General features: G+C 40.6%; 4 protein-coding genes, 1 long non-coding RNA gene and 1 other non-coding gene across 8 annotated transcripts; 4 read left to right on the top strand and 2 right to left on the bottom strand.

The window, feature by feature from the left end:
• The first annotated feature begins 7,539 nt into the window (after positions 1-7,539).
• LOC131238377 (small nucleolar RNA R71) lies at positions 7,540-7,646 on the top strand. Its single transcript, XR_009167779.1, has one exon. It is a non-coding gene; the product is annotated as a small nucleolar RNA R71 (small nucleolar RNA).
• A 28,239-nt stretch (positions 7,647-35,885) lies between these two features.
• On the top strand, positions 35,886-39,370 carry LOC131237971 (transcription factor bHLH63-like). The gene is made up of 7 exons (XM_058236096.1): positions 35,886-36,806; positions 37,026-37,262; positions 37,354-37,488; positions 37,607-37,678; positions 38,018-38,224; positions 38,361-38,463; positions 39,119-39,370. Exons 1-7 carry the CDS (start codon positions 36,291-36,293, stop codon positions 39,154-39,156), a joined length of 1,308 nt encoding a protein of 435 aa, XP_058092079.1. The 5' UTR covers positions 35,886-36,290; the 3' UTR covers positions 39,157-39,370.
• A 4,600-nt stretch (positions 39,371-43,970) lies between these two features.
• On the top strand, positions 43,971-45,240 carry LOC131237970 (uncharacterized). The gene is made up of 2 exons (XR_009167466.1): positions 43,971-44,204; positions 45,028-45,240. It is a non-coding gene; the product is annotated as an uncharacterized LOC131237970 (long non-coding RNA).
• Positions 45,241-45,743: 503 nt separating this feature from the next.
• Positions 45,744-51,017, bottom strand: LOC131237969 (CBS domain-containing protein CBSX3, mitochondrial-like). 3 transcript variants are annotated; one of them, XM_058236094.1, is made up of 6 exons: positions 50,539-51,017; positions 48,888-49,140; positions 48,699-48,780; positions 46,759-46,832; positions 46,613-46,673; positions 45,744-46,502 (listed from the first exon to the last, which is right to left on the bottom strand). In XM_058236094.1, the coding sequence occupies exons 2-6, from the start codon at positions 49,131-49,133 to the stop codon at positions 46,360-46,362; spliced, it is 606 nt and encodes a 201-aa protein (XP_058092077.1). In that variant the 5' UTR covers positions 49,134-49,140; positions 50,539-51,017; the 3' UTR covers positions 45,744-46,359. The 3 variants fall into 3 exon arrangements, with proteins under 3 accessions (XP_058092077.1, XP_058092076.1, XP_058092075.1); XM_058236093.1 differs by lacking the exon at positions 50,539-51,017 and adding an exon at positions 50,048-50,532; XM_058236092.1 differs by lacking the exon at positions 50,539-51,017 and having other exon boundaries at positions 48,888-49,187.
• A 3,941-nt stretch (positions 51,018-54,958) lies between these two features.
• LOC131237966 (uncharacterized) lies at positions 54,959-58,091 on the top strand. Its single transcript, XM_058236090.1, has one exon. The coding sequence runs from the start codon at positions 55,127-55,129 to the stop codon at positions 57,923-57,925; it is 2,799 nt and encodes a 932-aa protein (XP_058092073.1). The 5' UTR covers positions 54,959-55,126; the 3' UTR covers positions 57,926-58,091.
• Positions 58,092-58,214: 123 nt separating this feature from the next.
• Positions 58,215-63,199, bottom strand: LOC131237967 (tubby-like F-box protein 5). The gene is made up of 4 exons (XM_058236091.1): positions 62,019-63,199; positions 61,840-61,927; positions 59,333-59,465; positions 58,215-59,240 (listed from the first exon to the last, which is right to left on the bottom strand). Exons 1-4 carry the CDS (start codon positions 62,373-62,375, stop codon positions 58,568-58,570), a joined length of 1,251 nt encoding a protein of 416 aa, XP_058092074.1. The 5' UTR covers positions 62,376-63,199; the 3' UTR covers positions 58,215-58,567.
• Positions 63,200-70,058: the final 6,859 nt, after the last annotated feature.

Below are 70,058 nucleotides of genomic sequence, written 5' to 3'. Positions count from 1 at the left end.
AGAAAAAGGAAAACAAAAGGAGTTCCCTGTTTCTTTTCTTCAATCATCCAAGCCTTCAAACCACGCCAGCCTTACCTCCCGAAAACAAAACCCAAAAGCTTCCTCAGCAGCAGCAACTGACCTCGTGCAGCAGCAACCGCCACCTCAGCAGTAAAGCCCGTGCAGCAGCCGCCCACCACGCACAGCAACCACTCTCTCCGAAATTCTCCTTTCAACCAAACCGTAACTGCCTTTTTATCTTTCTTCTCACCTCCCTTCTGTGGAGTCCTGGCAGGACTCAGCTGCGGAAGCTGGGACTCCTTGTATGTAGAGCAGGAGGTCCGTGCGAAAGGCCGGAGATCGCGGACGAGTTGGTTGCGGAGACGCACAGCAGCCAAACTCGGAGTCTTCTCCTCTTCTTCTTCTTTGCTTTCCTTCCAAAAGGACAACGTCCTCTGGGAGCTTTCTGGCCCACCTACATGATGAACGGCTCGGATCAGCCGTCCGACCGCCCCCAAGGGCGTACAACTCGCCGTGAAAGTCGGACGGCGTCCGGTTGCGAAAACAGGGTAGCGTCATTGACGCTGTGACGATGGTGGGTCCCATTTCAATATCTTTTTGGAAAATCCGATCCGTCCACTGCGTTCTACTCGAAAAATCAGGTGGAAAGCACTACTTTTGGTCCTCATTTCATGTGGCCCACGTTATCTTTCAAGTCACCGTTAATCATCCGTTTTAACAGCTGAAATCCACTCTCCATTATCTTCCGAGATTACGCCACCTAGGCGATGTTCACGCCCACCCTCTTGATACAATGGACGGTTCGGATCATCACTTCAGGTGTCGAGTGGGCCCCACTGAGGAGGACCGGCGGACGACAGCGAAAACGCTGTTGCGTTTTTGAAGAGGACGCGGGTCAGCGGTGGCTGACCCTTTTGTAGGAATTCGGTGCACCGCAGGAGTGCACCGTCTATGCACTCGCATGCTCCTTGTGGGGTCCATCATGATGTATATATGAAATCCGCTCCGTCCATCCATTCTGTCACATCATTTAGACCGTGGAGACCGGAGATGAAGCAGATCTAAACAGCAGGTGGGTCCCACTTAAGGATTTAAGGGGCTGATCTGTCCGTTGGGCCACTTTCATAGTGATCCAGGGGCTGAAATTTTACGTGTACGGTTTATTTATGGTCCTCAAGCCACGTGTGAAGTTTCGAACTGATCAGATGGTGGGGACCCTATGATCTTGCATTTTGGACACTTTTCAGGCCACTTGAGCTTCGATTCCTCGATTTCTGCGGACCCCTGGTGTATAATTCCGTCGCTCTTGGTCTTCTGGAGTCCGTCCCCTGCTTTAGTGTCATCAGATCGGTAAATCCATGCTTTTTAGTGTCCTTTCCCAGTCCAAGCTCATGAAGGCGCCCTGCATCACAAATTCAACTAAATTAGGCTATTAAACGGTGTCATGCTTGTAAATCCATGCAATAAATGGGTCTGATATGCAATATTTGACTCTCAACACAACCCCCAACCAGCATTTTGCTAGTCCCGAGCAAAGTATGCGAAAAATAAGTTGAGAATTACGAGACAATTCTATGAACTCGAGTGATTTTGGAAAAACAATCTAGATATTCAGAATTCAACAATTCATGAATGTTGGGCCTTACTCTCTCCTAGACTCAAACACACGATAAACTTCATTCAAAGTATTAGTCCCTTAATTAGAAATAATTCTAAACATTGAGTTCCACAGATGTAAAGTGTAATCCCAACTTTCAACATTAATATTCAAGTCTTTATTTCAGGATATTGTCGGTAATCAACAAGAGAATTCATAATAACCAAAGCTTGCCTCAAAGATCATCTTTTCATTCCTTCAATTTTTTTTATTTATTTTTTTTTTTTTTTATTTTTATTATTTTTTTTTTTTTTTACTAAAAACCAAGAAGGGGAATGAAGTCCACACTTATAGGGAGCAAACCTATAGTGAAGATTCTTTGCCTAACCTTTCTCGACGATATCTCTTCCTTTTAATTGATCTTGACGGGCAATTGTTCAAGTTGGTTCCTTCTATGCTTACTGATCACCAAATTAACCCTTCAGTTTCAAACTGAAATCTTAATATGTAAGCGAGATGTGACATGTGAAATCATGACTCAATCAATGTTTACAACTTCTAATCATGGATTAATAATTAAACTTAACTGTGAAATCTAACGAGCAACTGAATCCACTAGCAGTAAATCACCAACATTCCATATCCTGTAATTCTAAATCAAAGATGGTCATCCAATCACTTTGAATTCACCAGAAAGTCCAGAGAAATTTTAAAAATTTTCACAATTTTTGCTCAAGAAAATACTGATTAGGTAACCTAATCTCCCACCCGCAACTTAAAAGCTACATTGTCCTCAATGTAAAGGATATGAGTATGGAATGCGCATAGAACAACAAAAGTAAAGAAAAAGTGAAGGGAAGATAGTACCTGGATGATGAATCGTGAGGGACTTTCCAAGAGATCGCAGCATGGAATCCGGTCAGCACGAGAGAGAAAGTAAAACAAAACTAACAAAAATAAAATCCTACCTATACCACTTTCGCAGGTGCTCTCGATTGCATTTAGCGCATGCAACAAGCCTTTAAACCCCTAGGTTACCCCTAGTGGACGAGTTGTAGTCTCGTGAGGGTTTGCGGCAATGCTACCCACAAACATTGAACTAATGAATGAGAAAAGTGAAAAGTTGGGTTGCCTCCCAAGAGCGCGAAGTTTACCGTCTTCAGCCAGACAAAAGCAACTACCCTAATCCTATGAAAGCGATAAACCTACCTATACCTCCATCAGACTAGGAGATCAGTCCTGGTAAACAGGATCGGTCAGAGGCATGGACATGTCCTCTGAATCAAATTTCTCGACGAATGGCTTTAAACGATGTCCATTTACTTTAAATTCTTTTCCATTGTCGGGATCTCTTATCTCAACGGCCCCATGAGGAAAAACAGTAACAACGATGTAAGGGCCGGTCCAACGAGATCGAAGCTTACCCGGGAAGAGATGTAATCGAGAATTGTACAAAAGGACCTTCTGACCAGGCGTGAATGATTTTCGCAAAATGTGTTGGTCATAAAATGCTTTCATCTTGTCTTTGTAAATTCTCGAATTATCGTACGCATCATTCCGAATTTCTTCAAGTTCATTCAATTGAAGTTTACGTAGCGAACCAGCATTGTCCAGATTGAAATTAAGATTTTTGATCGCCCAGTAGGTTCTATGTTCCAACTCCACAGGTAAGTGGCAAACCTTCCCATAGACAAGTCTAAAGGAAGAGATTCCAATAGGGGTTTTAAAAGCAGTATAGTAAGCCTATAAGGCATCGGTCAATTGGATTGACCAATCCTTACGGTCAGGGTTAACCGTTTTCTCCAAAATGTGTTTGATCTCCCTATTGGAAATCTCAGCTTATCCACTTGTCTGTGGATGGTATGGGGTGCTCACCTTATGAGAGATACCGTATTTCTTCATTAAGCTCTCGAATGGTCTATTATAAAAGTGTGAGCCCCCATCACTAATGATGGCTCGAGGTGTTTCGAATCGAGAAAGGATGTTCTCTTTTAGGAATTTAATGACCGTGCGATGGTCATTCTTTCGACACGGAATCGCTTCGACCCATTTAGTGACATAATCCACGGCGAGCAAAATATACAGATTCCCAAACGATTGGGGGAATGGTCCCATGAAATCGATGCCCCAGCAATCAAATGCTTCGATGATAAGAATGGGATTCAAAGGCATCATATTTCGACGGGACAATGCTCCCAATTTTTGACAACGCTCACAAGCTTTACAAAACTCATGAGTATCCCTAAACATAGTGGGCCAGTAAAAGCCACACTGCAGAATCTTGGCCGTAGTCATTTTAGCAGAAAAGTGACCACCACAGGCCTCTGAGTGACAGAAGGAGATGACGCTTGATGCTCATTGTCTAGTACACATCTCCTTAGAATTTGGTCGGCAATATTTAAATAAGTAAGGATCATCCGGAAAAAGTTGCGCACCTCGGTGAAAAATTTCTTCTTATCTTGCGCGGGCCCACTGTGTCGGTATGGCACCTGTAGCAAGATAATTAGCAATATCAGCGAACCAAGGTGAATGGGAGACTCTGAACAGTTGTTCATCAGGGAACATATCATTGATATGGGTCGCCTCAAGGGAATCAGAGGTATTAAGGCGAGAAAGGTGATCGGCCACTACATTCTCTACTCCTTTTTTATCTTTAATTTCCAAATCAAATTCTTGGAGTAGAAGGATCCATCGTATCAAGCGGGGCTTAGAATCATTCTTAGAGAGAAGATACTTCAGTGCCGCATGATCTGTATAGATAATGATCTTGGATCCGATCAAGTAGGACCTAAATTTGTCCAAGGCGAACACTACGGCTAAGAGTTCCTTTTCCGTAGTCGAGTAGTTCACCTGGGCAGGATTTAGAGTCCTACTCGCGTAATGAATGACGTAGGGCTTCTTATCTTTTCTCTGGCCTAGGACCGCCCCAAGAGCATAATCAGAAGCGTCGCACATAAGCTCAAAAGGAAGGTTCCAGTCGGGTGGCTGCATGATAGGTGCAGTGGTTAACGTGCCTTTAAGCTTGGTGAAAGCTTCCTGGCACTGCTCAGTCCACTCGTATGGAACATCCTTTTGAAGAAGATTACATAAAGGACGAGAGAGAAGACTAAAGTCCTTTATGAATCGCCTGTAAAATCCTGCGTGTCCTAAAAAGGATCGCACGTCTCTGATGTTCTTGGGTGGAGGTAGGTTAGAGATAAGATCGATTTTTGCCTTATCTACCTCGATTCCTTTGGACGAGATGATATGCCCAAGGACAATTCCCTTCTGAACCATGAAATGGCACTTCTCCCAATTAAGTACCAAGTTCTTTTCTTCACATCTTTTCAGCACACATTTAAGACTTTCCAAGCACTTGCTGAAAGATGGACCGTAAACAGAGAAATCGTCCATAAAGACCTCTAGATATTGCCCCACCATATCAGAAAAGATACTAAGCATACATCGCTGAAAGGTGGCAGGGGCATTACATAGTCCGAATGGCATCCTTCGATAGGCAAAAGTGCCGTAGGGACATGTAAATGTGGTTTTTTCCTGGTCTTCAGGGGCTATCTCTATCTGGTTATAGCCCGAAAACCCGTCAAGAAAACTGTAATAGGAATGACCAGCTAACCTTTCCAGGATCTGATCAATGAATGGTAAAGGGAAGTGGTCTTTCCTCGTGACGGTATTCAACTTCCTGTAGTCAATGCACATTCTCCAACCAGTAGTGACTCTAGTTGGCACGAGTTCATTATTAGCATTGGCTACGATGGTGATTCCGGACTTCTTAGGGACCACTTGAGTTGGACTCACCCACTGACTATCAGATATAGGGTATATAATACCCACGTCCAGTAGTTTAAGAACCTCGGCTTTAACCACTTCCTTCATGTTTGGATTTAGTCTACGTTGTGGTTGCCGAGCGGTTTTTGCATTATCCTCAAGATATATGTGGTGAGTACAAATCGAGGGATCGATTCCTTTGAGGTCCGCTATCGTCCATCCCAGGGCTCCTTTATGCTCAATGAGAGTAGATATAAGCATACTCTCCTGTTCTTTCTCCAGGTGGGCAGAGATCACCACCGGGTATGTCTCATCTTGACCCAAATATGCATATTTCAAATCAGAGGGCAAAGGTTTTAGGTCAAGCTTTGGTGGCTTGAGGTTAGACGGTAGAGGCACTATATCAGTTTGGGGCAACTCTTCAAATTGTGGCCTCCACCGGTTAACTTCAAGTATCGGTGCAGTATCAAGCAAGGCACACGTCTCCCTAATCATGTCATCATCAAAATCATGGGAGTGGGCCGAGCACGTCTCTAGAGGGTCTGAGGATAAGGTCAGAGGTGTCGTATCTTCCACAAAAGAGTCAATCATGTTAATGTCATGGAAGTCGTCATTATCCTCTAAGTTTCTGTCGTTATTAAAAAAGATGTTTGACTCCAATGTCATATTTCCAAAAGATAAAGTCATGATACCATTCCTATAATTGATAATTGTGTTTAAAGTGGCAAGGAATGGGCGACCAAGAATGACAGGAATCTGAGTGTTCATGTTATTGATGGGTTCGGTGTCCAGGATGATAAAATCTACAGGGTAGTAAAATCTATCGACCTGGACCAACACATCCTCAATTATCCCTCTTGGTACACGAACAGAGCGATCAGCAAGTTGTAGTGTGGTTAGGGTGGGTTTTAATTCCCCCAAACCTAACTGTTTGTATACCGAGTAGGGAATCAAGTTGACGCTCGCTCCTAAGTCAAGAAGTGCGTGATCAATTCGATGGTTCCCGATTACACATGATATGGTTGGGCTACCGGGATCCTTGAATTTCTGCGGCACGTCTTGCTTCAGGATGGCGCTCACTTTCTCAGTCAAGAAGATTTTCTTTTGAATAATTTTTCGTCGCTTGGTCGTGCATAAGTCTTTTAGGAATTTGGCATATGAAGGTATCTGTTTAACGACATCAAGTAGAGGAATGTTGACTTTCACCTGTTTCAACACCTCTAGGATATCCTGAGAGTTAGAGAGAGGTTTTGGTGAAACCAACCGTTGGGGAATGGAGCAACCGGCTTCTCTAAAAGTTCCGGTTCCACTTTTTGTGGGGCATCACTGGATCCATCATTGTTGTCCTCTTCTGGTTCTTGAGGCTTTTCGGGCCTAACCTGAAGAGTTTTATCAATGATCTTCCCACTCCTAAGAGTGGTGATGGATTTAGCATGCCCCATCCGATTTGAAGAGCTGGGATCATTATCTCGTATCGCGGTTTAGGATTGGGGATAGGTTGTGCAGGAAGCATCCCCTTTTCTATAACCGTCATACGAGAATCTATCTTTTGCATAAAATCTGTGATTCCCCGCATTGCCTGAGCCAGCTCTTGTATGGGATTTTGAATCGGTTCCTCTTGAGGTTTCACTTGATTTGGATTTTGATTGAAGAAACCTGGAGGAGTCGCCGTTTGTCCATTCCTCCAACTAAAGTTTGGATGATTTTTCCAGCCAGGATTGTATGTGTTGGAGTTAGGTCCAGTAAAAGGTCTTTGATAGTTATTTACGGCATTGGCTTGTTCATTCAACACTCCTCGAAAGGCGGGTATTGTAGGACAGTTTTCAATTGTGTGAATGTTGCAATCACAGATGCCGCAAACAATTTCATTGACCTTATCCTTCTTTCCTTCCATGGCCTCAACTTTCCTTATGAGCGTAGTCACTTTACACTTGAGATCATCCTCTTCTTTCAAGAGATATAATCCACCTTTCTCCTTTAATTGAGTCGGCCTAGACGTGGTGTTCGACTTTGGGTAATAGTCCCAAGATTGTGTTTTTTCAGCCAAACTGTCGAGGTAGTCCCATACCTCGTCGATATCTTTATTAATGAACTCTCCATTACACATTGTCTCGACCATTTGGCGCATGGAAGATGTCAGTCCATCATAGAAAAAATTTGTAATGCGCCACGTTTCAAATCCGTGTTGTGGGCATGAACTGACCAAATCTTTGAACCTTTCCCAACATTGAAAGAATGTTTCATCTTCCTTTTGGGCAAAGTTCATGATCGCTTTTCTGAGGGTAATCGTTTTATGATGTGGAAAGAATTTTTTTATGAATTCCCTCTGCATGTCATTCCATGTGCCAATGGATCTAGGACGGTGTGAATGTAACCACGTCTTAGCTTTCTCTTTTAAGGAAAAAGGAAAGAGTTTCAGCCTAATCGTATCCTCAGATACATTAGGAAAACATAATGTAGCTATAATTTCATCGAACTCTTTCAAATGCAAATATGGACTCTCTGATTCAAGTCCATGGAATTTGGGAAGGAGTTGGATAACTCCTGGCTTGATGTCCATTTGTCCTGTATTTTCAGGAAAAATCATGCATGAGGGCGTACTCACTCCCGCCGGTTGTAAAAAATCTCGTAAAGTACGAGGCGGGGGTGCCTGTTGCACCTCATTTTCATCCTGGGTATCCTCCACCCTGGGTGGAAGTAGAGGAGGTTGGTCTTCAGCCATAACCTCAGTTAACTCAGGGGATTTCGAGCGGTGTCTAATCCTGCGATGGATAGTCAACTCCTCAACTAATCCTCCTTCAGTCAAGAGACGTCGAGTGTTGTCACGGGCCCACTTGGGCATGAAACACTCGTAGCCCTCAATCAAATTCAAAGTCTAATCCTAAGAAAGGAAAAAGAAATCTAAAAAGAAAAGAGAGTTGGAAAGAAATTACCAAATTGCAGTCCTAAGTTAAGGGCCTGCAAAATAAAAATAAAATAAGTTAAATTCTAAAAGAAAGATAGCAGTAAATCAATTTCTAAAAGAAGAAATTTTTAAAAGAAAGTGAAGATTTCTAAAATAAATTAGGAAAGATCTAAACTAGAAAGTAGATAATTAAAAGAGAACTGAAAGATAAGAAGTAGGGAAAGAGCTTACCAAATTAGAAATTTCTATCTTAAAGGCCTATAAAATAGGAAGGTTAGTTTCTAAACAAATATTCTAAAAATAAATTAGGAAACAAAATTAGATTCTAAAAGTGTTAGAATTAGAAAGTTACTAAGATGAAACAAAAATAGAAAGTTAATTTCTAAAAAGGGAAAGAAATAACCTAAATTCTAAAAATAAACTATTTCCTAGAATTAGAAAAATTCTAAAATTTACACCTTAATTCTAAAAACAGAAAAAGTAGAGAGATTAGGAAGGAATTACCAATTGAGAAACTTATGTCCAGATCCTACAAAATAGGAAACAAGTTAGTTTTGAACTCAAATAGAAATAAATAAATAAATAAATAAAACTAAGGTCAGTAAAATCCTAATCTTAAACTAATCCTAAAACCAATTAATTTCATAAAATCGTAACCGTCAGTCCCCGGCAACGGCGCCAAAAACTTGTTCACTCCCCAAGTGCAGGGTTGTGATGTAGTAATAAACTCGGTAAGACCGAGGTCGAATCCACAGGGACTGATACCTGTACGTTATCCGAAACCAAGAAGAACTAGAACTAGACTAAGATGTGATTTAAACCAAATAGAAATTAAGGAATAATTGTGGAAGAATTATCTAAGACTTTTAGGAATTCAGAGGACGGGAACTAGGGATTCAGAGGATCCACTTGTAGAGATCAGGGAGATCGTATGCCAGGATCACAAATTATGGAAATTTACTGAACTGCCATTGATATAGGTTTCAAGAGATGAAAGGTGTATGAATTAGAATGGATTCCATCATCTAACCATGCCCAGGAGACAAAGTAAACAACAGGATTAAACTAATTACCAACCAATCAACAATGTATGAAAATCAGGAAGGGTACGACATCCAACCATGCCCAGGAGACGATGGTGAACATCAGGGCTTCCTGACATTATAATCAAAATAAGAGAAGAGGAATACTCAAAGCCATTGCAAGCCCATTGTAATTTCAGTCACAACATGCCATTAAAAACTAAAGAATATTCCCATAAAATTAAATCAGAAAAATCTCTTCAATCTAATCAAAGGGCACCAGCAACATCTCTCCCATCAGGCTACAAGCTTCACCTCTTAGCCCTAGCTAAGAGGTTTAGCCTAGCGTGATCATGCTAGAACCAAAAAAAATCAAAGGAAAGACATCAATAAAAGGAAAAGAAAAAGGAAACAAAAGGAATTCCCTGTTTCTTTTCTTCAATCATCCAAGCCTTCAAACCACGCCAGCCTTACCTCCCGAAAACAAAACCCAAAAGCTTCCTCAGCAGCAGCAACTGACCTCGTGCAGCAGCAACCGCCACCTCAGCAGTAAAGCCCGTGCAGCAGCCGCCCACCACGCACAGCAACCACTCTCTCCGAAATTCTCCTTTCAACCAAACCGTAACTGCCTTTTTATCTTTCTTCTCACCTCCCTTCTGTGGAGTCCTGGCAGGACTCAGCTGCGGAAGCTGGGACTCCTTGTATGTAGAGCAGGAGGTCCGTGCGAAAGGCCGGAGATCGCGGACGAGTTGGTTGCGGAGACGCACAGCAGCCAAACTCGGAGTCTTCTCCTCTTCTTCTTCTTTGCTTTCCTTCCAAAAGGACAACGTCCTCTGGGAGCTTTCTGGCCCACCTACATGATGAACGGCTCGGATCAGCCGTCCGACCGCCCCCAAGGGCGTACAACTCGCCGTGAAAGTCGGACGGCGTCCGGTTGCGAAAACAGGGTAGCGTCATTGACGCTGTGACGATGGTGGGTCCCATTTCAATATCTTTTTGGAAAATCCGATCCGTCCACTGCGTTCTACTCGAAAAATCAGGTGGAAAGCACTACTTTTGGTCCTCATTTCATGTGGCTCACGTTATCTTTCAAGTCACCGTTAATCATCCGTTTTAACAGCTGAAATCCACTCTCCATTATCTTCCGAGATTACGCCACCTAGGCGATGTTCACGCCCACCCTCTTGATACAATGGACGGTTCGGATCATCACTTCAGGTGTCGAGTGGGCCCCACTGAGGAGGACCGGTGGACGACAGCGAAAATGCTGTTGCGTTTTTGAAGAGGACGCGGGTCAGCGGTGGCTGACCCTTTTGTAGGAATTCGGTGCACCGCAGGAGTGCACCGTCTATGCACTCGCATGCTCCTTGTGGGGTCCATCATGATGTATATATGAAATCCGCTCCGTCCATCCATTCTGTCACATCATTTAGACCGTGGAGACCGGAGATGAAGCAGATCTAAACAGCAGGTGGGTCTCACTTAAGGATTTAAGGGGCTGATCTGTCCGTTGGGCCACTTTCATAGTGATCCAGGGGCTGAAATTTTACGTGTACGGTTTATTTATGGTCCTCAAGCCACGTGTGAAGTTTCGAACTGATCAGATGGTGGGGACCCTATGATCTTGCATTTTGGACACTTTTCAGGCCACTTGAGCTTCGATTCCTCGATTTCTGCGGACCCCTGGTGTATAATTCCGTCGCTCTTGGTCTTCTGGAGTCTGTCCCATGCTTTAGTGTCATCAGATCGGTAAATCCATGCTTTTTAGTGTCCTTTCCCAGTCCAAGCTCATGAAGGCGCCCTGCATCACAAATTCAACTAAATTAGGCTATTAAACAGTGTCATGCTTGTAAATCCATGCAATAAATGGGTCTGATATGCAATATTTGACTCTCAACAGTGATGAGTAAGGTTTGGGGTTGGCTGGCTGAATTTGGCACATGTTGTATTTGACATGGCTCTCGATCGACTCATGCGATATATATGCAAGCACCCTTGCTTTTAAGAGTAGAAACTCTTATAATAATCCCAGTCCACCATGCACTCCTTTAAGTATTCATGGGTCTTATCTCCTTGGGAAAGTGCACATATTCATGTGCCTTTGTTTGTCCGAATCTTGGAACTGCCTCTGATATTAGACATGAGCAAATTCTTCAAACGGAAATAGAGCTAGTGATGGGCAAAAAGTTCAACCCAATCGGTAGCCCTTTGTTTTTGAGTCCTTCCATAAGCCTCTCTCTCTCTCTCTCTCTCTCTCTCTCACATGCATGCTTTGTTGGCTCTTTGGTTCCCATGATTAGATCCATTTGATGGCTCTTTTAGATTCATTTGATGGGCCTTTTGATAAATCAATCAATCACTATTAATGAATTAAGAAAACATTCAAATCACAACTTATGATTTTCCATTCCCACTTGTTCACACGTTTAACACTCTACAAAAGTAACTGTTTGATATTCACATCAACTGCTGCTATTATAGTACAATACCTATTAACATAGGAGCTCTGCTAATCCCAGACGCATGTACAAGTCAGCTAATGCACATGGCCACCACATATGCCAGCATCACAGCTAGGTGAAATTAATATCCAAGCCATCGATCAGAAGGGTACCACTTAGGAGATTCCCTATCAAAGTAATTAGATTGGTCCAATAGTCATGTGGGCCACAATTAACCGAATAAACATACATTCGTGAAAAAAGAAACTGCCAGATTTCTCTTACCTGTCAACCTATTTCCGCCATCATGGAACACCTAGGAAATGAACCACCTTTATGTTTAGGCAATAATAACTACATGGTGAGGTTAACTTCCTGAATGGCTCCGATATTTCACATGGCTGACAGGCTGCCATAGCATTAGGTGACTTGCTTACACATATGGGCTTAGCAAAGCTCATAAGTCTTTAAAATAGTAGACACCTTGTAACTAATGAAACTTGAGGACTTTGGAAAATCCTTTTTTTTTTTTTTTTTACTGAGGGCTTCCAACATGCCTCATGGCCTCTATCAATCTTAAATTGGCTGTTGGGTCAGAATGTCAATTTCAAAAGAGATTAGTGGACCCAGCTTGGTGTTTGTTAGGGGAACATAACACCGTCTAACGCCATGAAAATGAGAGCTACAGTCTCTCCACCAACCTATCCCTGTTGGTGTTGGGTCTTGATAACTCTAAAAGGCAACATGGGAGTTTAGTCCCTAAGATGGTCTTAAACTTACATAAACATTGACACTGATTTTGGAATTATCTTCTCCTTCTGTCGGCCTCTCCGCCAACCATAATATTAGTTATATTCCATGTATATCTGTCTGCCATGTTGAGAGCGTAAACAAATAAATTTTTTAGAAAAAATAAAAAGTTGACAAGCCCCATCTCACTCCTGACATCATTCAAATCCTTGTATTGCCAATAATACGACTGCATGTAATTATATAACTATACAAGTTATCGCCCATGATTAGGGTTGTAAGGAAACTTGGAAATAAATCTATCTTTTGTTATGTGCAGCACTTAATTCTGATTAGACCGTGAAACTGTACTAAAGTTTTGATAATATTTCTGATATTTGTTGGGTTTATTTGGTCTAAGGGTTTGTCATGGACCTTCCGAATTCTTCTTTATTTGAGTACTGGCATTTTTATAATTCTTCTTTTATGTATGTGTATTTTACTCATTTGTTAGAAGAGCATTTTTTATTTTTTATTTTTTAATTTCATAGAAGTCTTTAAAAAATGGTAAAATTATTGTTTTCTAATCTTTGGAATTGTCTTAAGAAGAAAGATGTAGAAATTCGTATAACCATAGAGACCTCTAGAAAAGCCCATTTTAATGAGTAGCACATGCTCTAGAGTGTACCTAAAAATTTCCCAATGATTTATATATAAGTAAAAGGTGTTGTTTGTGTAGCTGATTATGCACAGCTGATTCTTACCCAATGTGCAGCCATTAATATAAGTGAGGAAATAGAAGAAATCCATATTATGAAGATTACTCATTCACCTAGTACTCCAAATGAATCATTTCTTTCAAGTTCTCAATTGACTAAGGGTCCTTACTCATGCCTTGGTAGACTCACAAGACTTTCAATATAAGGTCTTCAGTTCGACTACCCATTGTGGTGAAATCCCATTGTGGTGTGAGTGGGTGGGTGTGTGGGGGTGCAAGTGCATGTATGTAAATACAAAAAAAAAAAAAAAAAAAAAAGAGAGAAGAAGAAGAAGAAGAAGTTCCCTATTGACTAAGAAGCTTTATTCAATGAGTAAAGACAGAGCTACAAAGAATCAAATGGAGAGAAACAAAGAAGCAATTGGCTCAACTCAAGAGAATGAGATCAACCAACTTTATGGAGGTTGACTTGGAAAAGAATGGTGTCAATAAGGAATAGATAAGATAATGTGAATTTTGTAAATATCGTTCACTGTTTTCTTACACGCCCATACATGATGATGAAGAACCAACATCATATATATGAAGAAGCTAAAGGGATTTTGGAGTTGGAATCTGACGAAAGAAAAAGTTATCACTCTAGTTAAGAATGAGATGTGGAATTTTATTCCTGAGCCGGTGGATGCTAAACACATCTCATGTGGGTAGGTTTTATAAAATAAACACATCTCATGTGGCATGAGGATTCTCACAACCCTTTGTGTTAGACTATGATGAGACATAAGCCCGGTAGAGAGTAAGGATGTTGTGGACGATTATATATATCTCTCTTGCTGCATGCAATGGTTGAAAGCTTACGCAATTACATGTGAAGAATGCTTTCCTTTATAGCTAAATTGATCGTGAGATCTACATAAAGAAACCACTCAAGTGTAAGACAGAAAAATATTCGAATTATATATGCAAGCTCAAGAAGACAATTTATGGACTTATGCCACTCTTAGAGCATGGTATGGTGAATCTCTGTATACTTAATATTTTCTGGTTATTAAGATTGATGAAAATAAGCATACTATAATACTATTGTATTTGGATATACTATAGTCATAGAAAGCAATGTTAAAAGAACCGCAAGACTTTGTAAAGAACTATCAATTACATTTGAGATGAAAGACTTTGGAAAGTTAAAACAATTCCTTAGTCTTAAGGTAAAAATGTGCAAAAAATTATTATTTATTACTCGAAGGCAATTTGTGAATAAGCTCAAGAAGTTTGGCAAAATAAAATGCAAGCTAGCTATTGATGGCTTCGACTGAAGTAATTCACAAGCTCAAGGCAAATGAAGGAAATGAACTCAAGAGCGCTGTTATATTTTGAATGATGGTAGGAAGCTTGATTTAATTTACAATTACTAGACTAGGAATCTCATATGCCATCAAAGTTGTTAGCCATTTCATCAAAATCTTAGAAAACTTAATCTTGATGCTATTAGAAGAATTCTTTCATATGTGAGAAGTACTTATAATTATGGCTTATTATACAATAAATTATTGATTTGCACTTCACGACTTCATGGATGCAGATTGGATAAGCGATCCAAGCACTCGATTATCTACTTTAGGGTTACATTATTTGCGTGGGATGAAACAATCAATGATATATATATATATGTGTGTGTGTGTGTGTGTGTGTGTGTGTGTGTGTGTGGCTACAACTCTAGTTGCCCAACAAAGAAAATAGAGCACCACTTCATCTATAAGGAAGTTCTTGGGGATGAGATGAAGTTGATTGGTGTAAGTACCGAAGATCAAGTGATGAATATTTTCACAAAGGGGCTACCGAAAGGTAAATTTGAAGAATTTTGGGCATGGTTGGGTTGTACTTCAAGTTAGCACAAATGGAGAGTAGTGAAGTTGTGTACTAACATTAACTAGCATTTTTTGTAATTTGGTAGAAATGTATAGTTGGGGATAAAATTGTCATTTTCAAATATTTATAAATTGTGTAGAGAAGAAATGCATAAAATTTCATATGATTATAATAGCTCTAGAAAAATCAATTTTAATGAGTAGTAAATGCTCTAGAATGTACCTAGAAAGTTTTATAGGACTTATATATAATTAAGGGGTTTTATCTGCATTGTGTGTGTGTGAGAAATTGTGCTCATGAGCTTAAGTTAAAGAGCTTGTTATTTGGATATATCTTCAATTGTGCACAAATAGAGGTCTCGAGTGATTGAGGGGTAGAGTCGATCGATCGAGTGAATTTCGGATTAGACAGATTAGTCTCTCGACAATTTTGGATATGTTTGAATTATTGACCATGGGGTTCGAGCAATCAACAAAATTTGGAATATTCATGTAAACTTTTTGGGCACTTTTGAGTATGTTCGATTGATTAAACATGTGAGAGCTTGATCAATCGATGTTGATTGATCGATGCATAAATTGGCAAAGTGGGTAGTTTCGTATAATTGCACTAATTGTTTCTTATTCTTGGTGGCCTGTAAATATGGGTTAATGCGGAATTGGGGTATTTTAAGCTATTAAAAAGAGAGAGGAGCTTGTTCTAAAGAGAGGTTAGGGTTTTCTGAAGGGTTTCACATTTATAATTTCATTTAATTTTTTATAATTCATTTTCAGAGTGGACTAGCTTATTACTTTGTACTTTGGTTTTTTCCCACAAAAGTTTTTCATGTAAAATCATGTGTTCATGTTTTATTTGTATTTGTTTCATGTGATTTGAATTTAGGATTTACTTCCATAGTCGCCTCAGATCCTATAGTTGTGCTTAAATAAAATTTCTATTCGTGATTTCTCTCAAGTGTGTTCTTACCATTTGATGTGAGTTTTTGTTGTTCTTCTACAATCTTAGCCGTGTAATTCTACTGCATCTAGCTACACTTTAGGAGTTGGATAACTCCCATTATTTATCCATCACAACGAATAGGTGGCCCAACCTCAATTCGGGCTCTTCCAGCTCTACCTGGTCACATCCCAACTGGTGGCACCTGTCGGGACCAACATGGTGAGATGTTAAGATGATTGAAACTACACATATTCTAAATGCTATGCTACCCGGGACAACATAAGAAAATTAAGCTGAACTAAAGATGGGTAGATGAATTTAGATCAGTGAAATGAAAATTGTCAATGGCTCATATTCAACTCCAAAAATCAAAGATCAGAATCAACATGAAAAATTGTCAATGGCTCATTTCGAAAATTTTCTCTCTAAAAAAAAAATAAAATAAAATTCCGGATCAGCACTCACACGGTAGCACCATGCATGTAGACGATTCAGCATGCATGAAGAGAAGGAGTATATAAAAAATAATAATAATAATAATAAGGAAGGGAAGATGAGGACGATGAAGAAGACACAAGTGAAAAGAAGCTGCTGAGATAAAGCTACGATGCCCCCTGCACCGGGAAAAATTCAATTCGTATCATTCTTCGGCTTTACTTGTATTGCCGCCTTTTTTTTTTTTCAAGTGGGAATTACTTGAATAGTACGAAAGAAATGATATCATATGATGAGCGACCCCTTTCGGCAAAGGGAGTAGAGTCCTTTTTAAGTTCTGACAAGTGAGACCCATCGTTTAGGTAGGTATTCAAACCATTGATCTAGGACCCACGTCCATTTGATATCCTAACCACACTTGAAAGTACCCAATATTTATTTATTTATTTATTTTGTTTCTGTGCATGTTTGTGTTATAGCCCATCTAGATACAACGTACCAATGTTGTTTTTTTTTTTTTCTTCTTCTTCTACATTCTTCTCCCAAGAAGTGGAGTGGTTCGGTGCCAGTGGGAGTGTTTTCGATGAAAAATTATAGATAACACCTATCCAGATACACCTCAAACCCTCTTCCTAATTGGCCTAGGCGCAAGTTGAGCCATGGATTTAGCCATGTGTTTGGAATGGTTAAGGTAGAAACAGACCTAGTGTCATCCCGTTCACCGAGTTATATCTATGGTATGTAGTGACATGGAGCCCTGGTTTCAAGGTTTGACAGAATTATTCAATTGGTAATGTACGTGGCGTGCCCGTGTGACATTTATATAAACAGATGGATGACATGGCAGTTTATGTGGACTGTTGTGCATGGGGACATGGTCAAAATGGTTGCTTGCTCTTTAAGGGTCGACGTAAGTAATCACATGACTATTAAAAACAGGCATATAACACAGCTAGCTAGGCACCAATACTTCTGTACAAGGAAGGGGTAAACAGACATAGAACCCCTCATAGCAAGCACCGAAACCTATACAAAAAGAGGGGGTAAAGAGGCACAGCCCATCCCAGCAAGCACCAAAATCTCTATTGGTCTTTTTATTTTATTTTTATTTTTTTTTAAAAGGAACTTTTGGGTCATTTGCAAATCAAAGTAGGAGCTGTCAATTGGAATGTTCAGATTCAATGTAACGGTGGCCATTTGTATGATAGGATGGAGATTGTATCATATAAGATTGTTGGAATTATATTTGATTGCTGGCATATTAAAAAAGATAAGTAGTAGGCTCTGGATGGGGGTGAAAATGGGTAGGTCAGTTCAAAGTCTGTATTTTTATTTTTAAGGACTCCCAACTTAGGAAAATCTAGGCTGAGTCTAAGTCAGAATAAGCCCGACCCATGTGATCAATGAGTCAGGTCCTAGACACAATCCTGAACCACCACTCATGTTTAGGACCGATGGATGGTCTACAGGCCAAAAGGTGCATCTATTGGATGATATGACACGTTTTGCCATTTGGGTAACGATACTTGATCATTTTATTTTATTTTCACCATCCATTTAAGGCTAAAAGCCACAAGGCCTAGGATCATCCAATCAGTTTTTAAAAAATAAAAATAAAAATTGGTGCAAACCATTAGGAGTAGAGCTCATTAGATGTATGGTTCGGATTAGACGATCGAACATGCGCATTTGGGCTCGCTGATAAGGGAGTGGAAAAGGAAAAGCAGGCATATATGTAACTGGAAGAAGTAGGAACCATCAAGGGTGCCAATCCGTTGGATTTGATCAGTTCCGGCGTTGCCTTTATTTGGAGCGGGAGAACGAGAATTCCTTACCTTGGATCTGCTGCTGTCCTTAACCACTCTCTCTCTCTCTCTCTCTCTCTCTCTCTCTCTCTCTCTCTCTCTCTCTCTCTCTCTCTCTCTCTCTCCATTATTTCCATTCATTTATTTCACACAATCCAATCCAATCACCCAAGAAAGGAGAGAGAGAGAGTGTGTGTGTGAGTGTGTGGAAACATCATCCTCTCAAATCAAGAATTATATATTCCTTAACCCATGGTATCTTGGTCCATCTGTGCTAGTGGGAACATGTTTTGGTGATCCAGACTGTTGATCTGATTGGGCCAACAAGAATGATGAACTATAAAATAAAATCTTTTCTAAATTGGAACATAAAAACCATCTAATCTTTGAACAATTTTTCTGGCGTGGACTGTTGCTACAATTATTTTTTTATGAACTATCTAGTTGTGAGCCACTAATGGAGGATTCTGGATCGCCCATTTGGGATATTTTTCCTGCAATGTACATGAACTGTGAGGCCATCAGATGAGAAGCCTATACCAGTGAACTGCAGGCCCCACTTGTGAAAGAGAGGTCCACCCACAAAATTACACATTCTAGGGATGGGGATCCCTCCCATTATTCTTCCTTGCAAATTGACCTCATCGTATCACTGGTCCTTTATTTTTTTTTCAGGTCAAGGAAGAGAATATTTTGTGGACATTTCATCAAATACTACAGGTGTGGCACCTGCACTTCATGTGCAGAGATTAGGGATGGAGGAAAAAAAAAAGTAGAGAAATTTAGGGAAGGAGTGTTTATACATGTAGAGAGAAAGGGAGAAAGGTGCCTAGAATGATTTCAATGGTAAGCAACCCATCCTCACTTTTGTCATTCATATATACTACCTTTTTTGTCATTCATATATACTACCTCTTTCAGTTGATGCCCAAACATGAGCTGATACAACGTATAAAGGAAGTAGATGTTACACAACTATCATAGGAATTTCAAGAGAGCCTTTCTTGCACTTACATTACTAGTATGGGCTAGACGCAAAGATAAGGAGATGTGAGAGAGGATCGGTGGCATGAAGGAAATGAAAAGACAAAAATGCCTTGGGCTAGACACATTCATCTTCCTTTTAAAATAGAAAAAATTCAAAACAGCATGTGATTAATGGTGGGGATAAAATTGGGCAAAGGCTACTCATGTTAAAAAAGTGGAGAGTTTTCATGAAAGTGTGAATTGAAAGGGAAGGACGCATTACCTAATTGTCAAAATACACACCTTACACAAAAAGGCCTCATTATTTTGAGACAAGAGCACTGCTCTTAATGGGCCAACAAAAGGCATACGGGTGAAATGCATTGCACTTGGCTTCTATTAGGAATTTGGTACATTTAAAGCGAAGACCAGGAAGGTTTTCTTGATCAAGTTTCCCACACACACAAAAAGAAATAATAAATGAAAAGGATGGGTAAGTATGAGAAAGAGAAAGATAGGGGTCCACCTGCCTCTGGTTTGGATGTGGATTATGTGTAAATGTGCAGTGGGGCTGATGGATGAAGTGGGGTGTGGAGAGAGGCCCAATATAGATAGATAGAGAGAGACAGAGAGAGACAGAGAGAGCCTTCATCCCCTCTGGATCTGTTCCCACCATCCCCAAAGCATGTCTTTCCTTCATCCCCTCTGGATCTGTTCCCACCATCCCCAAAGTATGTCTTTCTTCTCACTCGAACCTTTCAAATGACAAGACCGTCTTCCCAACACATGCAGCTCATTACTCTCCTTGTGTACCTAATTTTCCATTCTATCTAGTAATAACTCACACTCTTTCGGGTGGATTAGAGTATCCAGACCGTCCATCCCATGATTGATCCTATCCGTATGAACACGTACTTTGGTGGCCTTCAACCTGATGGGTGAGATGAAAATTGATTCACCCGGAGAAATTGAAGTATTTTTAGCTAATGGCCATAAGATAACTGTACCCACTAGATGGATCCACCTACCGACCAGCCATGTCTCAGATACTGAGCTGAGACTGCCCCTCTAACCCCTCTCATCATCTTTTTTTTTTTTTTTTCTTTTTGTCAATAATTCAAAAACTCGGCTCAACTCGACATCCAGCTGGTCCGGTTAACTCAAAGACTCATCTTGTAACATTGCAAATGAAGGTATTTGAAGTGGCCATAAATATTTAAAATCTTACAACTAGTAAATTGATGTAGAGCGGGTCGCGGACAGTTTCATGGCCAAGATGGATTAGAAAAGGCCCGGTCGACGACAGAAGTGATCCAGACCGTCGGACCTTAAATCGGGTGTATCTCGCAATCCAGAATGAGTTATCTGACGTAAAATATATGATTTTGAGGTAAAACGAGCTACTTTAGCCAACCAACCCCGCTACGCCTGGTTGCGCAGCCCAGAATTGTGAAAAACCCCTGGATCGACGGTCGTTTCCCTGTTTTAATTTCGTTTTTACTATAAATAGTAAGTTTTAGTTTGATTATAACTCTTCATCCGTCGGGCTTTAGGAGTTGCGCCCAACGTGAAAAGAGCTTAAAATAATTAGGAGAACAGTTTGGTGAAGCCAAATAGGACACTTACTATTTTTGGCCAAAAACCTTGCGCACTAGTAGACATCACGATCGTCTATAAATAGTAAGTTTACTATTTATAGTAAGTCGCGGATTCTAGGAGTTTGAGTTGTAGTTTGATTCTGATTTCTTTCCCATTGCTTGGTACCCCTATTTAAAGGGTTGTGAACTCATTTTTATTCATCAATTAATCAATTTCGAATTTCTTAGAATTTATTTCTATTTTCTGCTTTCTTTCCTTGTAGATTCAAGAAGTCTCTGTGAGGAGTCCAGAGAAGCTCCGTGGATTCAGAGTAGTTATCCTCATCACGTTTATCCCTGCGTCAATTGGTATCAGAGCGAGGATTTTCCTAAGGCCAATGGCAAACAATGAAGGTATGAATCAAAATCCTGTGGACGATGATCCAGGGATTCGTTATTTAGGAAAGAATGGAAGCTTTCCACCAGGAGAGTTAGTTGACCATGTAAGGGCTGCAAGCAACTCTCAACCGTCTTGCAGATGCACTACTTCCGCCCCGAGCCCTAGGCGGTGCTCCACCACTTTTGGTTGCTCCCCCACCTATGGTGACTCCACCACCCATGGTTGTTGTACGACGCAACCCCGATTTTCGTAGAGCACTACCAGTGGCAAACCGTAGGGCTACACTAGATGATTCAAGTTCTAGTGATGAGGACCTTAATGAGGGTTTTGCCCGACGACCAATCCATGGAAGTGATCATCTAGATCGTGCTGAAAGAGACTATCGAGGTAAGGCTGAACTTCCTAGTTTTAATGGTTTATTACGTATAGAAGATTTTCTCGATTGGCTAGCCGAAGTAGAGAGATATTTTGATTACATGGACGTATCAGATCATAAAAGGGTAAAATTGGTAGCGTTTAAATTAAAATTTGGTGCTTCTGCATGGTAAGAACAATTACAACTCTCATGAGCCCGTTAGAACAATGCGCCCATCTCATCATGGCCACGGATGAGACATTTTCTTTGATCACGATTTCTTCCCAGTGATTATGAGCAGATATTATTCCAGCAATATCAAAATTGTAGACAAGAAAATCGAACAGTCACAGATTACACTAAAGAATTCCAACGACTGGCTATACGAAACGATCTGTCAGAATCTGAGTTATAGAAGGTGGCACGATTTATAGGTGGGTTGCGACCGGCAATTCAGGACTGAGTTCAGATGTACCCAGTCGGGACTGTGGATGAAGCAGTTCAATTGGCGGGTAGGGCAGAAACACAACTTGCAAGAGCTCCTACTCGTCCATATCCTTCAACTCGACCTCCCATGATAGGTCCCATGCAGGATCCAGTGCTGCCACGAGGAAAAGACCCAGTACCTCAACTTCCTACAATCGCAAATCGTGATACGGGGAGCAGCTCATCCAGACCTCAACGTGCAGCACCCACAACAGTGGGTCCGAGTAGGATTCCAAATCCTTATGCTCGGCCAAGGTCAAACAATTGTTACCGCTGTGATCAACCAAGCCACTTATCAAACACTTGTCCTCAACGTCCCGCAGCACACTTGACTATAAACGAAAGGGGCACTGAAGATGAGGCCACAGAAGAAGAACATCGCTTTGATGAACATAAACAAACCACTGAAGAAATAGCAGGTGGCAATGAAATGACGGGCGAGGATTGTGGCGAATTTCTAGTTGTGAGGCGATTGTTGTATGCCCCATGAAAGGAATTACATCCACAACGACACAATATATTTCGTACTCGGTGCACCGTCAACGGAAAGGTCTGTGATGTGATCATAGACAGTGGTAGTAGCGAAAACATCGTCTCGAGAGTGATGGTGGACAAGTTGCGGCTACCAACGATGAAACATCCTTCCCCGTACTCAATTGGCTGGATAAAAAAAGGTGAATGAGACCAAGGTAACTGAACAATACACTATCTCGTTTTCAATTGACAAAAATTATAAGAATCAAATACTTTGTAACGTGGTCGATATGGAAGCTTGTCATATGTTACTCAGTCGACCTTGGCAGTCGGACCGTGATGCGACCCATCGGGGACGAGATAATGTTTACATATTCGTCAAGGATAGTCGAAAAATAATCCTTGCCCCTATGGCACCAGAGAATCACCCTAAAGCCTCTAAAGTGGAGGGGAGTTTCCTCTTGACCATTCAAAATTTTATGTAAGAATCCAAGGAAACCAGCGAGGTATACGCTGTAGTGGTGAAAGGCGAGGAAGATGAACCCTCAAACATCCCTCCAAGTTTAAGACTGTTGCTAAATGAATTCAAAGAAGTCTGGCCTGATGATTTACCTGATGGATTGCCTCCCATGAGGGACATCTAACATCACATAGACCTCGTCCCTGGAGCTAGTCTGCCCAACCGCCCTTATTATCGGATGAGTCCGAAGGAGTGTGAGATACTTCAAGGGTAAGTGGAGGAATTGATCCGTAAGGGTCTCTTGAGTGAGAGCATGAGCCCATGTGCCGTACCAGAATTATTAACGCCAAAAAAAGATGGAAGCTGGCGCATGTGTGTCGACAACCGGACAATCAACAAAATTACTATCAAATATCGGTTCCCAATACTACGGTTGGACGACATGCTCGATATGTTAGAAGGGGCCAAGGTGTTCTCTAAACTAGATCTAAGGAGCAGGTACCATCAGATTTGTATTCGACCCGGTGATGAGTAGAAAATGGCATTCAAGACCAAGGAAGGGTTGTATGAGTGGCTGGTCATACCGTTCGACCTATCGAACGCACCAAATATTTTTATGCGTTTGATGAATCAAGTTCTAAAACCGTTCATTGGCCGCTTTGTGGTAGTATATTTTGATGACATATTGAAATATAGCCAGGATGAGGCAGAGCACAGGAAACATCCTAGGCAGGTGCTGCGGGTCCTACAAATTAACAAGTTGTAGCTCAACTTGAAGAAGTGTAGTTTTTTAACTGACAGCCTGTTGTTTCTAGGATTTGTTATAACGTCTATAGGCATTCGTGTGGACGATGAAAAGGTGCAAGCTATTAGGGAATGACCGATCCCGACAAACATTCATGAGGTGAGGAGTTTTCACGGGTTGGCGACTTTCTATCGTCAATTTGTGCGAGCTTTTAGCACCATAGTTGCGCCTATAACAGATTGCATGAAAAAAGGACCGTTCTAGTGGACTAATAAAGCTGACAAGAGTTTTCATGAGATCAAGCATCGTTTGTCTACAACACTGGTCTTGGTGCTTCCTAATTTCGACAAATTGTTTGAGGTTGAGTGTGACGCTTCATACGTCGGAATTGGAGGAGTATTATCACAGGAAGGCAGGCCGGTAGCCTTTTACAGCGAGAAGCTCAGCAAAGCCCGAAAGAAGTGGTCAACTTATGAGCTTAAGTTGTACACAGTTGTTCAGGCGCTGCGACATTGGCGGCATTATCTGATTCAAAAAGAGTTTGTTTTGTACACTGACCATCAAGCATTAAAGTTTATTAATAGTCAGACTAACGGAATCGTGTGCATGCTAGATGGGTTGCGTTTTTACAGGAATTCACGTTCGTTCTGAAGCACAAGTCAGGGCAGCAGAACAAGGTGGCTGATGCACTTAGCCGTCATGCATCACTACTTGTTACGATGAGTAACGAGGTGGTCGGCTTCAACTATCTCAAGGAGCTGTATGCCGAGGATGAGGACTTCAAAGATTCTTGGATGAAGTGCCAAGAAGGTCACCCCAGTGACCTTCATATATAGGAGATTTTCTCTTCAAAAGGAATTGATTGTGCATCCCCCAAAGTTCTCTGAGGGAGAAGATTATTCAGGAGCTACATGGAGGTGGCCTCGGTGGACACCTGGGGCGAGACAAGACGCGAGCTCTTGTGGAAGAGCGGTATTACTGGCCGCAATTAATACTCAATGTGGGAAAAACCGTACAACGTTATCATGTTTGTCAGACCTCCAAGAGACAATCTCAGAATACGGGCCTCTACACCCTGTTACCTGTGCCTGACGGTCCTTAGGAGGATTTATCTATGGATTTCGTTCTTGGTCTCCCACGAACTCAACGCGGCATGGATTCAGTGTTCATGGTGGTAGATTGTTTCTCCAATATAGTACACTTTATCCCATGCAAGAAGACCCTCGATGCAACACACGTGGCGAATCTATTTTTCAAGGAGGTCGTACGGCTACACGGGCTCCCCAAGACCATTACTTCCAATCGTGACACGAAGTTCTTTCGCCACTTTTGGCAGACTTTATGGAATCGATTCGATACACAACTTCAATTCAGCAGTGCTTACCACCCACAGACTGATGGGCAGACCGAAGTTGTAAATCACACGTTGGGAAACCTCCTTCACTGTATTTCAAGAGAAAAACTGAAGCAATGGAATTTGGCCTTATCTCAAGAAGAGTTTGCATTCAATAACATGGTGAACCACTCAACAGGGAGATCACCGTTTCAGATTATCTACGGACGAGTGCCTCGCCACACACTTGACTTGGTCCCTCTGCCCAAGCACCCAGGCACGAGCATTGCAGCAGAATATATGGCAGACAAGATCATGGGCATCCATGCAGAAGTGCAGACCAAGCTACATGCATCGAACGAGAAGTACAAGGAACAAGCGGACAAGCATCGACGACAAAAAGTGTTCGAGGTGGGTGACCACATTATGGTCCATCTGCGCAAAGAGAGATTTCCGACTGGGACGTACAACAAGTTGAAAAATAAGAAAATTGGACCCGTCTCAATCATTCGAAAGTTCAATGACAACGCTTATGTTGTTGATCTTCCAGATGACATGGCGATCTCACGGACTTTCAACGTCGCGAACCTGACCGAGTATCATGAACCAGAGCAGGATGAGAACTCGAGGACGAGTTCTTTTGAAGTTGATGGGACTGATGTAGAGCAGGTCGCGGACAGTTTCATGGCCAAGATGGATCAGCAAAGGCCCGGTCGACGACAGAAGTGATCTGGACTGTCGCACCTTAGATCGGGCGTATCTCGCAATCCAGAATGAGTTATCTGACGTAAAATATATGATTTTGGGGTAGAACGAGCTACTTTAGCCACCCAACCCCGCTACGCCGGGTTACATAGCCCGAAATTGTGAAAAAACCCTTGGATCAACGGTCATTTCCCTGTTTTAATTTTGTTTTTACAATAAATAGTAAGTTTTAGTTTGATTAGAACTCCTCATTCATCGGGTTTTAGGAGTTGCGCCCAACGTGAAAAGAGCTTAGAATAATTAGGAGAACAGTTTGGTGAAGCCAAATAGGACACTTACTATTTTTGGCCGAAAACCTTGCGCACTAGTAAACATCATGACCGTCTATAAATAGTAAGTTTACTATTTATAGTAAGTCGCGGATTCTAGGAGTTTGAGTTGTAGTTTGATTCTGATTTTTTTCCCATTGCTTGGTACCCCTATTTAAAGGGTTGTAAACTCATTTTTATTCATCAATTAATCAATTTCGAATTTCTTAGAATTTATTTCTATTTTCTGCTTTCTTTCCTCGTGGATTTGAGAAGTCTCTGTGAGGAGTCCAAAGAAGCTCCATGGATTCGGAGTAGTTATCCTCATCACGTTCATCCATGCGTCATAAATAAAAGAATATCACAAGAGAAATGCAGCTTTTGTTTATCGTCATTGGCATACACTTTCAGTGTTGAGGTCATGACTTCAATCTTATTACCACTAAAACTCAAATGATAAGGTGTTTATGCCTCACCTAATAGCGTCATGAGTGGCTTGGATCTTTAAAATATATATATATATATATATATATATATATATATATATATATATATATATATATATATATATATATATATATAAAATAAAAATAGTACTGTTAATAATGAGTGGTTCTCAAGCATGAGTCACGTCTGCACCTAGCATTGACAGTGCAAGAAATTTCACTTTTACCTACGAAAAATTCCGTAGGAAAATGATATTATTTCGTATGTAAAGAGTTTTACCTACGAAATATTTCGTCGGTAAAAAGTTGTGGCTAAAGACTTTTACCAACGAAAAAATGTCATCGTTGGCAATGGTAAGACTTTTACCGACGAAATTAAAAACTTTGTTAAGACTTTTACCTACGAAGTGTTAAGACTTTTACCTACGAAAGCTTTCGTAGCTAAAAACTTTGTTGAAACTTTTACCTACGAATTTTTTCGTAGGTACAAATGGTGTTAAGACTTTTACCTACGAACATTTTCGTAGCTTCAAACTTTATTAAAACTTTTACCTACGACATGTTTCGTAGGTACAAACTGTATTAAGACCTTTACCTACGAACGTTTTCATAGCTATAAACTTTGTTAAAACTTTTACCTACAAATTTATTCGTAGGTGCAAACGGTGTTAAGACTTTTACCTACAAATGTTTTCGTAGCCACAAACTTTATTAAAGCTTTTACATACGACATGTTTCGTAGGTACAAACTGTGTTAAAACTTTTACCTACGAATGTTTTCGTAGCTAATAACTGTGTTAATACTTTTACCTACAAAATTTTACGTAGGTACAAACGATGTTAAGACTTTTACCTATGAAAGGTTTCATAGGTACAAACTGTGCTAAGACTTTTTACCTACAAAATTTGACGTAGGTAAAACTGTTGATGAAACTTTTACCTACGAAATAATTTGTAGGTAATAAAATGTGAATGAACCTTTTACCTGCGAAAACATTCGTAGGTAAAAATGTCGATGAAACGTTTACCTACAAAAATTTTCGTAGGTAAAAGTCTCTTTTTTTTTTTTTTTTTTGCAAAAATTCCTGTTATACACCTGTTACAATATAGTTCATTATATTCATATTCCCATTTTTCCAAATAAATACAAACTACATCCATCCAAACACAAATCACATCTATACATACACAAATAGTCTTATCTACATTACAATCATCCACGTACAAATACATATAAGTTTAACATTCGTATATAAAATAAATCATAAATAAAATACGATAAATCACAAAGATGAAGGCGGAGGTGGTGGGGCATCGATGGGTAAGCGTGCAATGAGAACCTATAATATCTCCTGCATCCGTCGCTCATGCTCCACTCGCATATCCTCCACCTCCTCTCCTGCTCCTCCCTCTGTCTCTCCTGCTCCTCCTGCCTCTCATGCTCCTCCCTCTGCCTCACCAGCTGGTCTTTGATCTCGTCGACGACGCCTCGTAGATGTTGAATCTCTTTTTCTGCGATATCAGCTCGGCGTATAACGCTCTCGCCAGCAACGGATCGGTTGGATGCAACTCTAACAGGTGCTATGAGCTTGGCACCATGGCCAAGCCAACGCACATATCCAAAACGGGTGTCAAGCACCTCGCTAAGGATCTCTGGCTCACTCCGCTGAGTACCATTAGGCATGGGTTGACTGCGTATGGCGTCCATCGCCGCCTGCAATGAAAACATGAATTTTCATAACAAATAACATTATTATAATTCAATGCAATTAAATTTTACAATGTAATAATTTTTATCCAATTCTCGCTAGCTGTAGGATGTACCCAAGATCCCGTTGCCTGCCGACAACGAGTCTCTCTGTAGAAGTCTACTGGTCCGGGCTCCTGTCCAGTGACGGAATCTCGCTGCACAATCATAATGACAATAGAGCTAATATAAATGCATGGAAAAATATATCAAGTTAATAATAACCAGTAACTTCTTACCATGTCGCGACGAAATTGTACAAATGACTTTGAACCAGTTATGTGGTTTACTTCCAACTTTTCCCTGTTCGTAGAATTTATTTTGCTCATCTTCTGAACACATTATTCATAATACATTATTATTAATTGTAAATTTAATTGTTACCTTAAGATATCGTAAATATGTAAATATTACCTGAAAAGACTCAAACGAAAATCTCTCACTGAGTATCCACCAATTGTCAATGGTCACGTGCGGCGGTGCGGTCAGTACGGCCTCCTCGAGACTCCTGCACCGCTTGTACTGTTGGTGTAAATCACTGCAGTACTCCTTAAACCGCTCCTTGATCATGTCGTCGACGGCATGGGAAATATACGGAACACCCAAATCCAAGACAAATTTATCCTGTAATTTTGTAAATAATGGATTAAGGTAATAAACTTATTAAGAAAATAACTTAACTATAAATGAACTTTTACAAAACAAAATTTAATTTACTAAATTTTACCATAAGGCACTGACGGATGTGCTGCCGCACATCATCTGTCACGTCTGCCCAACGGGGGGTGGTGGTAGGGATCAGAGATCGACATAAGACACCGACCTCCGATGTAAACAACCTGGCATTGTCCCCAACAGGTCTAAGGCAATCCTGTGGAAACTCTACTGTCACCCTACCCTCACGCGTAAGTCTCTGTAAAACTAACTCACGCATGGGTCCACGTCCTCGTCGGTTGGTCGACAATACTGTCACAAAAGAAATATATAAGTCTACTGTATCAACAGAAGTCTTTAAAAGAAATATATGTCTAGACTTACATACAGTGCTCTGTGTATGAACGATTGAGGGATCAGGTGCCTGTGATGCAACATGTGACGGCGATGCTGTCTCCGCCGCATCACGGGTGGAATGGGTAGATCCAGTGCGCAAACAACGTCTCCCACCTGGTGCCATCACTGGATATGTGCGAGGTAAGAACTTATAAATTTATACAATATCAGTACAAGTGGAATATATTAAAACATTATACAAGTAGTGTTGATGGTAGAATGCATTTGTGCTTATGCTTAGAGAGATGATTAAAATATGATTAGACCATTACACTATAATGTACGTAGAATATAATAAAACTGTAAATATAAATCTATAACATTTGGAAATTTCATTATACATTGTCATTCTATATTAAATACACATATTTCGTTGTAATACGAAACAAATCTGAGGTGAACTATCCAAAGTACTCCCTGGTAAGTTATCATATGCTGCATAATTATATGTCAAGCTGTGTGAAGCACTCGACATTATTACAGCCAACATGTCAGTCACAATAGGAGAAATTTGGTCTCTCGGGACTCCATTCAGATGTGCAAGTGACATAACTGTATCTTCCATACGAAGTTTTTCACGGTTATAATCCTTTGTCAGCTCCAGAATTTCTCTGAGATTGTTTAATTTATCATCTAAGTCAGCGTTGATATATTCCTCCCTAGACTCATCGACCAAACTGGGTATCTCTTTGGCCCTACCAAAAGAAGATAGGGCCGGAAAGTCCATCTGCAATAGCTGATGAAGTATGCTGCGTGCTTCCGCTACGCTCCGATTTGAGGAGGACATGATCAGAAATTGACTCAACTGCAAATGTGGATTATAAACAAGTCAATTAAAGGAATAAATCATGACTTGTTATTTTCACGTATACATGTAATACACAAATTATTCGAATTGAAAAATGACATGTATGTACATTTAATAATCGTCGTCTGTATCACTATCGCTTAGGATTATTTTTTCATCACCATCACTATCGCTGATCAGTATTTCCTCTTCATCGTCTGCAACATCGTCATCAATGAAATCGCTATCATCTATAACAATGTCATATATTATTGAGGCATTAATATGATCAGGTGGCACATCATCTCTGTCCAATTGCACCACATCAATATCAACATTTGAATCAGTCCCTATATCCCCAGGTGGCACGTCTTCTTGATATGCTTGTTCAACCCTAGACGTTTCATTTCCCTCATCCTCGTTATCTTCAACTTCTGGTACGGGAATGTCAAATACGTTCCTAGGCTTTATTTTCTGTACCACGTGTCAAGAGCCGCCTAACTTGGTGTCAGCGAGGTAAAATACTTATTCAGCTTGGCTGGCGAGGACAAATGGGTCATCCTTAAACCACTTCCGAGATAAATTTACGCTCGGAAAGTAGTTGTCAGTCTGTATTCCCAATTTCTTATTATCAATGTCCCACCAATCACATTTAAATAAGTACACCCGCTTTCTCATACAATAACTCAGCTCAATAATATCTGTCAAAACACCATAAAAGTCAATTTCTACCTCCTCATGCATTCCCTTCACAACCACCCCACTATTTTATGTGGTCATATACTTCTCACGTTCTTTAATGTGGAACCGAATCCCGTTTACAATACAACCTGTATATCTAGATACACGTCTATCAGGGCCATACGCCAGTGAGTAAAGTGCATCAGACGCATCGCAGAGTTGCTAGCGCGCAACGTCTTCATCTATTATCACGTACATAATGTAATTATTTAGGAATTTTCTTAGGTTTAAATATTATGCAATATAACAAAATTCTAAGTGTGGTGAGATACAATGTGATATCTTACACGTTTTGTGAACCATTCTGGAAACTGATCTTGATGCATTCGATCATAATTTGTCGGGTATTGGGACTTCATCTCCTCGATGTGTTCACTACACATAATTAGCACATCATTAGAAAGAAACATTAAGATCATCGTATGTAGAGATATAATTATCGAAGGAAGATTTACTCTAAGTATGACTCTATTTCTTCACAGTTATGCAGCACATACCACCGCGCCTTTGCTAGATCCCCAAGGTCCATATCTTGAAACGTCGGGGTTCCTAAAGGACGGACGTTATGTGTGAATACAGATATGAGTCCTTGTTCATGCTCCTGCCCTTCATCGACATTCCGATCTTCTCGGTTGAATCTTGTCTCTATGCAACGAAGATACATGGAGCAAAATGTCAGGCACTCATTATCAATGTATGCCTCTGCAATGGATCCCTCTGGACGTGTCTTATTCCTTACAAATCGTTTTAGTGTGTGAAGGTATCTGTATACAAAACTATATGTTAAAAAACATGGATTATGTAGTTTATGGAATGAATAAAAATTTTAATAGGTTCTACCACCTTTCGATCGGATACATCCAACGATATTATACTAGGCCTGCAAGCTTTACTTCGTGCGGTAAGTGAATCGCTAGGTGTACCATAACATCGAAGAACGCAGGTGGAAATATTCTTTCAAGTTTGCATAAGATTACGACAATGTCCTCCCAGTATTAGCGCGCTAAGTTGCCGTATTATAAAGCGGATTGCGTCCTCCCAATATTAAGTACTTAATACGTCCAAGCGGGGATGTGTGAGGCCCACTGTGATTTATGGGTTTTATTCCATCCGTCCATCCAGTTTTTCAAATTATTTTAGATTAAGTCTAAAAATTAGCAGGTCCAATCCTTAAGTGGACTGCACCACAAGAAGCACAGGAAGCAACGTGAATAATAAAACTCACCGTTGAAACTTTTCTAATTGGCTACCATGATATTTATTTGTCATACAACCTGTGCATAAGTTCATATAAACATTGAAGAATGAAAGACAAAAATATCAGATTGATCCAAAACTTATGGCGCTTACAAAAGGTTTTTAATAGTGGGAATTCAGTCCCCATTGTGGTTCACTTGAGCCATGGATCTGCCTTATTTTTTGGTCCATATGGTAAATTGATATACAAAAATGGATATACGGCGCATATAAATTCGATACGTCACCGTGGGCCCGCACAGCCCTGTCTAGACGGATTATCCTAAAACGGGAGCAGGACAGAATCCGTTTCCGCCGTATTATTTCTAATCTTTCACTAGTATTCGTAGATTTTATATTTCTATTTTTAGCCATATTAAAACCCTTGTCATCCGGACAGTTTTTCAGCTAAACCAGTCGAGTGGACGCGGATTTCCTGCGAAAGCCATTCGCAGGAAGCTCCTGCGCTGGGAACTCATATGGGGCCCACTATGATGTTTGTATAGAATCCACCCTGTCCATCCGTTTTTTGAGCTCATTTTAGGCTGTGAGACCAAAATTGAGAAGGATCCACGACTCAAGTGGGCCGTACTAAAGGAAAAAGGTGGTTAGGGAAATTCCTACCGTTGAAACCTCCCTGGGTTCTACAGTGATTTTTACACGCCATCCATACCGTTAATAGCGTCATTCCTACTGGGATGAACTCAAAAAAACAAATATTAAATGATTTAAAACTTCTGTGGCCCACGAATATTTCAACTGTCGAAATTTAATTCTCACATTTTCGACCCACTTGAGAATTGGGTACGGTTCATTTTTGGCCTCATGTCCTAAAATAAACTCAAAAAACGGATGGACGGAGAGGATTTCTCAAAATCATCACAGTGAGGCCCAACTGGGTTCCCAGCGCAGGAACTTCAGGCTTTCGCAGGAAATCCGCGTCCGGAGTGGTACTGCCTCTGTCGTGACTCGGAATCTCCCGCATGTGTCGCCCTAATATGGCGGGGCCCACGTGAGGAGACGATCTGATGATCAGAACCGCCTATTAGAGCCAGCATAGGAAACTTACACTTGATTTTTATTATCGATATGGGTAGATGGATACAGATCTTTTTTTTTTCCTTGCACTTCTCAATGTGTTAATAAATCGACGGTCGGGATCTTGGACGCAGCGTAATTATGGAGTCGTGAATTACTTACGATCGTAAAGAGAGGATAGACGGTTAAAATCATACGACCATCTCATCACGTGAGTTAAAATGAGGTGACACATGCTGGAATTAATGAGTCGCGACACAGGCAAGACGAAGGCGCACGCGGATTAACTAACTTACTGGTTCAGTGGCCAAACAGGCTATGAAGTGACGTCACAATCTCTATGGGCCCCACAATGATGTATGTGTTATATCCACACCGTTCATCCATTTGGAGAGATCATTTTAAAGCATGAACCAAATAATGAGGTAGATCCAAAGTTCAAGTGAACCGCACCATAGAAAATACTGGGGACAGTGACGTCCACTGTTGAAACCTTCCTAAGGCCCACCATGATGTTTATTTGAGATCCAACCTTTCTAGAAGTTAAAAAAAGACACGAATGAAGGTAAAAAATATATTTATATTAGATTGATCTAAAATGTATGTCACCTCTAATAAGTTTCTAACGGTAGGCGTTTAATCCCCACGGTTTTCTTTGGTGGGTCCGCTTAAGCCTTGGATCTGCCTTATTCTTTGGTTCATAAACTAAAATAGTCTCTCCAAATGGATGGACGGTGTGGATAGAACAAATACATCATAGTGAGGCCCACAAAACCTGATGGCGTCAGCTAATCGGCTCCGGCGAAGCAATCAGTCTCCGTTCACAGTTTCCAATACTCTCCTTCGCTGTTGCTGTTCAGGGGGGGCCAACTTTATTTATGTGTTTATCAGCACCGTCTATCCATTTTTTTTTAATATCATTTTAGGTTAGAATAACAGATATGAGGCAGGTATAAGGCTCAAGTGGACCACACCATAGGAATCATGGGTGATAATGACTCCACCGTTGAAACTTTCCTAGGGCCTACCGTGACTTTTATTTGCCATCCGACCTGTTCATAAGGCCACATAGATCTGGATGTAGTCCAAACACAAATATCAACTTGATCCAAAACTTCCGCAGTTCCCAAGAATTTTTTAATGGTATGAGTTTAATATCCATTTTGTGTTCCACTTGATATTTAGATTTACCTAATTTATTATCTTATAGCATAAAATGATATCTCAAAATGGATGGAGGGTGTTGATAAACTCTTACATCAAGGTGGGACCCTCAGAGAGCCAGCCTTTTCCGAGATCAGAACAGGCGGGGTAGTACATAATCCGCATCCATCCATCTCGAGGTTTGTCGCCCTCGTTCTCCATGCGCGCTCTTTACATGTGAACACGTGTGAGCCTGTAAGAATGGAAGGAATCCGAGCTGTGAACAATGAATGATGGTCCACTTAATGGTAAGTCCTGAGCCGTCCATTCCTCAATATGGTTCTCGCGCAGCTGATGATTTTCACACTGGATTAGCCATGCATGCACTTTATGCACTGTTCAGATTTATCGCAAACTTGCAGAATGGCACGTGTGCAATGTGAAGTGTACGAATAGAAGGATTGCAAGTCCTCTCCCCCTCTGGCCAACCATCGTGCCCAAGCGTCTACCAGATTAAAGAACCGGGTTCCCCCACGTCATCATGCATGCTGACATGTCAGAACCAAAACCTAGACGGTTCCCCAACTGCCCATGTGGAGTCCCCCAAACGAGCCTCTCCTGCCACGTATACCTTCCCGAACAAGCATTGCTCGCCACGTGTAAGAACCCACGTGAGGGAAGATGTCAGCCGAGCCGAGTCCCCCGCCTCCCTTCACGGGCTGAGCCAGCCGACTTTCCTTTACAGTTTTTTGATTCCTACACGACTCCCGCGACTGAAATGGAGAGCGTACATCTCCACCGCACGTGCCGTATTTTAAAAGGTGTGACATATCCAAGCCATTATCTAGAGAGGGATCAAGGTGACCACGTCGTGACACGAAATCCATCAAATGAACCATTGTCATTGGATGTTTGGCCGATCTGCTGATTGGACCGTCTTGATTTTGAGCGTTCAAGGTATGAGATCTTTCACATTGTCTCCACGTTCCAATGTGTGTGGCGAGGCACGTTCATCATATCATGCGCGGGACTCCACTTAGAATGGGCCGTCTCTATGGAGACAGGCCCGCGTGGCGGTCATGTCAGTGGGGGCCACAGCCGTTATGGATACCTTGGAGGGCTCTGTGCACCAGGCCGGGCCTCCCTCCCACTCTCTTCTTTCTTTCTCTCTCTCTCATCTATCCTCTTCTTCTTCTTTTTTTTTCTTTTTTTAAGGAATTATATATACTCAGGTTGCTCATCACAGTTGATACGCATGCACTTACACATTATACACGTGGTATATAATAACTCAAATAAACCGACTAGTCTGTGCATTTCATTCAATTCAAAGTTAAGATTTGTTGAACAATCTTAGCCTCTGATTCGTGGACGCATGTTTATAAAAAAATATATAAAAAAAAAAAAAAATAGGACGTTGTATACTTTCATTTTTAACCGTCTAACAAAGGTCCGCTAATCCAATATTATATAAGTAAATAAGATTAAATTTTAATTTAATATAACATTTACATTGTCTAATATATACTGGACGGTTTAACTAGCGAAATGTGTGCAGCTTCTAAGTAATTTCTAAGTGCGTGCGTATCATCCATGAGAGTCAGGCAGAGTATAAAAGTTTTTCTGATTTCCGTATTTATAAAATTTATTATCCAGGCAGGTAATGTCAGAAAACGGGAGAGTGTGTCAGAGTCCCGGCGACTCATCTCTGCTTATAAAGCTCCCTATCATCTCTCCCACTCGGCTTTGCATTTGTTTCTTCCAAAAGGATAAGGTAAGTAATAAAGGCTGAGAAACGGCGATCGAATCGCGACTTCCTTTTTCGTTTTTCGTTTCTCCGAGTAGAGAGAGAGAGAGTGGTTAGGTGATTTGATTCGCCCAAAGCGTACGATAGCAACCACTGGCAGCCATCTGGCGTGCCCCTGCTTCTTCTCCTCTTCCTCATCAAACGAGGTACACACCTCTGGCATGAAATTCTCTCACCTTTCCTAAACAAAAACCATCTCTCTCTCTCTCTCTCTCTCTCTCTCTGTGCTGTGGGTGAGAAGTTAACAAAGAACTACCAGAAATGCTACACTGTCTTCAAAAGCAAGAGAATGAAGCTGGAAACAGCACAGACTTCACAGTCTTAGAAAAGCAGAGAAATCATCTAAAATGGCAGCAACATCAATCCCAGCAGCAGAGCTACTTCCTAGCCGACTCACATCTCAACTCCTTGAATCTCCCTAACACCCAACAACCCCTCGAGTCTTTCCCTTCTCAAACTTCATTCCAAGACTTCTCTCCACTCTCCTCTAAGACCGTCGCCTCTCTTGAAAATGGTTGGCCTGATTTCGCCAAGTGCCCGCTCCCTGTCCCTCCCGCCCAATTCGCCACCGCTGGATTCTCTGCTTCCCGCGGACTCGACTTTTCCCTCTCCAGGACGTCCAGCTGCCCGCCTGTGGTCGCCGGGAATGTTCAGGCAGATGTTGTAGCGACTGATGAGAAACCGGGAAATTCCTTTACGCGGGAGAAGATGGCCTCTCCTGTTGGGAAAGAGAGCTTCAAGAAGCGGAAAGCCGATAATAAGGGGCACAGCCCAAAGGTATGTTTTTCAATTTGAATTACTCTGTTTCTCTCTGCCTTTTGATTTTTATTTTTTTCTACGTGATCTTCTTTGTCATAAATTTTTTTATTTTTCTAAAATTTCAGCCAAAGGAAATTAAAATTCAATGCACTGGAATTATTTCTTTAAAAAATGTAGATTGAATTGTTTAATGTAGAGGAATATCACAAGAAGAATTCATGTATTGTGGCTCCGCAGGCTAATTTTAGTGAAGATACAAGAGACAAGAGAAACAAAGTAGATGAAAATGAGGGGGTGTCCAAGGCCACAGAACAGAACGACAACAACAACAACAACAACAATAACAACAATGGAGAAACTTCTGCTGAGACGTCGAAAGAGAATTCTAAGGTCTCTGAGGTTCAGAAGCCTGACTACATCCATGTTCGGGCACGCCGAGGCCAGGCCACCGACAGTCATAGCTTGGCAGAGAGAGTAAGTTGGATTACTTAAGTTCCCTCATTCCAATTATACATCTTTCAGTGATATGTATACGGATTTTGAGTGATTTTGGCTCTTGATGCAGGTGAGAAGGGAGAAAATCAGCGAAAGGATGAAATATCTCCAGGATTTAGTCCCTGGATGCAACAAGATCACAGGAAAGGCTGGAATGCTCGATGAAATTATCAACTATGTTCAATCTCTTCAGAGACAAGTAGAGGTATTAAATCAATTACTAATCTTTCCTTCTTCCTTTTTCTTTTTTCTTTTTGGTCATCATCTTATTCTTCTTCTAGTGCGTTTTCTAAGAATATCTGCTTTGGAACTTTTACAACCAGTTCTTGTCCATGAAACTTGCCGCTGTGAATCCAAGGCTTGACTTCAACATTGACAACTTCTTCACAAAAGAGGTATTGAAAGCACAACCCATTTTGAAAAGTTTCTTTCTAAGAGATGGTAGGATAAAAGGAAACGAAAGAAAAGAAAGGGAAAGTAAGAAAAAAGAAAGAAAGAACGAAAGAAAAAACGAAGAAGAAAAAGAAGAAGAAGAAAGCAAAGCTTCTTTGATGTCTTACCAAAAAACATAGACTAGGAATTTACATTACTGGGCCCTTTTGAAAATCACATGACATATTCACCTCAGTGATCAAACTGTAATTCTTCACTGCCTGCTTCTTCTTCCTCTTCCTCTTTTCGAAGCTATTATTAGTGGAGGTGAATTTAAATAACTCCTAATACTTTTTGTACAGATGTTCCCGGGTTGCAGTGGAAGCTTGCCAGCAGTTGGAATGTCAACAGAACTGGCAAATCCATCATACCTTCAGTTTAACCCAGTGCAGCAAGCTGTTGCATGTTGTGGATTGGATATGTCGATAAATCCTCCTGATATGTCACTCCGCAGAACTACTAGCGCTCCTGTATCTTTGCCCGATACATTCATGGACTCTTACTTTCATGTATTTCATCTACCCTTGAAGGATTTTCCTTTTTTCATTAAAATCATGTATTAGATAGCGAATTATATGACTGAAGTAAACTGTTCATTTTGCATTTGTTTCTCCTCCACTGACATTACATTACATTACATTACAGGCCCATGGATCTTCTTCAACTTGGGACATTGATCTGCAAACTCTTTACAATGCAGAGTTCCATCAAGGAAGACAATCTGCCTTTCCATCTCAACAATTTAATGGTAAATTTCATGATATGATCCTATGCTTCTGTTTAAAGATAAATTCATTAGAGATGAACATAAAAGCATGTGAAGAGGTGGAAGACAGGGGTGAGGGGGTGGCAGAGGGGGTGTTGGAAAGAAAGAAAGCATCCTAGCTGTTATAAAATTCGTAGTATAATCATTCTTAAGACGCTTTTCAACCTTTCCCAGTATCATCTAGCAAGTGGTCGGATCATCACCATTTTCTTTTTCGAGTGAATTGAAACCCCCATATGCAATAACTATTCTTTTAAAATGTCTTCATGATGCTACATGCTTCTCATAAAGAATAAAAGAGAGAGAAAGGTAGGATAGGTATTCACAAGGAAAATTTTGGTCCATTCATGAGGAAATCGGCATTTGAATAGATGGCGTCCTAGATCTTTCAAGGAAAAAAAAAAAAAGCAAGAAGAAGAAGAATAGATGGTGTCCTGGCTTAGGCAAGCATTGGGGCCAAGGACCCAAGCTTCAAAATTTCACCAATGTACTTACCAGAGGAACTGAATCTCTTGCCCCTTAATCAGCCTCAAAAGTTTATACGATTTTTCCATTTAACATTTTTTTATTGTAGTAGTGATGACAATGGTAATACATTGATAGGAAATCTAAGATTCAGCCTCATTTATCTTTGCAGGCAACCTTGAAGCTAACAATCTCAAGACAGAGATGTGATCCTAGATATATATTCAGTTCTTGTTGGAGCGATTCCCAGTTGCAGGAGAGAGGCTGATTCTTTTCTAAGTACATGTATATGTGTATCCATACTTGTATTCTAGTAATAATAACAAGAAATACATATTAACCATGAATCTTACTTGTTTGTGCATTGTATAACACTAAGTCCACGCTGTATTAGAAGAACCAGAATGATCTCAACCTTCTTCCATTATGGTGCAAATACTCCCTTTGTTGAGAAACTTCACCAAGTTTAGACAGTTGCTTTCAGAAAGTATCCAAATTAGTTTGGAGTATTTGGTTAATAGATAATCTAAATGGAAGACATTTCTGGATTCCACAAATGCATTGTAGAGGTTTGCCATCCGAGTTCTGATTGAAATAAAATTCGGGTTTTTGTTAGATAAATCTTCAGTGGTTTGGATTCTAGCTGTTTTAGCCAAATCATAAGAGATCAAATTAGTTGTTTCTTTTGTATATAAGCAAGGGAGGAATGTGAGAATTGAGAGATTCAGGATCATGAGTTGGTTTCTGTAACAGATATTAAGTTGTTTTAGTGATGGTCTCCTGGGCATTCCCTTTGTCCTTCTCCTTCATCTTCCTGTCTGTTAGTTTGTGGGAGAATATATTAACTCGGGCATATTTGCTGCCGTCACGATTCAAACACTTGATCTTCCGCTCTGAAACCATGTCAAACAACCAGTTTCTCTAAAAGCTGCTCAAGCCATCAGAGCATGGTGTATCAATGTATATCAAGGGACTTGACTTTAACACTCCAACGCTCCCATGGGGTATCAATGTATATCAAGGGACTTGACTTTAACACTCCAACGTATAGGTCTCTACAGAAGGTTGGGCTTGGGTTTCACCAGTAATAACCAATTAGCCTGGGGCTGCACCTGCGCCTGGACTTAGTCCTGCACAAGAATCAGGCCAAGGCCAGTGGGCAGATTGGAGTGTGTTCACACAAATATTCATAATTGACAACCCTGTAAGTGGAAATGACATCAATCTGTTAAAGATAGATCTTCCAAATGACATTGATCAGTTGAATAGCATACTGGGCCAAGACAAGCCTAGACCCGCAGACCTGTAATCTACGGGTAGGTGGCAGTGAGACTAATGAGTTTTTTCAGTGGGGGTTGCTGCCGAGCATACCCATTAACAGGACAGGAGGAGAGACAAGAGAGGACCACAGATACCTAACCGGTAGCGAGCCATAAAGGAGAGTGTGATGTATTGTTGGAGGAAAATTTAAATTTTGTGAGAGGAAAGTTGGTTGCAAATTGGCAGGGCCCAATGGTTGCTATCTAGGTGGTGACCTGATCAGCAACAGACACAGCGTGGCCTGCCTACTGCCTTTCTCTCCCCCGTGTAGAAAGTGACCCATAGAGACTATAATACAGACGGTTAGGACTGTTGTGGCTATCTTTGTAGGATTGGAACTGATATTCGTTTGTAGAGATGTTTTTGCCGTGTAATTTCGAAGGCTCATCCCTGCTTTATGGCACCTTCTCTCCACCTTCCTTACCTCTTTTGGGTTATTGACAGCCTTTCCTTTCCCTTGATTATGGATGGGGAGGTGTTGATGTAAAGATACCCTCTCTTCTCTTTTATGGATGGGGAAAGATGGTTTTGCCTCTCTCATGCCTTTGTCCCGTCTTTCCTTTTTCTACTCGACCTTTACTCCATTACTTTGCAAGTTCGATGGAATTCATCTTTTTAACTTGTGGGTTGTGTTTGGATGCCTGCAAGTTTTCAAGTTGTGACTTTTACTTGAAAATGATTTTCAATTAAGTAACTTCTCACCCCAGCCCTATGAGTTTCCTGGCATTTTGCTTGCAGGTGAATTTCCTCCCTCAATAGCACCGGTAAGAGACTTACTATAAGTCCAAACAGCGCCTTAACAAATCCAAATTTGCTTGGAGAGGGGACTCTCGGGCTGGCTTCTATTCTTCTCTCGTCCAGAAAATCAGATTCCAAGTGGTGTTATCACATTTGAATGTATTCCAAATGTTGTTGATGTCTCAAATCTTTCAACAACAGGTTTGTTGATGTCATTGGTAGACCATTCAATTTCATCGGCAGTAGTTCGATGCCATCGAGAAAATTCAGAAATCTCATGTTGGTTTCTGGATATTTTTGTGGTATCCTGCTCGATGCCATCGAAGGGGTTTGATGCCATCAACAAGTCATCGATGCCATTAAAGTCTCATCGAAGATGCCATTGAAAAAAATCTGAAATTTCCATATTTAGTCACTGGAACGTTTTCTGTTCACCTTGATGACATCGAGGATATACGATGCCATCGACAGTCTATCGAAGTGTCATCGAAGGTGTTATCGAGTGCATGCGCAGAATTAAATAAGTGTGGAATTTGTTTCCGATTTTGATTGTGATTCATGTATATGTTATATATATAGATGTAATCAGGACTTGAGGTATGAGAGAGCTTTCTAATTCATTCTAAGGTTTCAAAAGAATAGCTTGCGGTATTTTGAGACTTGTTTGAATCAGGTAATCTCTCTCTCTTATAATTTTTTACTTTTATAGTACATTATTGTTGCTTTGTGCCATGATTTTTTTTTCCCGCGAAGGATTTTTCACATTAAATTCAAAATGTTTGTGATTAGACTTGATTGTGCGATTAGAGTATTTTGCTTGATTCATCTTTGTATACTTTGGAACCTTAATACGACCCACGTGAGACATGGTCGTAACTTACAGAAGAGGAACGAGCTGGAGTGGACCATCCTTGATTATTGTCATTTTTAAGTTTCTTTCAATATGATTATTTTGGTCAAATTAAGTTGCATGATGGCATTGGATTTTAAAATGTAAGTGCTAGAATGGTTACAATTGTTTATTTAATAGGCTTGAGTAAGTTTCCACTTGAGTTTTGTTTGTTGAAATTTATTGATTAGGGTTGGAGTGGTTTCTATTTGTTGAAACATTCTCATAAACCAACGTATGTGGATGTCAATAATTGGATTTTTATGAGATTTAGAATGAACATATTTTATTGCCTCTTATTAACATATAGAGTTGACAGTGTTGTGTACACAGTGTACGAATTACGAACCGAAACTCAAGTTTGATGGTGCACAGTCTACACCTGTATTTTGGGCGTGACAACTTTGATGTATATGTTTTATTCATTTTGCTAACTTATTTTGGAGCACAAGCTAAAACACCCAAAAAAATTTAAAAAAAAAAAAAAAAAAAAACCAACGGTAGATCCAAATCAAAAGTGGACCACACCACAAGAAACAATGGACCTGAATTGCCCACTGACGTTGCGAGTAGTAAGGTGACTACTGTACAGTACTCCGTGAGCCCATCATATACATGTGTTTTATCCACCTTGTCCATCTATTATTTTTTTCAGAAATCATTTTATGACATAAACTCATGAAATAAGACAAATCCAACTGTTAATGGACCACACCACAGGAAAAAATAGTGATCATAGAAACATCCTAAGACCTATGGTAATGTTTATTTGCCATTCAACCTGTTAATTGGGTCACACGGACCTTGATGAAGGGAAAACACAAATATCAGCTTCATCCAAAACTTTTGTGACCCCATGAAGTTTTTAATGGTAGGCGTTCAATAGCTTATTTCTTGTGGCGTGATCTATATCAGATTTGTATGTCTCATTTTTGGGCTCATGCCCTAAAATTATTTGAAAAAATAAATAAATAAACAATGAACGGCATGGATAAAACATATATATTATGGTAGGGCCGACAGGACAGTTACATTATGGTAGGGCCGCACATGCACTATGGCTTGGGCTGCCTTAAATGGCAAGCGGAGAACTGGAGGATGTCAGATCAGGTGAAGGAGTTTACTACGGCCGGAGGGTGAAGCTGAACTCACGCAAGATACTTTACCCCCACCCCCAATGTAATTCACGTCTGATAACGATAGTACTTGACGACCCACCATTAAAAACTGTTTGGGTACTGCAAGAATTTTGGATACTTTTTGGATCAAGTGATATTTGTGTTTTAAAAATAAAATAAAATAAAATAAATTTTAATTTCCCCTTTATCTGTGTCCATGTGACTTAATCAACTTGTTGGATTGCAAGAGAATTTTAATAGTGGGCATTCAATTACCGCTATTTCATTTGGTGTAGTCTACCTGAGATTCCCATCCACCTCATTCTTTGGCAAATGCCTTAATTTGAGCTGTAAATAAATAGATGGAGGGTCTGTTTGGGGCTCTATGGGGACTATTGTGATATGTGTGTTTTATCCAAGCCGTTCATCCATTTTTAAAGATCATTTTAGTACATAACCCGAAAATCAAGGAAGATGGAAGGCTCAAGTGGGCAACACCATAGGAAGAAGTAGTGACAATGACTCCCACAGCGTTGAAACATTCCTAGGGACCACCGTGATGTTTATTTGCCATTCAACCTGTTCATAAGGTCAAGTAGACCTGGACGAAGGGAAAACATAAATATCAACTTGATCCAAAACTTCTGAGTCCCCCAAGAGGTTTTCAATGGTAGACATTCAATCCCCACTGTTTTTGTAGTATGGTCCACTTGAGCATTATATCTGCTACAGTTTTGGACTGATCACGTAAATTGATTTTTCAATATTGATGGATGGCGTGGATAAAATAAATACATCATGGTGGCCCCTACAGAGTCCCGGACAGGATCGTCTGTCTCTAGCTAGGTTCGGCGGGATATTACCCAATACCCGCCCAAAACACACATTATCATGGGCCTATAGAGCTTTTCCAGCGGCCCACATTACCGACGAGGGTTCATGTGATTTGTACCAAAACCTTCCATTGCTCTTATGTTGAGAGAGAGAGAGAGAGAGGGAAAAATCAGATGGCGTAGGGAGATGGGAAAGAAGGTTGTTTGGAGCGTCGGCTCTTGCAAGCCCGGCTATGGCGTCCATTTCTTCCGCGATGATTGTATACTTGCAATCTCACCGTTTCTTTGCCTTGTTTCGGGTCAGATGCTGCCCAGCCCCACCTTATCTACATCCAGTTCCGGAAAAAAGTCAAGCTTCAGGTACATTTCTTTTTCTCTTCGCTCTCTTTTGTTTTCTATTATATCTTTGGTGAGTTGGAACCTTTTTTCTTTCTTTTTTTTAAGTTGCTTTCACTCTATGTTGATTTCATACTCGATGAGAGCTATACCCCAACCAAGATTTCGATTCGAACCGGGGATAGTTTCCACAACTTGAAGGTAATCATATACGTTGCCTTTTACCAATTGGAATTATTTCGATGCCCCGTTGAATTGAATTGCATTAAGTGGTCTAATAAACTGGGCTATTATAATTATAATACTTTAAAAATAAAATAAAATAAAATAAAAAAGCCATACATGTGTAATTCCCTTACTTTGTTAGCATTCGTATTGAGGGATGTAGGCTCCAAACTTCAATTACGTTACTTCAAAGTTGGAGTTGAAATGGAAGTTATTGCAATTTGAGGGCTGCTTCATCATTATGAATACTCAGAAACTTCATCTCTATTTATGTTTTCTCTCATTTTTACATTTGTTATTGATTAACATGTATGTTTGCAATTCAATTCGACTGTGCATCCAAATGCAGCCTAAACTCTTTCAGGAAGTTTGGTCTTCATGCAGCACATCCCTCTCTTTTTTTTCTTTTTCCAGGAGTTGGGTGGGTTTATATATACTTATCTGGAACTGATCCCTGGCAAAGTCATATATCCTCATGGATTTTACATACAAAGATCCTTTTCCAAATATTCCGATATTCACATTATGCGTTCATAGTAATATATGCTTGTTTTATTAATTTGGTTTGATCATTCTATCTCCTTATTAGATATGATATCAATCTGACACTGTTTAGTTTCAGGTGGAAAATAGGGTGGTGGATTGGGAACCCCCTTCTGGTGGGTTTTCTTGAGTAGAGGTCTGACAGCAATTCCTTGGGTAATACAGTTTTGGCTAGTATGGGATTTGGGGAGTATCACTTTGTGCTTTTTGTAAAAGTCACTAGGGCAATGTCTCCTAATTCGAATGTCTCCACGAGGGATTTTTTGGAAAAAAGGGTTCCTTACTTATCTTAGATTTATGTGCTTTACTTATCACATGCCAACATGTTCTCATCCCATGCTACACCTTACTGCGACTATTTTGTGCTTCCCATAAAGGGGAATCTGCAAGCAGTGTATTTCTAGAGCATGCAATACATACGTGCCTGCTGACACGTTCTAGTTCCTACGTACACATGCATGGATTCTTCTTTGTTAGACATCCCTTCTACCACTATGACTTCATTAAATCCACCTTTAGCTCCACCGGTTTTGTATTATTTGCAATTATCCAGTATGCCTTTTGCATCATAGATGTCACTTACAAAACTGAGATACTGAGTTTTTATTAATGTAGTAAATTAGTTAGTTTTATACGTTTCCTTCAGTGTACTTTAGGTGCCATTTGGATGAGTGGATAAATCACTAAAGACAAGGATGTCCACGTCCAGGATTTAATTCCTAGACATTTACATCCATGTATGCGTTTGGACACATGAGCAGGGTTGTCCATGGATGATTCTGTTTTGCATTTGGATGACACCTCTTTGACAACCTTTTCCTGGAAGAGGGCTGCATGAGCATATATTGAAGAGCTTCTCCAAAGAAGAAGAAGAAGAAGAAGAGTATATATTGAAGAGATGAGCTGTGGGACATATACCAATACAGCAGATGTGTGCGAAACTTGAACCCCGTAATAAGTCGGTTCTAAAATGTGAACGTCGGTTCTAAATTGTGAACATGCACTCTCTTGAAATCCAGTCCACGTAGTGTTAGCTATTGGTTGCAATTGAGGATGTGGAGCAGAGAACTTTTTCTTCTTCTTCTTCTTTTTTTCACTTCTTCCTTTTTTTGGATAACCTTTTCTTGGGTAGCTGCATTCAAAGTCTCCCCTCCTTGGACAGCATAATTTTCAATTTTTTTGGACAAGGTTATCGTAAATGAGTGCAGTGTCCAAGTGCAATTCAGCCTCCTTGGTACAACATTCGTAATTGCTGAGTGTCCAACACAAATTTTCCAATGTGCATTTATGGGGCTCTTGGATAGATAGTTGATTTTGTACTTGTCTCTTCACTATCTTCAAGCAAAGATGTGAAACACATTTAAGCTTTAAAGCACCTCATACAATACTCAAAGAAGTAATTTTGCATTAACTAGTAATAATCCCCTCTGATGAACTCACTCAAATGCTTCACCTCCATACCCTGCTGCTCTACCACTGCTCTAACGACATCCACAATCGAGATCAATCCCACCACTTTTGCATCTATTACTGGCACATGCCGAATGTGTTTGTCTGCAAATACCAAATACTGTCATTGATACCCTCATGTGCATTTCGAGCACTTAACAGCAACCAAAATTGTCAAATCCAAAACTCAGCTGTCAACATGCCATTTAATTTACCTGTCATCAATTGCATCGCTCGCATAATGTTTGTATCGGAGGTCACTGTGATGAGCTTGTTCTGTGAAAGACAACTTGAAAGCATTATAGCAGAATGAGAAAGGGAAAAATTGACTCTTATGGAAGTGATTGCGAGAAGAATCAACCTCATCAGTCATAATTTCTCCAACTCTAGTAGTTTTGGAGGATCTTCCCTGCACTACTATCTTCCTTAGGTAGTCTGCATTGGCATTCAGTACAACCATTTCAAACACACACTTGGATTTTCAGTTTCCTCTGTGTTTTCTGTACTCTGTGACCCACAACTGGTTAAAGAAATTTGCAGCAGAAAGCAAAATTTGGATTGCTTGATGTTGTCCATGTAAGTATTTGTACAGAAATTGAGGATTCATTTTTGAAGATATAACAAATTTTCTGAAAATAGTATCAGAGTGTAAGATTGTAAGAGGGACAACTTGATTGAATTATAAAATCAGGTCACAAATCTTAAGTTCTTAAATTTTGTTACTTAGTTAATAATAATAATAATAATAATAATAATAATGATAATGATAATAATGATAATGTGTTCTTAAAGTATTGTGAAATAAGATGTGGCAAATGAGCTAGATCCAACCTTTCACGTCATAGTTTGGTCAACTTACAACATCCCATGGTGTTTTCATGTAGTAATGAACCATAAAGAGTATCTAGATTAAACAAACATGGGAAATGTGAACCTTAGGGCCGTTTGGATGGGGGCATTCAAATGACCTAGATATTTCAATCCCAAGTATTGTAATTTCTTGGAATTATCACCCTTGTGTTTGGATAACATTTTTGGAGCAGGTGATCGTAATTCCTAGAATTTGAATACCGATGTTTGGTTCAATTACAAGTTCAAAATTAGGGGTGGGATTGATCATTCTATAAAACAGTCTACTCATTATCTAGACCATCTCCATCATGTGGGTACCACACTTGGTTGCCCACCCCCCTTAACAAATCACTTCCGTCTAATGATCCTCGATGGCTGGGGAAATGGACAGTCAATATCAATCATACTACAAACAGTGCGCCCATTGATATGGACCATCCATCATGTGGGCCTTGCCCCAGGTTCCCCATCCCTCTCAAAAGCTCAATTTGGTTGGATGATCCTAATCTTCCAATCAATTCTTGGAAATGAAAAGTCATATTAATCATACTACAAATTATCTGATCGTGGGTCTAGACCATCCATCATGTGGACCCCACTCTTAATTGGCCATCCCTATCAAAAAAGTCACTTTGGTTGGATGATAGTAACCGTCTAATAAGTGCACAGGGAAATGGGTAGTCCATGTTGATCATGCTACAAATGGTCCGATCATCAATCTGGACTATCCATAATTTTTTGGTCCTAGCTTTGATTGCCCAGCCCTCTCAGAATAACTTTCTACGGGTGATTCTAGCTGTCCAATCAATTTCTAGAAATGAATGACATATTGACCATACTACAGAGGGTGCCATCTTTTATTTAGACCCTCCATCATGTGGGTCCCACCTTTGATTGCCTATCTCTCTCTCAAAAAATCACTTTGGTCAAATGGGAGTAAGCATCACGTGTTTTCCACCTTTGATTGCCCATCCCTCGAGAGGGTAATTTCTAGTGAAAATCCAAAAGTCCTTGAATTTTTTAGGACATTGTGACACCCCCCACCCCCATTTTGAGGTATTGATATGCCCAGCAGGCATTTGAAATTGGTGTATTCCAATGTCCAGCAGCCCCCAAATATAAAAATCGCACTTCAATTTTGGAGATTGAGATTCCTGGTAATCCAAATGTCCCTAATCCAAACGACCACTTGGTACATTACTCACAATTCCAATCATTACCCTTTATAACTATAAGATAAAACTAACCAGCAAAGCATTAAGAATTGTAAATTATGCACAATTCCATTTTTGTGTGAATCTTACAATTCATGTATGATGTTTATGAAGCAGGATTCTTGAGAGTCATGATTTGTTTCCATGTGATTCAAATGGAATAGTGCGATTTCGACTCTAAATGAGAAATTTTAGTTAACACCTGGGCCTAGTGGAAAACATTGATTGCAATTACCTCTTTCAGTAAGGATTCCTGCAATCAGTTTTTGCTCCCCTGGCTTTAAAACCACCAAAGATCCAACATTGTTTTGTGTCATCTGCAGTTTGAACCTTTTAATGTGTGAGAGGCGAAACCTAAGTTGTTGTATACAAATCAAATTTATGTGTTTGAGTATGTATATTCCAAGCTCAAAAGAATACCTACATGTTTCACGGCATCATAAACAGTATCATCAATGCGACACCAGAGCAATGACCGATCCGCACACTCTCCTTTTGTTTTTAGAACTTCTGCAACAGTTGTATTCTCAAGTCCTTTATGTTCTTTAGGAGCAGATAAAATACATTCGGAACGTGAAAACGCTTTGGATCTGAAAATGGTTTTCTTCATATGGGGGTGCTGTAGAATTGCATGCTTGAGTGCAGGAATGGCTCGAGTAACTCCTTGCATTTCTGGCCTATCAAAAGGAGATGAAAACATGTTTATGGAGACATCACTGCCCATCCAGAATGCAATTTGGGCTTCTTCATTTTCTGAATAGACTAAACATACTGGAACACACTTCTATGGATCCATCAGTCTCGTGGTTAGAGAGTTTATGAAACTTGAGTGCATTTAAATTCGTTAACTCAGACTGCCTTGCCTCTGTTAGAGCAACTGGTTTTCTATAGAATGCAAGGAAATTCCTTCAAGAACTCCAAAAAGTCCCACCAGAGTACTTGAACAAGTCAAATTCTCCATTTTGTAGTTGGAAATTTCTACTGGACTGCTTGAAAACTCGGAAGTTGGAGCTATGCAACATCAGGAATGCAGGATCGATCCTAATCTGCCCATCATAGTAGCAATATATGTGTTTTTCGGACTTGAAAAACTCAAATTGACTGTTTGAGATTCAAGTCAATTTGGCCCTTTTCATGTTTAGTATGAGTTTCTAGTCTTGAAACTTACATGCTTGTACGTAGATGCAAATCGATTTTCATATATAACACCAGGGCCTCAATAAGGCAGCCAGAGGAGGATCAAATATGGAAAGGTGAAAGCTGAAAATCCTAGGTGAAACAGTGAAATCTCGTGCTGATCTTTGAGCTCTATTGAAATTCACTTTGGTTAGTAAGTCCTGTATGGAGTGTTACTACAGTTTTTGAGACCACTTCCCATGTTACTGCAGTTCATGATATGGTGGAGATCATTGGTTCACATGGTTGTAATTCATGTAGCATACTGAAGATGGAAAATGAAAGTTGCAGTTGAAGGTTCAAGCCCAGCTTACCTATAAGAAAAAAGAAAGAGAGTGCCAGGGAGGGAGGGAAGTGGGTGGGATCATGGTTGAAATAAATGAACCATTGTCAGAAATGAAAATATACCTCAAGAGCGGAGTTGGAACAGATCTGCAGCTCTTGCAGTGGGGTGATAGCGATTATATGAACCTGTTGATCCGATGGCAACGGCTCTACAGCTCTTGTAGAGGGGTGATTGTAATTATATGAACCTGTTGATCTGATGGCAATGGAAGTGAGGGAGGGAGCATTCTTGAGGTATATGATAGTAATTTTATTATTATTATTATTATTATTTATTTTTTTAAATTTTCGGAGGGTGGTACATTGGCAGGTACTTTTCTTGTGGGAGAGAGGAAGGAGAAGGTATCAATGGGTGCTTAACTTGATTATATTAACTGTTTGTGGTCTTTGTATATAATTAGTTAGGATGAGCAAAAAGCATTAGGAGAATATGATGACTTGCGGTGGGAGCATTTGGAGAGACTTTTGATGATTTGGAATCTCCAACCTTTAAGCTATATATTGGATTGCATGAAGAAAGCTTAAATGATGCTCTGATAAGAAGAAGCTTTCACCTTTACAAGGAATTTGAGTAATTTGAGATGCCCATTCAGATAAAGAGAGAAAATCATTCCTTTCTTCCTGCACTCCCACTTCCAGAAGAGGTATAGTTGGAAGTTATCTTCTACCTACCCAATCACTATCAGAATCACACCATTCCAGACACTGTGGCCCCTGAAACATAGAAGAAGAACATGTTTTGCTAAGCAGGTTTATGCACACACAAGCATCTGCTTGCCACTCGACATGCCAACTGGACGTGTTTTTCCATCTCATGCTTCCTGTGGGCCCCACTGTATATTCTGAATTTTTTGTCATTGACATATGGAGCCCATCTGATGCACGTAGAGGTGCATGTGTCTGCAAAGCTATTACTAAGATGCTGTTAAGACTCTCAGTTCTGCTGTTTGGCTGACGCTTATTAGTGTGTTTGTATCATTTTTGTTCATCGCAATCATGGTTAGAGATGATGATTGTTGGTTATCAAGATTATTTTTAATTGAGCCCTTTGCTTTGGGTGATGAATGCATAATGCTTTTCAAAAAATTAAAAAAATAATAAATAATAAAATAAATATATATAAAATAAAATAAAATTAATAATCCCCCAGATCAGTCATTTGACCCTTGGATCAGTAGAGCCAAAACAAATGGTTAGGAAAAAGAGACGAAAATTGCTATATGACTGGCATAGATTGGTTTGATAGGATCATTCAATCTGCAATGTTTTTAGTGCATGCTCCCCACTATGGGACCCATTGTATCAATGGTCTTAGATGAATGAAATTATGGGCCTCATTTATAAAATGGATGCAGTGAGACAATTAATGCTTTGATGCATCAGACCCCTATAACTTACAGGTTGGCTAAAGTACATCCCCACATAATGCAGTAGGACAGCTGGGAACTTTATATGTGAATGACCTGAGCTGTTTATATGGTGGGCCTTATGTTCAATTGTGGATATGCTAAAAGATATATATATAACTTCCATCATCTAAACCTTAAATGAAATTAATTGGCGTCAGCTGCATGAATCCTGTTCTGCCATTCCACTTTATCAAGGGCTAAAATTTTAGTTGACTATAGGTCATCTAGTCTTTCTTACTACCTCCACACGTCCCTCCCTTTGGGCCTTTCCCTTGCCCCAACTCACTCCCAACTGGCACAGTTGTTATTCTCCGTTGCCATGTGACCGATCACCATTCCTAAGTTCTGCATTTATTTCTAATTCTACATTTGTTTTGCCATTCATCCATCTCAACATCTTCCTTTTAGTTACATTCATCTTATGAATATCTTATATCGCATGAAGCATTGCTAATCTTTTAGGTATCCTATTTAAATTTCACTTTTAGTTTTAATGGTACACCACAATCACATAAAACTTGAGAAACATCTCCATTTCTTTCACTCTGCTTGAATTCTATCAGCAACATCCTTCTCAATCTATCCACCAATGCAACCCTCCCTTCTCCAGGTGGGGGACCTGCAATAAGAGCACGAACTCCCATAGGCACAATCTAAGAGACTAGGATGATTGATCAACAAGTTGATTACAATTAACAAGTGTAAAAAAAAAAAAAAATTAAAATTTTTTTTAAAAAAAAACCCTTTATATTGGAATATTTTAGCCTTTGAATTATTTCTCTCTTCCTTTGGAATATGGACAATCTTTTTAACCTTTGAATAATCATAGGGTTGACACTTCAATCTGTAAGTATAACGGGCATCCCTCATTGGGTCATTGAAGATGACCTCGATCTAATAAATCCCTATGTATGTGATTAGGATATAAGCACTAACATGAATTAGATCCACCTCGTCCATCTGGTGTGTGGGACATTTTCACCATGGATAATACAAATATGTCCAATCCAAGGCAGGTGGATCTTACCATGGAATCATGTATAAATTCACATGATGTAACCCACATGAGTCTCGGAATGTCCTGATTTTTGGGAAATCCGTTTCATCCTGGTGTGGCATCTCATAGGAGTGGATTGGATGGCATACAATTTAGACGATTACAATGGACGATCTCAACTGGTTTCCCGTGCAATAGCCCACCTGCTTGATTTTTAGGCCCTTGGAAACTTGATGGACAGGGTGGATCTCATCCACATCAAGTCCTAAGTCGTTCCTTGCAACTCAAAAGTTATGCAAGACTTGTACTGTATGACTCGAAACTCTATGCACCACTATTTTAAAGTGGAAGATGAGGTCCGGCTACGTTTAATTAAAAGAGGGAAGGGAAAGGGTGAAAAGACATTGTTTGTTTAATCGGTGGAGGAATCACAGAGTTTTCTGTTTATGGTAACAGTGGGTCCCATGATTTCTTGGACATGCCAATGGATTGATGGATGGATGGACCAACCATGACTGGAATATCCTGGTCCGCCAATGTTGGGGTGTTTTCTTCAGAGATATCCTGCCCATAATTCCAGCTCTTCCAAAAATGCACATCAGAAATGCTCCACCTGAGATCGGATATTTCCAGAAAATAGACCACTCACTTTCCATAAGCATTCATATTATCAGAAGAAAGCCAAAAAAAAAAAAAAAAGAAGAGTTCAACGCAGCCTTTAAATGTCCAAAAAAATAGAGCCCACTCCAACCACCTGAATCATCTTTGCCATCCAACCTGCTCATCAAGTGAGTCCTAGGATTGGATTGGATGCCCCAACAATCAGGTCTACTCAATCCAAATGTTTTGCGAAAATTATTTGGGTCCAATCCAAAAGGTAGTAACATATCCTATACTAGATACAAGTACTTTTTGTTGTATACCAAAAATCAGTAACCGCTGCTGCCAGTCCTGCAATTATCATAACCTGGTGATCATTAGGTGTGCCACGGGATGCTCCCAAAAACTTCAGCGCGCAAGTGATAGTTGGATCGGCCTTATTTTTGGGACATCCCACTTTCTTGGTGGGACAGCCCTTCAGACAGGTTGGATTCTGTACGCATTCCACAGCAAGCCACACAAGCAGAGTTGTAGAAAAAGCCTTTTTGTACATAGGTTGTAGAGGATGCAGTCAAATTCACGTTACCAGAATGGCTCTAACCATCTGATAGTACTCTAACCATCAGCTTTGCTTTCAGCTTCTGCCCCATCATCCAAATGATTCATTATTTTGATTTGGATGGACAGAGATAAATACACGGTGGAAGAGTTGCCACACCCTTTTATTCCATCAATGTTCCAAAGATCTGCAAGAGCACTGAGTAGGGCTGTCAATAAAATTTTGAATAGAGGTCCAGCTTGAACAGTTGAGAATCCTGGCCAAAGCCAACTAGAAGCCCAGCCTGTTGACAGGCCCTGGCACTTAGATTGCCATTGTTGGGAATAATTCAATCGCAATTTTCATCTTAGCAAATGAAATGAATTTGTTAAATTTGCTTGCTTATATTATTATCAGTGTAATAAATTCAAAACAGTATCAAATAGCTGACGCTCAATGTGGAAACGTGTAATGAAATCTAACCACATCAATGGGTAAGATGCATCTTTGATGGGCTCATCCCAGAATTCGTACCAATTATACAATCCTAACCCTTGGATCAGAGAGCTTTGCTTGGGCAGTCAAAGGAATATTGTCTTCTCTATGGACATCTATCATTCTTTCCCAAGAATTCCTCCAATAAAATGGGTTTTAGGATTGTGAGGTTGGGGGTATGGCCCATCAAAGGTAATCCTAACTGATGATTGGATTGGATCTCATGCCAAATAAATAAATCCTCCAAAACCACGATTTAGTCCCCAAATTTAGAAAAGATGAGGCTTATAAGAAAAGAGAAAATCTTTCATACCCTGCCAGAGTGTGATGTATGATACGCATGCACTCATAAGTTACTCAGAAGTCACAAACGTCTAATACAAATAATTCAAATTAACTGCCGAAACTGTAGTTCCTCATTTGGATGTATCGTAAACCAAAAAATTAGGCTTGCTTGATTGACTATCAGATCTGTGTATAATATTCATTGGACAGTTTAAAATACACATATCCAACAGTCCCGATTCAAGAACAACAATAACAACAAAAAAAACTAGTTATATGATTGTTCAAACAAAAGGAATTTGGAAATGTGATTTAGAGGCTTTCCACATTTTAGTTGGTTTAATACAAGCTAATGTATGCCTGATATACAATTTCTGGGGGCTAGCATATGGAGTTGCATACCGCTGGCAGCCAGAGTATCAACTCCCGGTAAGAAAATTGCCAAGGACTGAGGTTTTGATAAAACAAAAGGGGATACTAGACCTGACAAGCAAGGAAGACAGGAAAAGAATATCAGTTTTTTTCACAAGAGGATTCCATTAAAAGGCCGGAATAGTAGAGGTTGGATGGCAGCCGCTGCCTACGGATGCCTATCTCGAAACTCCAGAAATTTCAAAGAATCAGATGCATATCTATATGCACAGGGAAAAAAAGATGTCATCCAGCATACCTATATCAGCCCCTTTCACCAAAGCCCCTCTTCCGTATCCATCCTCAATCTTCTTCATCTTCTTCTTGCAAAAAGAAAAATAAAAAATCAAAACAAACAGCCCGAATTCACCCTTTTTCATCCAAAATCATCTTTGTAGTCCGCAGCAATGGCGGATCAGACAGCGAGGCAGCGATTCCGCAACTGGTTCCCCAGCTGGTCCAACCCACTAGCTACACCTCAGCCTCCACCTGCTCAATCTCAACCGCCTCGACCAACCCAGCGCCTCCTATTTCGGCCTCCGCCACCCCAAGCTCAGCCTGCATCTCCCCTCACAGACTCTCAGTCACTACCAGTGATTCGAACCACCTCTCAGCCCCCTTCTCCATCTCGCACAGCATTTCAATTGCAGCCTACCGCTCAGACAGCCTCTCAACCACCATCCCCATCTCGCACAGCTACTCAGCCACAGCCAGCTACTCAAAAAGCCTCTCAGCCCCCATCTCCACCTCGCACAACCTCTAAGCCACAACCAGCTGCTCAAACAGCCTCTCAGCCCCCATCTCCACCTCGCACGCCCACTAAGCCACAAACAGCTGCTCAAACAGCCTCTCAGCCCCCATCTCCACCTCGCACGCCCACTAAGCCACAAACAGCTGCTCAAACAGCCTCTCAGCCCACATCTCCACCTCCTGCAGCCTCTCAGTCACAACCAGAGACTGGAATGGCCTCTCAACCATTATCTCCACCTCGCACGCCCCCCCAGGCACCAGCAGCAATGCGAACGACATCTCAGCCTCCATCTCCATCTCGCATGGCCTCTCAGTCACAACCTGTGACTCGAACAACCTCTCAGCCTCCATCTCCATCTCGCGCTTCTCAGGCACAGCCTGCAACTCGGGCAGCCTCTCAGCCCCCATCACCATCTCGCACAGCTTCTCAGCCCCAACCATCCACTCGAACTGCCTCCAAGCCAACATCTCCATCTCGCACAGCTTCTCAGTCTCAACCAGCAAGTCAAAAGGCCTCTCAGCCAACATCTCCACCTCGCACAGCTGCTCAGTCTCAACCAGTGAGTCAAAAGACCTCTCACCCAACATCTCCATCTCGCATGGCTGCTCAGTCTCAACCAGAGAGTCAAAAGACCTCTCAGCCAACATCTCCATCTCGCACAGCTGCCCAGTCTCAACCAGCAAGTCAAAAGACCTCTCAGCCAACATCTCCATCTCGCATGGCTGCTCAGTCTCAACCAGAGAGTCAAAAGACCTCTCAGCCAACATCTCCATCTCGCACAGCTGCTCAGTCTCAACCAGCCCAGCCAACATCTCCATCTCGCGCAGCTTCTCAGCCTCAACCAGCGAGTCAAAAGACCTCTCAGCCAACATCTCCATCTCGTGCAGCTTCTCAGTCTCAACCAGTGAGTCAAAGGACCTCTCAGCCCACATCTCCTTCTCGCCCAAGCTCTCAACCTACCCGAGCAGCATCTCAGCTTCCATCTCCACACACTACTTCTCAATCACAACCAGCCACTCGAATGACTTCTCAACCACCATCTCCATCTCGAGTGGCCCCTCAGGCACAAACAGCAGCCCGTCAGAGAGACTCTCAGCCCCCATCACCATCTAGGCCAACTTCTCAACCCAAACCAACGTATCCCGAAGTAGTTCAACCCCTACCTGCATTATCTCAGACACTCTCTCAAGACCCTAAGCCAGAAGACTCGTCTGAGCCAGCTTTGCAGCCACCAACCCAGCAGCAAACCAAATCACAGGACAAAACACCATCAGAAGCAACCTCTCAGCCAGCTGAAGGGGAAAACCAGCTTGGAAAGGTATCAGGCTCCAAGACACTGGTTACGCCTGCTTCTGAGGTTGCTGTGGAGCCCCCTGCTCATCCACCAGCATCAGAGGCCACTTCTGTTCCTGTTCATCTTCATCCGGAGCCAAAATCAGAAACAAAGCCAGAAGCAACCAAAAATGAGAAACCCAAAGCAATTTCAGAAGAGACGGCCAAAGAGGAAGAAGAACAGAAGGAAAAGAGGGACAGTAAGCCTCTCGGAATGGCATCTAGCTCCAAAATTCAGTCAGAGATGGGTATTCAATCCGCAACAGAAATGACGGATATGAAAACAAAGCCGTTGGAGAAGCAAACACCTGTTGATGGAAAGGATGGACCGCCAACAGTTCCCACTACAAAAACAAGCAAAATTGAGACTCACACCAACCCAAGGGGCAGGAGCACAGACAATGAAATGCACTTGAGGGCTCCAATATACAATGGGGAACACCAAGCCCTGCATAAGGAAATCAGGGAAGGTGTATCGAGATTTGTCTACAAGATGGCTGCACAGCATCCAATGCAGCCTGGGGATGAGCGCTCAGCGAGTGTCGTAACCTTGGCTGGTGACAATAAAGGAGCATCCATGAGTTCAGGTTCTCAAGAAGGCTCAGTACACATTCAAAGGGGCTACAAGCTCAACAAAGATGACAGTGCCGAAGTGACCAGTGATGGGGAAGACGGCTCAAAGGAAAGATCTAATAATCCAAGGAGCAGTACACCAAGGATTACCACATGCGTTAACAACAATGTGCAGAGTATCAACAACTCGGTTCTGTTAAACAGTTCCTGTGACGAAAGAAGCCCTGGGATTCACTTGACCCTCTCCGACAAGCCAGCTGAACCTACCAAAGAAAAGCGCGGAATGGAAACCTTCAAAACTCACAAGGCTGATTTCAACATAACCCCGGTTCAAAAACTCACATCTGAGCCCGTCGTGAGAAGAAGGTGCCTCAGAGGCCTTTTCCTGGAATCTAGTGAGTCTGATCAAGACAACCCTCAGAAGCCCCGGCATCATGGTTGCCGTTATGGCTGTACAGAGAAAGAAAAGGGCAAAAATAAGGGTCCCTCTTCTGCAACAAATGGCAATGGCAGCACTCACCATGCCAAGGAAGGTGGAGGTAGCAAATGATTCTATGAAGGCTACGGCTAAAGTTGGTGTATCTGCTACCACTTCTCCAAGAATATTAAATATAATGAATGTATGCAGTACAATAATAATAATAATAATAATAATAATAATAATAATAATAATAGAATATAACAGTATAATAAGAATAGAAGGATGGTAACGCTTCTATTTGAAATACATGTTGTCCATGCTGCAGCTTTATGTTAAGAAGTGCACTAATGTACTACAATGAATCCACATTGCATTTTCCAATTTGAGTCTCTTCAATCACATAAATCAAGAAGACAAATGAAGGAATGAATAATATTCTTTCAGCAACAGAAATGATTCCATTGTATCTCTACAAAATCAAATATGAAATACAGCAAAGAGACTGCCACATATTTGGAAGAGAGATTGCAGATTACCTTCATCTGCAAAGATAAACAAAATATGAAGCTTACAACACAACTTGAGTCCCTGCCATCATGCCGAAATGTAAACTAATGCCTGCACAGCTAAGACACTCAGTGATGACAAAAGGCAGATGGAAGAGATAGAGCTTCTATTGAAGAATTTATTTACAGCACCGGCTTTGGAGGAAGCAAAGCATCAGTGACAGTGATGGAACCAAAGAAGCGACTGTTCAAGGCAATAGCTCAGTCATTCACATGCTGGCTTGGTATCAAAGCTGCTCAAGCAGATTGCAAATGCCTGGAATGCAGATAGTGGGTAACGATAGTCCATTGTGAAGATATCTTTGCCTATCTTTCCAAACTGAAGGATTACTTTTTCCTGCTCCACTAATGAAACCTGGTGGGAAGGCTCCACAGCTGCCACAAGCTGGAAGTTCTTGACGGAGGCCACTGTAACTCGCCCTCTGAAATTTAAGCACCAGCACTGTAACTGCTCATGCCATCTAGGAGCTTTATTCTTCAAAACCAGTGGCTCGCGGGTGCCCTGGATTGAACGCAGTGGCTCAGAGAGGCTTGTAGAGCCAAAATCCACAACTGGGTCCTTGGGTTTTGTCACTGATAAAACAGAGAATTGTTCCTCAATGGAGTGATGAAATCCAGTCGGGGTTGGGGCAGTCCCACCTTCCTGAATTGCAGAGACAGGGATGGAATGCATGGTGCATTGCATTCTCCTCGGGCCTCTTGTCCGAAGGACATTAAGCTCATATGAGATGGTAGCAATGTTATAGTTGCCAGCAGGTACTCTTGGGGATACCTGTTTGGAATGGATTCTTCGATTCAGATGGCTATTTGAGGAAATTGCAGTATAATACGGAGCCTGGCTGTCATAGACTGTGAACTTGGTGCCCAGAAAATTTGACCTGGTACAAGTTTCACATGAACAATGAGGACCAGGAAAAACAAGTACAGAGAAAATGTTCAGAACATCAGAGTGAATTATAGATAAGATTGCCTAAGTTTTCCGATGTATGTGTTGCTTGCTCGGGAGAAATCATCAGAGGCCAACGAGATCACAAACTCTGTGCTTGTAGCACGTCTAAACTTTCTGGCAGCAAACAGCAATTTGCCATTCTCCCCCAGCAGTGCTGCAATTCCATTAAAACTGTCAGCATCATCCAACTTAATAGCCTGAAGTACATTCTAGAATTTTATATTATAGCTTTCAACACATTTTTTTTTCTTTCCAGTGAAGAAGGAAATCAATATCCCACCATAGCCACAGGAACATAGTAATTTTCATCAGAAGACATCGATTGAAAAAAAAAAATCGTATATAGAAATTACTCAGCTTCAATTACGTCAGTCAGCATCCTTGACAGAGGGTAAGAGTAATATAATAAAATTTTAGAAAAACTGGGAGATTTGAACAAATAACTGATTGCTATAATAAAGTAATTAAAGTATCCAAACATCAAGCGCAACTACCCAAAATTCCATTAGAGGTTATCTTCCTGTACATGAAATGTCTCTAATACAGACATTCTCAACAGTTCCATATAAGTTGCATCTGATCTAAGTGCAGTTTCATTCATATCATAAGGGCCTGTTTGGGAGCGTGGATTTGGAACCCCCTGGATTCGGAACCCCCTGGATTTGCAATCCTCGCAGTGTGTTTGGCACCCTGGAGTGTGAATCAACTTTAATCCAAAAGTACCTATGCATGGTATATTTACAAGGGTTTGAATTTAATTACTAAATCAACTTTAATATCTCTAATTAGTGAGATATGTAATTTTTGACACAATGGTTGTGATAAGCCCACTGAAATATATGCTTCGCCTGAAAATGATGAAATTCCAAGTCTCGAATGGGCCGCAAGCACAAGATCATGTCTGAGTGACTAACCGACGATTTTTAATTGTTGATTAACATGGACAATGTTTGGACGGTGCTGATTTACATGGAAAATGTTTGGATGGTGCTGATCATCATTAGTGGGCCATGTGCCCAAAAGAATGATAGTGTATAGTGACACACATGTTACACCTGCAACTATTGAAATGATTTTAGGTGTAATCCAAGCTCTCACCGTGGATTGCAAACCCCCTCAAAGAGGAGATTTGAAACCCCCAGTTACTTTGTGCTGCCAAACAACCAGGGGATTTGAAACCCCCTCAAATCCCCTCCAATCCACGGTGCCAAACGACCCATAAGCTTCTCCTGATTTTCACCAATGGCTATTAACTTTTCACAGAGAAAGCGAATGAAATAATTTATTAAAAAATTGAAATAAATTTCCTTCATTTTTTTTATTTTTTTATTTTTGAGAAGAAATTGAAAACCCTCATTAAAACAGAATTTCGTAGCAAGGAGTAAACAAACACTAAAAAAAACCCATTGCCAGTAAAATGAAGATCTACTCAACACTTCAACCTTACTCATTAAATCCCATTGCCAGTAAACGAACACTAAAAAAACCCCATTGCCAGTAAAATGAAGATCTACTCAATGCTTCAAGCTTACTGATTAAATCCCATTGCCAGTAAAACAAACACTAAAAAAACCACATCTGATCTAAGTGCAGTTTCATTCGTATCATAAGCTTCTCCTGATTTTCACCAATGGCTATTGACTTTTCACAGAGAAAGCGAATGAAATAATTTATTAAAAAATTGAAATAAATTTCTTTCATTTTTTATTTTTATTTTTGAGAACAAATTGAAAACCCTCATTAAAACAGAACTTCGTAGCAAGGAGTAAACAAACACTAAAAAAACGACATTGCCAGTAAAATGAAGATCTACTCAACGCTTCAAGCTTACTCTTTAAATCCCATTGCCAGTAAAATGAAGATCTACTCAACATTTCAAGCTTACTCCACTAAGTTTTACACTCACTTCCAAGGCCTTCACATCAGAAGGGAAGTGGCCAATTTAACGGTACTGAAATGGGCAAAGAAAGATGGAAGGATTCATCCCAGAATCTATCTCTGATGTTTTCAAGGAAATTAACACCTTATCTGCGGGGCCAAACATTTCGTTTGCCTGGGATGTTAGGGGTGCCAATGATCATATCTTCCTCATTTCAATTGCTGGGGCTTCAAGTCCCTTCTTGTATTTTGGAAACTGTTTCTGCTTAATTTTCTTAATGCAAGGATTCCAATCACTTCGGCTGACTCATTAAGCAGTGAACTGGGGAATAAGATAGCAGCCCAACAACAGACTGGAAACCATTTCAGATCCACAACCCTAAGGACAGACAATACCATAGAAAATTGAAGCACAAACCCAGTAATTCTCGTTCTCTTTTCACGTTGCCTTTCAAAAAGAATCCCGTTCTCTTTTTTCCTTTTTTCCCTCAATTATATGCCTTTTGATTACCGTTTCAAAGAACAGATTCAAAGAAGTAATCTAAACTTACATTTTAGATGGAAAAAGAAATTTAATTTACAAAACGGATGGAAAAAAAAAAAAAAAAGAAAGAAAACAGTGGTCACCGTAAATGAAGAACATTGCATACCAGGGCTCAGACCGAGATACAGCCGGTAGGTAGAAGTAGCTCGCTCCCTTCTGATAAAGCACTGTATCGGGGAGTCCCGCGGCCCCGGCTACAGATAGAAGAAAACCCCATATCACAAAACCCATTTCACTTCATTAGGGATTAACGATTTAATATTTTACAAGAAGAAGGAGAAGAACCTGCTTCAGGGAAATGGGGAAGGTGAGCCTCCCACATTCCTCAGGCGTCTTGACAATCTCCTTTGTAGTATCTCTCCACAACCTGCAAACCGAGGCGCAAGCTACGACGTTCTTCCTCGCAGGCCACGATGTCTCACTCTCCTCGAGCCGCCGGATCACATCAAGGAGCAATTCTGCTGGCAGATTCGCCCAGCGGCTCTGCTGAACCGGTACAGCAATGAAGCCAGCCCCATCAGTGGCCACAGTCAGCGACCGAGCTTGGCTATGCGACGGCTTCCCTTCTAACCCACGCCTTGACATGCTCCCAATCCCATCTCTCATCTCTCTCAGCTCCCGAACAATGCTTTTGAATGACATTGAAACACAACAATCTCTACCTCACCAACCAATCTTCCTCTACAAGAAATTAGTGAGATTCATGAAAGCTGCTCTTTTTTTTCTTTTTTTCTTTTTTTTTTTTTTCACATCTTGGAAAAGAGAAAACTAGGGTTTGGTGATTAACAAGGCAACGCGTACTTGCGATATCTGAACAGGAAATCAACCGTCGGATCTGCCAGTCAGTAACCGGTCAAACCGGCAAGATTCCAGCTTTCAAAAAAACCGGATCAAGCGTTACGATTTTCTTTCACTTCTTTACGAGAAAAGAGGCCTTCTTTCATGCCCTCAAATATCTCGGAATTCACGAAAATGCCGTCCGAAAAATCTCAGATTCGTCGGAAGTCTACGGAAAATGGCCTTAAATGCCGGCCGAAAACCCCAAACCGGGTCTTCTACTATACGGATGGTTGAGAACGCATCCGGTTCTCTCAATAGAGAGAACCGGTCTGGAAACAACAAAAACCGGTACTCCAGATAAATCAATTGACGAAAATACCTCAGATTTCTCAAGAAATAGCTATAAAATGCTCAAAAATGTAAAGGAAAACCATTTTTCTCCCATCAATGGCCGAAAAAAAGATCAATTTCCTTGAGAAAAAAGATGCAGAAGTGGTCAGAAATCTGAAAATGCAGAGTCGAAATCGATAAATCCGATCTTTCCGGCTCCGAATGCGGCAAAACCGGAAAAGCAAATCAAAGAAACACGAGAAAACGGAATAGAATCGTTCCAAAACCAAAACCCTAGTACCTCTCTCTTCCTCACTTCCCCCTCTTCTCCCTCTATTTTATCACAATCATAAAAAGAAAAACACTGATGATACTCTGTCGGAGGTGATAGTTCATACGCGCGCGCACTGACTTCGGCACGTGACCAAAACTCGGCTCAAGCGAACATAGGTAAACACAAGTGCTTCTTTGAACCCTCGGTTACCATAATAATACGAAGGAAAAGTAAATACATCAGCATGTTTGTAGCATCAATTACCATGATAATGTAAAAAAAAAGTATAATGGTTGCCACCTCCGGAGCTCATCCATGGAATGGAGATATTTTGATGAGACTAATACAAGATTTTGTAACTATTTTATTTCTTTTACAATCATTTTTTCTTAATCTTTAAATCAAAGAGCATTATTAGTGAATAAATATGATGATTTAACATTAAAATAGTAAAAAAAACAAATATACTATCACTGCAACTTTAGCACCAACAAACCGAACATTGAGATCAATAGTCGAAGCAGATGCCGATAGATGATGATAAATAATGTAAGGGTCTGTTTGGGCAGTGGGATTAGAAGGGATTAGGTGGGATGGGATTCAGAAAACATAATTATTACCCATGGCAGGGAATGTCCCCTGTTGCCATGGGATAAAATTAATGTCATGCTTTGTTGATAATACGATGGTGCATTGAATGGATATACCCACCATCATTTGAAATTACTTAGAAAAACATAAATGTGTTATATCTAAACCGTTCATTTGTTTTGTAACCTCATTTTATGGCATGAGCCTAAAAATGAGGTAGAACCAAAACTTATGTGGCCTCAAAGAAGTTTTCAACGGTAAATATTCAATTCTCATTGCTTTCTATGGTGGGGTCCACTTGAGCTTTAGATTTACTTGATTTTTTGGCCCATGCTCTAAAATAATCTCGATAAATGGGTGGACGGTGTGGATATAGCTCACACATCATAGTGGGACCTACACAACTTCCCAAACATTGAGTGAAATTGGCACAAGACCCAATGCAATTCCATTTAATCTAATTCCAAGCTTTTCCATTCTTCCCAAACATGGAGTGGAATTGGCAGACCAGATGAATCCCATCCCACCTAATCCCTTCTAATCCCACTGCCCAAACAAACCCTAAACATATCATAAGATAAGATGATGTAATTAAGGGCCTGTTTGAAGAAAGGTATTAAGTTGTATTAAATAGGATTGTATTACTAATCCAACTTTGAAAGTCGAAATGACATGTTTGGAAGGAGTATGAGATAAGATTAAAATTAATTTTATAGGCTTTGGAAAATGAGCCTTTTGTTGGAAAGTGTGACATAGAATTACTATCCCACGGAAGATGGATTTTTGCTTCATCAATGTTCAATTCAAATGCAATTTGAAAGTAAATTCTAAGATTTATTTTTAATGCACATGTTCTAAACATAGTATTAGAATATGAGATAAACTTAATCCAAGAATAATATATTACACATGCATTTATTGTAACTTTTACAATTTTATCGACCTTAATCTCACCTATTGCAGCCAGCCAAACAAATTCCAAGGGTATACCTAAAAGGAAGTAAAAGGACAATTGAAGAAAGTTCATATGTACAAAAGCAAACTCTTATATAGATGTACTATATTCATAACCCCTTGGATTAGAAATCCTGCACTGTATATTGTGAATCAACTTTAATCCAAAGGTAGCTATTCATGGTATATTTATAGAGGTTTGAATTTAATTACTAAAATTTTACTATCTCTAATTAGTGAGATATGTAATTTTTGACACAATGATTGTAATAAGCTTGTTGAAATATGTGTTTTGCCCAAAAACGATGAAACTCCAACTCTTGAATGTGTCACAAGCATAAAATTATGTCTAGGTAACTAACCAACAATTTTTAATCATTGATTTACATGGACAATATTTAGACTATGTTGGACAATGTTTGGTTAGTACTGATTTACATAGATAATGTTTGGAAGGTGTTGATCATCATTAGTGAGCTATGTGCCAAATATAATGATAGCATAGTGACACGTGTTACACATGCCACTAGTGAAATTATTTTAAGTGTAATCCAAGCTCTAAATGTCGATTTCAAACTCCCTCTTTGAGAGGATTTGAAACCCTTTGGATTTGAAACCCCTCCAAACAAGGGATTTGAAAGCCCCTCAAATCCCATCCAATCCACAGTGCCAAACGATTTTAGATAGATTCTAACAGTGGGTATTTAATTTGAGTTTTAAATGCCTATGCATCGTATTAAAAAAAAAAAAGAAAAAAAAACACCCTAACTGGGAAGAAAATAGATAATCGGACATGACACAAACGTCATGGCAAGCCGTCATAGATTACAGGCAAGTCACGTCAAATCAACAGTCTAATTCATGTCCTTGGATAAATTTGGGTTATGACTACTAACGATGTGTGCCCCACCAGCTGGGTGGCTTGATTTATGTTTCTAGCAAGCGTGCATTTCTAAGCGCATGCGTTTGAATAATGACTCTGCCAAAGCATGAAAAAAAATTAGTTATGTTACTGAATTTGTTATGGGTACTACGCCAAATCGTTGTAAGTTTTCACAGGCGCCCTATGCGGATCCTGGAAACACCTAAGTGGGTGAGATCGTTGTGGGGCCATCTTGATGTAATGCTCCTTACATCTATGTTGTCCAACCACGGAAAACAGTGGCAATTGACCATTAAAAATTTTTGTGGGCCACAAAAGTTTTAGATCAAACTCAAATTTGTGTTTCGGGCTTCACCTAGGTCTTTGGGACCTTATCAGCATGTTGGATTGCAAATAAACATTTCAGGCGCCCCCAAAAAGTTTTAAATTGGGAGGATTCAAGTACAAATGTTTCCTGTGGTGTGGTTCACCTAAGATTTGAATCTACTTATTTTTTTTAAATGATACCTTAAAATAAGCTTTCAAAAGGGATAAACGAATGGATGTAAGATACATGAATCAAGATGGGCCGCACAATCAAGGATCCCACCCACCTAGGTGTGTCTGGGGCTCCACCTAAGCCGCGCCCCATTCTCGCGGGCAACTCAGAAAAATAGGATGCGGATTGCGTCCTACCTCCGCCCGTCTCTAACCACGAATGGGCAACTCAGAAAAGTAGGATGCGGATTGCGTCCTACCTCCACCCGTCTCTAACCACGAATGGGCAGTTCCATGGGTGTGCCCATCGTGATGTATCTGTTTATCCACGCCGTCCATCCCTTCTCAGGATCATTTTAAAGCATCTACACAAAAATGAAGCAGATCCAACACACAAGTGAACCACACAAAAGATGACTCTTGCATTTAATGCAACCCCGGCGGCAATAGGATGCAATCCGCATCCCAAAAAACAAACTCATGCATTTTCACTTCTCTGGTGGGTCCCACTCAACAATCACGAGTTGGTTTCACGTAGGCCATACTTGTGCATGGAATATTTCTCCCGTTAAATCAGCTTTCTCAAGCCAACCATATATCACATACAAGTGATCCCACTTGATGTAGGGCCCAGTCGAATTTTCATTGAAGGGTGAGCATCCATGCAGTGTTCCCTTGAATATTATGGAGATGGGCCATGTTGCCATGTATGCCATCAAGCACTGAAAATAGAAAAGGGGCGGAAGCCGAAAAGCAAGAGTTCATTACGAGTCTCGTACCTAAAAAATGCAAAGATAGAGAGTCTACGAGACCACCAGTAACGGGACCACATGTCATATATACGATGTTTTTACGTGCCAGCGTTTCACACGTATATGATGTCCAGGCCGTCCATTTTTAAGGTGTACTTCGATGATGGCCTCCATTGTAAATTGGTTTCGTCAACTTATCAGCTAGGTCACAATATATATAACATGTTTAGACCATTAGCCACTTTCCCCCCACAGCCCATTTTGCTCATACAAGTGGAGCACATCTAACGAGGGACAAAGCCTGTTTTAAATTAGGGGGCATCCTCACTGTTGGTCCTACTTAATAAACGGTCCAAATCTCACACGTGTTGCATGTGCCCATGTGTGATGTGCAGATTTGCATTAGAAGGCCATGCCAGCCAGTTCGCACGTCCTGTTAAAAGCGTTGGAATTTGGAAATAGTGTTATCAACCGGCCTGTTTAGGGCCGGACCAAGCTTTGTCCAATCCCTTCCTAGACCGTTTAACTTAGGCCCTAGTCCGGCTCGAGATGTGTCAGCTCAAGACCTTCTCGGCTTGAACAGAGAGAGAGAGAGAGAGAGAGAGAGAGTTGTTGCTGCGGCCATAAGGCCATCCTGTTTGTCCGGCTGACAAGAATGACACTAGATTCGACGCAAATCCTGGTGAAAACCAGGAAATTTGGTGTCGGAGGCAACGATCAAAGGAGAGATAATGTATTGGTTGAAGCTGTAAAGATGAGGTGATGTGGGTTAGAATATGAGAGAAGATGGGGGAACTTGGGTTGGGGGTGGACGCTGTAAGGCGAATTGTTATACCTGTGTTGTGGAATTAATAAATTATCCATGCATCAATAATGGAGATTCAAAACCATAACTAAAAAGCGTAACTAATTGGGAAGATATTCGGTCGACAAGAATCTTCGATGGAACTATGGTTTTTTTGCTCGTGTTGGTGAAAGTAAATCTTGAGATTTATTTTTTAATGCATACATTCCAAACATAATATTAGAAAACATGGGATACACTTAATCCATAAATAATACCTTATACATGCATTTACCATAACTTTTACAATCTCATCCACCTTAATATTCATGTTTTCTGTTATTCTCTGTCTTTCAGACCCTACGAACAGGTTGGATGATGAATAAAGGTCATGATACAACTTGGGAAGGTTTCAGTGCGTCATTATCCTGACCGTTTACTGTTGTGGTACCCTCATCTTTACAGATGAAACACATTAATTATAGTGGAGCCAGAGACTTTTGCAACTGTTTCCAACAGTATGCAAGTCAACCTTGAACCCCTGTTACACGTGACTGACATCTTTTAACTTGTGTAGGGTAAAAGCTCCAGTTATGGAGCCTCCTTTTCCAGACCAAGTTAAATGAGAGGGAGACTGGCCTTCTACACCTTTTCCTTCCTACATTTGATAGTACAACCTAACCAAAACAGTAGGAAGATAGCTCCGCCAGAAAAAAATGAAAAGGGCAAAGATAGAGTTTTCATTGAGCCTACATGTGTAAAATCAGCACAAACACCATGTGCGCTATCATCCACACGAGTAAGATATCTACTTCATCCATCAGGTGGGGAGTGCAGATCGTCTGTGTTGAAGGCACAGGAAAATTCAGTGCCGTTGCTTTACATGTGTCCACGTTTTCCAACTAACAAGATACAAGAGATTACTCTCGAAATGAGTTGCATGCTACATGTTATGGATAAAAATGGTCTGACTAAAGAGAAGAGGTCGGCTCGAACAGCTGAGCAGGACATGAGGTCAGCCATCACCGGTCATGACTAATGAGCTTCTTAATGGCCAAGGTAGAGATGTTAGCCAAAACTAGCTCGGCTCGGCACCTCTGCTCACCTCGCGAGCTCAACTCGGCCTCGGCAAGTCAACTCGGCCTTGGCAACTCAACTCCGCCTCAATAGGTCTACCCGGCCTCGACAGGTTAGCTTGGCTCGACCAGATTAGTTAGGTACGTACGAGATTCTCTCCCAGTAACATACAATAGGAGTAACCGCCCACGACGTGATTCTTGCATAATTGCCGGCATCCATCACTCTCTCACATCTCGTGTAATGGCTGAAATTGTGCCTAGAATTACGGACCATACTGACTTATCTTCACTATAAATAAGAATCTCATATACATTGGAAGGTACACAATATATCACACCCTAAACTCCAACTACACTACTTAGACCTAGATTCCTAGCCTGACTTTGGCATCGAAGGGTCCCCTGCTTAAGTCAGGGTCTCCTTTGCTTACCACTGTTTCACAGGTCCAAAACTTAAGATCGGTTCGGAGTTCTTGCATCCGAGCGGAGGGTCGTCAAGATTTTAGCAGCAACACTACAAAACATATCTTTTAACATGTGAAACTTTTATGAGCGCACAATGATTTATGTTTTAAATCCATACTAACCGTTAATTTTAACAGATTATTATAGAGCATCAGCCCAAAAATGAGACACATCCAAAGCTCAAGTGGGCCACACTAAAAAAAGTAAGGGGGATTTCGTATCTTTTTAGTTGAGTCATCAGAAATGACATTTCTTACACCTTCAACGATCTAGACTTTTTCGCTAATGGATCCTAAAGGCCAGTAACTTAAAGAAAAAAGTGGCCTACAGCGTAAGGAAACATTGTAAAATCATGCCTAAAACTTTGAATTCACCTGATGTGGCCCTATATGACTCTTGGAATGTCCTGATTTTTGTAGAATAATCCATTCATCCTGGTGTGGCACATCAGATGAGTGGATTGGATGAATTTAATGGTAGGACTTCCCTTCTCAACCATTTCCTATAATGTAGCGTGCCTCAAGTGTTGAATCGGCCTAACTTTTAGGCCCCAGTACAACACACGGTGGGGCGAGCGGACATGAGCTAATTATTCTTAGAGCTTGACCCACCTGATTATAGGCAGTTTGGATATCCAACCCATGTGCAAAATGGCATTTGTGTTGGTATTTTGCCTTTTCATACAATATATTGCTCCATCCAAAAATATCAGCACTTTTTCCAAAGGGATATTTATGCTTTGTTCAAAATGTTCATTTTCTGTAAAGAGAAAAAGTATACAATGGTTAATGTCTCAAACTAATTTAGATTTTTTTTTTTTTGGTACATGGATCATTAACAATATGTGGCCCACATATCACCGCTATATGTAGCCAGATTATTTCATCCTACTTGTAATAACTTAAAATCATAGCAGATGGTAGGTATTCAGGGGCCACGTATTAAACTTAGGGATG

Source organism: Magnolia sinica, chromosome 2 (assembly GCF_029962835.1).
Source record: "Magnolia sinica isolate HGM2019 chromosome 2, MsV1, whole genome shotgun sequence".
NCBI classification, from domain to species: Eukaryota; Viridiplantae; Streptophyta; class Magnoliopsida; order Magnoliales; family Magnoliaceae; genus Magnolia; species Magnolia sinica.
The sequence above is the reverse complement of the archived record's forward strand: the minus strand, read 5'-3'. Positions and strand labels throughout refer to the sequence as shown.

What these genes read in the sequence shown, in the direction of transcription:
- LOC131237971 (XM_058236096.1), top strand. Translation starts at nt 36,291, where the DNA reads ATGCTACACTGTCTTCAAAAGCAAGAGAATGAAGCTGGAAACAGCACA. An exon ending in GTCATAGCTTGGCAGAGAGA is followed by an intron (nt 37,263 to 37,353) that starts GTAAGTTGGATT and finishes CTCTTGATGCAG; the next exon opens with GTGAGAAGGGAGAAAATCAG. An exon ending in TCCATCTCAACAATTTAATG is followed by an intron (nt 38,464 to 39,118) that starts GTAAATTTCATG and finishes TTATCTTTGCAG; the next exon opens with GCAACCTTGAAGCTAACAAT.
- LOC131237969 (XM_058236092.1), bottom strand. Translation starts at nt 49,187, where the DNA reads ATGGGCAGTGATGTCTCCATAAACATGTTTTCATCTCCTTTTGATAGG. An exon ending in TTTATGATGCCGTGAAACAT is followed by an intron (nt 48,781 to 48,887) that starts GTAGGTATTCTT and finishes TTCAAACTGCAG; the next exon opens with ATGACACAAAACAATGTTGG. An exon ending in AGCGATGCAATTGATGACAG is followed by an intron (nt 46,503 to 46,612) that starts GTAAATTAAATG and finishes TGGTATTTGCAG; the next exon opens with ACAAACACATTCGGCATGTG.
- LOC131237966 (XM_058236090.1), top strand. Translation starts at nt 55,127, where the DNA reads ATGGCGGATCAGACAGCGAGGCAGCGATTCCGCAACTGGTTCCCCAGC.
- LOC131237967 (XM_058236091.1), bottom strand. Translation starts at nt 62,375, where the DNA reads ATGTCATTCAAAAGCATTGTTCGGGAGCTGAGAGAGATGAGAGATGGG. An exon ending in TCCCCATTTCCCTGAAGCAG is followed by an intron (nt 61,928 to 62,018) that starts GTTCTTCTCCTT and finishes TTCTATCTGTAG; the next exon opens with CCGGGGCCGCGGGACTCCCC. An exon ending in ACATACATCGGAAAACTTAG is followed by an intron (nt 59,241 to 59,332) that starts GCAATCTTATCT and finishes AACTTGTACCAG; the next exon opens with GTCAAATTTTCTGGGCACCA.